The 57863-nt window shown below is 43.6% G+C and overlaps 1 protein-coding gene across 2 annotated transcripts; it reads left to right on the top strand.

The window, feature by feature from the left end:
- The first annotated feature begins 1040 nt into the window (after positions 1-1040).
- Positions 1041-37202, top strand: arhgap32a (Rho GTPase activating protein 32a). 2 transcript variants are annotated; one of them, XM_061719560.1, is made up of 22 exons: positions 1041-1330; positions 9476-9590; positions 10473-10578; positions 13525-13616; positions 13863-13947; positions 23229-23315; positions 23446-23583; positions 23678-23770; positions 25056-25178; positions 25297-25374; positions 26549-26630; positions 26738-26887; positions 27979-28081; positions 28744-28888; positions 29986-30068; positions 30438-30545; positions 30681-30826; positions 31603-31816; positions 32596-32741; positions 32926-33000; positions 33108-33773; positions 33957-37202. In XM_061719560.1, the coding sequence occupies exons 1-22, from the start codon at positions 1309-1311 to the stop codon at positions 36161-36163; spliced, it is 5064 nt and encodes a 1687-aa protein (XP_061575544.1). In that variant the 5' UTR covers positions 1041-1308; the 3' UTR covers positions 36164-37202. The 2 variants fall into 2 exon arrangements, with proteins under 2 accessions (XP_061575544.1, XP_061575543.1); XM_061719559.1 differs by having other exon boundaries at positions 1062-1330; positions 32593-32741.
- The last annotated feature ends 20661 nt before the right edge of the window (positions 37203-57863 follow it).

Consider the following 57863-nt stretch of genomic DNA (forward strand, 5'->3'; position numbering starts at 1 on the left):
CCTCTTAACAAAAACAGGAGCTAATGTGCAATAAAAAAAATGATTGTATGTTTATGAAAGTTCTTGTAATGTCCGTATGTTGATGTATGTGTGGAGGGGTTAATGTGTCTAGATATATATATATATATATATATATATATATATATATATATATATATATATATATATATATATATATATATATATATATATATATATATACACATTTATTTTATTTGGTTTTTATTTCATTTTATTGATTTATTTTATTAGTTATTTTATTTTTTTTATATATCATGCGCTGACTGGAGAGCACTTTTAATTTCGTTGTACACATTGATAATGACAATAAAGATCTATCTATCTATCTATCTATCTATCTATCTATCTATCTATCTATCTATCTATCTATCTATCTATCTATCTATCTATCTATCTATCTATCTATCTATCTATCTATCTATCTATCTATCTATCTATCAAAAATAGGGGATGCAATATGTATTTTAGAAATACATGAAAAGGTTGTAATATCTTTATGCAGGTCTAGTTTCCTCCAAGTGACAGCAGTCTTTTAATTATTGAGTTATTTTAATTGCAGGTTACCAAAGCCAAATGTAATCTATCTATCTATCTATCTATCTATCTATCTATCTATCTATCTATCTATCTATCTATCTATCTATCTATCTATCTATCTATCTATCTATCTATCTATCTATCTGGAGACTGACTCACACACAATCAAAGTAAAACGATGTAACTGCAAATTACAAAAATAATTGCATTAATGTATAATTGAAGTTGTAAATCATTGTCATATAAAAGTCAATGCATGGTTTGCAGAGATCATTAGAAGTCCTGTAGTAGGCCAGCAAAAATGAAAAGCTGACTTTCCAGCTTTCTCTTTCCATGGACAAACATAATGAGATAATGTATGAGGAGGATGAGAGATTTGCACACCAGTTTTCACTCCTCTCACTGTCACCACCCGCCTACATGAGGGGCTTATGTAATTCCGTACCAAGCATTACCTAACACCGCACAACTGCAGCTCCCGGAGCTGATGAACATCATCCCGGGCTACTACCACGGCCGCTGCTCGCCTCTCCTCACGCCCTCCTCGCCACCGGCTCCTTGACTTTGAAAGTGCTCAGTGGGAAAAACCCGGAGGCTGAAAGCCATCCCGTGCGCGGGCACGAGGCTGCGCGGCTGCGCGGCTGCGCGCTCCCGAGTCCCGGCGGCCGGAGCGCAGACTCGGAGCTGCGGAGAGACAGCACTCAGCTCAGACTCAGCCATGCCGCGCCCGGACCGGGTCACCTACCTCAGATGATCGCCAGCGGCCACGTGTGTACGTGAGTGTGGAGTGTGGGCTACTGCAGTGGGATGATGATGCTGAGAACAACCATGTTTTTTTGTTTTTTCCCCCCGTCGAGAAGCGTAAACGCACCGGACTGGACTGGAGCAGCACAGCGCACAGTTAAAGGCTGATTTATGGTTCCGCGTTACACCGACGCAGAGCCTACGCCGGTGTAACGCGGAACCATAAATCAGCCTTAAACAGGTAGGCTGCTGCTGGAGCTGCACACACGCAACCAGGGGCGTGTTGCAGCTGCAGGGATCAGCCAGCTCACATCAAAGTTCACACATGATCGTGTGTGTATGCGGGAGCCCGACTGTGTGTGTGGGTCTGTATAAACGTATGCATGCATGCATGCATGCATGCATCTGTGTGTGTGTGCTGCATGTGAGCTGGCTGTGATCTGTCAGGCCCAACAGGTCAGAGTACACTGGTTGTAAACTTTTCCCAGTGAATCCCAGTAGCTGCTGTTGAATACTGCGATGTCTATTTAAAAATGCATGACAGATTATGAAAACAAGAGTGGCTTTTGGTTGCCATTTTTCTCACAGTGGTCAGTGTCTGTCTGGCCACACAATGGAGGAGGGCACCTACACAGCGTTACAATGCATCTGTCCATAAACACTTTTTGGAACCTGTGGGGTCATTTTTCTGAGCAAAAGGTGTTGTGGATGCTCTAATTGAGGATTTTTTTCCTTTTTTTTTTTGGGTGGGTGGGGGGCTTGGGATAGACCAAATGTCTGTAGATCTGGAGCCATTATTGCTTTAAACAGCAGTCAGCATTTACTATGTGAGGTAGGAATGGGCGATATTTTACCGTTCACGATAAACCGTCAAAAAAATTCCCCACGATAAGAATTTGTCATCTCGCGGTAAAAACGATAAATTCCCGTTGATGACGTTTGTGTGTAAAGCTGATTTATGGTTCTGCGTTAAATCAACGCGGAAGGAAGGAAGGAAGGAAGGAAGGAAGGAAGGAAGGAAGGAAGGAAGGAAGGAAATGAGCCTGAAAGAAAGAAAGAAAGAAAGAAAGAAAGAAAGAAAGAAAGAAAGAAAGAAAGAAAGAAAGAAAGAAAGAAAGAAAGAAAGAAAGAAAGAAAGAAAGAAAGAAAGATAAATTACCGTTGATGACGTTTATGTGTAACAAACATGGCGGATCTGAGAGTGAGATAGATTTATAGTTACAAAGGTGGAGTTGAATTGGTATTTTTTTTATCGTCATTTTTATCGTTATCGGGATAAATGCCAGAAATGATCGTGATACATTTTTTAGTCCATACCGCCCATCCCTAATGTGAGGGCATATGAGGGCTGCAAAATTAGCCCCAGGCTGGTTTTTCTGCAGGTTCCCCGGTGGGCCTACCAGCGATTGCTCACATGGACACTGAGTGGGGTCGACATGGATTTTAGGTGGGGCCCAACTGGTTAACTTTCTAACGTGGTTCATATGTAACTGAAACTATATGGGACCCACACAATGTGCCTCTTTCTTAGCCCGTACCCATTCAGCGCGCTAGTATCCCTCATAGGAAGCATATATGTGGCCCACAGAGGCTTCCCATTTGGAGCCCATAATACGGAAACCATAGGGGACCCATTTCAAGCCATCTGCCCATTTCAACATCAAGCCCACATTGTACCCAAGTAGCCCACCTTTAATCCAGATGTAAGCCCACATGTGCCTGCTGGCTGGGTTTTCGTAGGGATTACTTTCCACTACAATTTGCAATTTGGAGTGACAAAAGTAAAATAATGTTTTGTCTTGATTGCTTTTCCCTCGTCAGAAATGAACCACTTTCAGTTCATAAAACGTCATTGTATACAGACGATGACCTACAGATGATAAACAATAAGTATAATCTAAAAGCTTTGGCTACAGCGGCTTATGCGATGGGGTTAAAACAAGAGGAGCATGATAAGCTGTGCTAATATGAGTAACAGATTAGGGTTGACAAGTTAAATAATATTATTTAGGTACGGGAGTAAAATGAAGTCCTCTCTGAGCATTGAAGATGTCAAAACATTCTTATTTTCCGTCATATTTGAGAGAAAACTTATCATCTGTGGGTTCACAATATGGCACCATGAAATGGAAAATCTAGTATGTGGGTGACTAAGAACTACATATTCGATATTTCAAGATGTAATCTTCTGCTACAACATAGTACCACATCATAAACAACCGGTCGTGTCGGACATTATGTATTGGTGTAACGGTACATTAGACTGTAGTCTGTAGTACTGTCTGGAAGTCTCAGTATTCATTTGGCACATTGCTATGCTTTTATACCAGATAATCACTATATACTGCTACAATATTCTTTTGGAAGAACATGATTTACTCCAATTTCAGATTTTTGGAATACCATTTGTCTGTTTTAGAGAGGGAGGATTCATGCTTCAAAGCTTTTATCTCCCTCACTGCACGGCTTGAGTTGTCATCTCGAGTGACAGATCGGCTTGTTGATTAAACATTCGGATCTTTGTCGGCCTGCTGTTTACCCGCGCTCCGGCCTTCATCAGGAATCACTGACTCCAAGATTGAGCCGTGACACCGATGCAGCGTGGGATGAAATAATCTCACTCTGGTAGATTTCAGGGAGATTATAGGATCAAGTGGCCCCCACCGGCAGCCTCATCACCACCTCCCCGCCCAAAGGTGACACGAGTCATAACGCTCCGGTAACAATGGCTGATGTTTCTCTGCCGGGCAGCGGGCCTTGTGGAGCCTGGACCCCGCAGTGCAGGGCAGCGACGGTCACTCGTCTTCGCCACCACAACAGCTGTTGATGTGTCAAACGCCCCTCTGAGTCTCCTTTTGCCTCCGTTTTTTTTTTTTTGCTGCCTCATCCTCAGTCCTGAGCAACATCAAGTCACAATGGATGGGAGAGGGGTTACCATGGCAACCGGAGGGCTTTCTCCACTGCATTTCTTTGCTTGTGTCGACTGCAAGACAGAGCTTAGGAGGAAAGCATGAAATCCCCTTTACCCCCGTTCTCAGCAGGGACCCACCACATCCTTCTTCGGGGATCTGCGGACAAATCAAAGCGCATTAAAGGTGCGGCTTAAGTTGTTATAGCGCCCATCTTTGTTTTCATTATAGATTCCACGGCTCCTGGTATTAACCTCACAGAGATTATCAACAGACCTTGGAGCTGGCCTCAACCTTACAGAACATTTATGCATCATTCCTGCTGTTATGACTTTAGTCTGACCACTCCCACGTGCATTGTTTTGAACCACAAGAACCCTGAGAACAACCTGTCCCAAAATGAACGAGAGCCAAACCAAGTTAGTAAATGTAACAGTTGAAGAGCCAGCTCCCTTTTTCCTCAGGATATGGTAGAAGAGAAAAGCAACAAAGAGATGTATACTAAATTTACATTTACTAGCGAGCCAGAACCCACCTTTTTCTTGAGTTAAAGCTGTGTGACGATATACACATTTGTCCTTTTGGTGTCATAAGCTAACAAATATACCCCGATGACTTTCTGCTTATAAACACAGTACTCATAGTTTCAGAAGGTCACATGACTTCAGCTGTTGACACTTATTTTTGTGGATACTTTTTAGCTTTCTTCCCTTCCATGTTTCCTTTTCACTTTGCTGTTTACTTTCAGTTTCTTGGTTGTAGTTAGACATCAGAAGAAACTGTCTGGATCAAACATTAAGGGCTTCATCATGCAATTCTATGGATAACCATGCAGAGAAAGACACCTTCACTGTATACTAGGTTTGTTGATGCCAGTGTAGGCCAAAGGGACAGACGAAACAGCTGATGCTGTCAGATCATCCGTGAAAAGAAGCTGAAATGTGAGCCCAGATGATTGAGATATTTGCGCTGTAACAATTGTTACAGCTTGTTAAAAGTTGTGTAATTAAAGATCTCAAATGTGCAATGATGTAAATTAAAAAGAAACTGCATATACTGTTTTTTTAATACGGTTTATATTGTTTATATATTTTATATTACTATTTTGGTATCCTTTTTTTCTTTTCTCTTGCTGCTGTTATGATCAAACTGTCCCCATTGTGGGACTAATAAAGGAAATCTAATCTAATCTAATTTAGGAGTTGGACATAGCGACTGTGATATCACTGGTCAGTTTGAGGACTTTCAGGTTTGAGGCTGAAGTTTGGCATTTGAAAGTCTCCAGTTTACAGTCAGAACATGAGGGTGAAGTTGTAGAGTAACACTCAAAGCCTGATTGACCTGAATCACTGGATTATGAGTTGAGGACATCATTCATGGCTTAATATCTACTGTAGACACAGATATATAGTTGGGACTTTTTTGAATGAAAGTTTGTTGCTGCCTGTTAATGTTTTGGAGCGAGTACACTTAGTGACCCCAGAGGAACTCTACTGTCCAGCGTTGGCTTCACATTTCACATCCCCAGCTTACGTCATCTGGCATGTACTACTAAGCTGAAATCAATAGCCCCTTTCACACAGCCAGTTCGAGGCGGGAACGTTGCGCCTTTAAGCCGCCTCGCTGTTCTGTGTGAAAGTCACGGAGGCGGAATGGGGGGGCCAAGTGGCCCCACCAATAAGCCGGCAGCGGAGGTAGTCACAGAGCCGAAACGGGGTCTGTGTGAATGACACAGCCGGCATGCCGGCATGCCACTAGACGCTGACGCTGTCGTCACGCCTCTGATTGCGGAACGCCGGCATGCTGTGTGAATTTACAGACGGGAGCGGCGTTATGCCGGCGTTGTATGGTTCTGTGTGAACCAACAAAGGCGGCGTATTGGCAGGACTTCTTTACACCAATATTGCGGAATCTCTGTGTGAAAGGGGCTAATGTTACAGCAACAGAGATGCCCTGAACACGATGAAGAACAGAAGACAGCTACATTAGTGTTGCAGGCACTTATGGAACCGGTTTAATTCCCGCCTTCTTTCATATATGAGTAGAGACGACTCTATGTTCCGTGTTTGCAGCTGCAAACGTGCAGGCAGCCATTTATCAATGCACCAGCTGATTCTGGTCTTCTAAGCAGTGTGCACAATTGGGAAGGCTGCCCTATTTTCCTTGAAAATGCCATTTAGGCCATTAGATACCAGACGGGATCGTTATGTGCTCGCTTCTCCAGTCTCCTGACGTCAGACCGGCCCCTCTCTCATTGACTCTGACAGGTGGAGGGCTTTTTTTATTTGTGCATCCGGAATAGATGGTTGATGGAGAAGTAGTGGAAAGGGGAGGGATTTTTACAGCTGCTCCATGCAGGTTTTCTCCAGGATTTCTATAAGCTGGATACTGGATTGATGCCATACTGGCTTCTCCTCTGCTGCTGCATCAGGTGGGAGCTTGTGCTAACTTAAAATCAGCATTGCCTGATTGTCTCATACTAACAGAGGTGGGTAGACTAGCCAAAAATTGTACTCAAGTAAAATTACTGTTACTTCAGAATAATATGACTCAAGTAGAAGTAAAAAGTAGTCATCCAAATAATTACTTGAGTAAAAGTAAAAAAGTACTTGGTGAAAAAACTACTCAAGTACTGAGTAACTGTTGAGTAACGTCTGATTTATTTTTTTAACACAACCATTCAAACAGACAAAAGTACAAAATAATCATCTTCAGGCAAATTAAATCAATAAAATAATAAGATACATTTAAATTGATAAAAAATAAAATATAGCTTAAATTAAAATAAGCTTAAAATAAATTCAAGTAATTTAATAAATAATAAAATAAGTAAAATAATAACAGAATAAAAAAATAAATTAAGCACAAGTAGCACAAAATTTCAAGCCTTTGTACTTTTCTTTTTTAACCAGGCAGAACTAGAACAAGCCCATGAACTCATAGAAACTGTGTGTGTCTTTGAGTCCGTGTAAATGTGACAAAAACATGCAAAAACAAACATTTTTCCCAAAGAATCACTCAGTGATGTCATGAGATTGACGCATACGCGGATAAAAGGGATAAAAGAAAAGTAACAGCTCAACGTAGCCTAATGTAGCGGAGTAAGAGTAACAGTTTCTTCTTCACAAATCTACTCAGGTAAAAGTAAAAAGTATAGTGATTCAAAACTACTCCTAAAAGTACAGAATTTCCCAAAACTTACTCAAGTAAATGTAACGGAGTAAATGTAACTCGTTACTACCCAGCTCTGCATACTAAAGAGTACTTATTAAGGCTCTAGCTCAGATATGTGTCTGCAGATGACGCACAGGCTTCTGAGTCTTCTGTCACGAAGGAAGCCTTCCTCTGCAATGTTCAGAACGACCTGTTCCCACACTTGAAAAGATCCACCATTTGATGTGGTACAATCACCAAGGTCAGGTAATGCGCTTTGTTCCATGCAACATTTTTTATTTATTTTAATCACGGAGTGCGTTCAGACAAAAGGAATCTCCGTCCACTATTAGCACCTCGAATGATAAATCACCGTAGCCTAGGAAATGTAGAGGCAACGGTCAAAATCTATTTTGGAAACTCACTACTTTCACATTCAGCTGATGTACCATAAACGATTCCCCCTAAGAGACGTTTATAAAACTGCACTTAATGAAACGCTTCTAAGCAGCGTATTCGTGTGCGGCCTGTGTCCAGTGTGTTGCATGAATCGGCGCTCCTTTGGCAAAGCCGCGTCGTCTATTAGAGGGGAGATACAGCATTAGATGTGGAGTCCGTCCTGGCCCATATTCCTGTCTGCTTGTTCACATTCTGCTGAGTCAGGGGGCTTTGTGGAAGTCCGTCAACAGCGAGCCGCCGGGGCTCTGGGCCAGAGGCGCTGGTGGGAAACCGCTACTGCAGCAGTGGCCATTCGAAGCTAATGAACCCTCACATAATGCAAACATTTCTTTGTTGATAAGCTGAGCTCTTTAGGGACAAAGTGTATCCGGCTCTGTGGTAAACGTGAAGGATCTCTGTAAGTGCTGAACCTTAAGAGGTGTGACGTGTTTTTGTGCCCACATGCCCTAAAGATGTTGTTTAACTCAAATCACCTGCACATGTACAGATGGCTGTCATGGGAAGATTGTGAAAGAAGAGCCAAGTCTGCCTCATCAGGACATTCTTGTGTTTGTTTACAGTACATAGGTAGTAACGTGAAAGAGTGTCATAAATGAAAACAAAGGATCATTTGCTGAGGCCGTGAAATGTGACCACCAGATGAAAAATGCACCATTTGGCATTTGGTGCGTCAGATGTTTGAAGTGGTTGAGAGGTATCGGGACTGCAGGAAGGCCTGAGCCGTGCTAGTACAGAGCCACGCTGCTTTTACGAGTGGAAAATATGGTGGAGAGGGCGCACGGCAGAATTTCACTCGCATTTGTTGCTACGCGCGGTGGAGTCTTTTCCACCACAAGAACTAGCTTGATGCCTTGAGGATCATAGGCGCAGTATCGCTACGTTCTGTCGGTGAATTAAGGACCTTCGTTATTTCATCGTTGAACTATTTGCCCACATCATGAACTTCTCCTGACCTTTACTTTCAAAAGGCCAGCTGTCTTCTATTTGTAGTTATTTCAGTCAAGCATAATATTTCAGTGATTTGCAGATCATTGCGTTCCTTTTTTTCCCCCCATCGCTGTATGAACTTCAGTGTTTTTGCTTCACACACACACACGCGTTGGATTGCTTTTGAATTTTGACAGAGGAAGATCAAAGAGGTAAAACACAAGGAGTACAATCATCATCTTGTACAAATTAAGAAGTGAACACAAATCTGGACATGTCTCTTTAGTATATCCGCAGAAAATACACCGCCAGAACAGATTTAAAGCAAAATTGATGACTAGTTAAGCCAGTACCGGACTCATACTGGAGCTGCTGTGAAAGACTTGGTTTCTTTAATGAATAAAAGCCTTTTTTCAGCATACACCTGCTAGTGCTGATAGAAATCGAGGCTGCTATCCTTGTGAAACCACCCTAAGAATTAGTAGCCTGACATACTTTCTCACTGAAGCAAGCCCTGACAGTGTAACGTGATGTCATCGCAGATTAGATCACTTTTAGCTCCGTGGACTGTAGCCTCGAGAGTCGTGCACGTTGCAGCCTCAAGTGGGTTAACGTCTGATGCCTTCATGGCTCCGGACTCATCTTCCCAGCCTGCGCTCTCTCTTCCCAGCCCGCCCTTACCGTTTTTCTCCTTTTTCTCTCCTCCCACTCACGTTTGTCCACAGCGGAGCTGTTGCAGCAAGGCAGCATCATGGAGGCTGGATGCGTGGTTGCCGCGGTGATTGAGAACGCTGCCTCAGGACCCCCGGGAGAAACAGGAAGTAGTGACGCCCTTGAGGGGTGAGTTATTTTTTCCCCCCCCATCACCTCTTGTCAGCTCATCTGGGTCATAAAAAGCCATATAGCATGAGGAGTGTGTGGGTGTGTGCGGTTTTGTGCTCATCTATATACATTTTTTGAATTTGAAATGAATTAAAGCAGTGTAGTGTTGAGGTTAATAAATGACCCAGTTATCGTAGCAATTTGGAGACATAAAAATGTCCCTTTCTCAGTCTTCATTAGGTGCAGCCAGACTTGGCTGTCTTCCTCACAAACGTACATGTCATTTATGTGATTTGTTGTGTCATCGTGGATCTCCCAGATAAGACGGAGTCTCTGTGTTCCAGGCCAAATGTCATGATGTTCTGATTCACCGTAATAAATCTGAGCCCGGACTCTCTCTCCCATCTTTGTTGCTCCTGAAAGTTTGGCTGAAAGGACCTTACCCTCCACTCCTGAATGCATTGAGTCACATTTCGGGCGAAGGTTTTGTGAAGCACTCCCTTGTGGGTGGACTGCGTTCATGGCTCACTGAATAGACATGCTTTGAGTGCACACAAAAGACCCCATGGCTTTTTTATCACCAAGCTGATGATGCTGATATTTTTCAGACTGATCTAAAGGATGAGTTGGGAGCTTTACCAAAAGAAATTACTTGGTTGTTTTTTTTTATGATGTACATTGCCATTTATCTTACATTAGTCCCAGTGCAGCATGTTATTTGGGCCATGCTGTTGCAATGTCATGATTTGAGCCCACGCCACATGAGAAATCCTCCCTCACTTGCCCCCTCTGGTGTTTTTTATAAAAAACTACACAGCTAAATGTAAAACCTCAGCCTCCATCAGACAGTATTTGATCGTGTGACATTTTGTTCAATTCTCTCCCTCTGTGTTTTTGCAGTGATGCGCTACCGTCTACTGAGCTGAATATGAATGATGCCTTAACTCAAGACACCAACAGTAATCCTCCAGAAGATAAGCAGCCACAAGAGACTTCAACCGCCATGGTACACACACACACACACACACACGCACACACACACACACACTCATAAAACACTCATGACTCTGACTCATCACAAACACAGAAAGACTGGGTGACCTTAGTGAGGCAGCTCTGGTCACACAGGTGATTCATGCCGTGACGTCACCTCATCATGACGTGGGTGGGGTCATGTGTCATGTGACAGTCAGCCTGGGGCCTGTAATAAAAGCGTGTAAATGTGTGTAAATCTGTTTTACTGGATATCTCACCTGAGAGTGAGGTGGCGTGTGTACGTAATAACAGCTGTTGTCGCTGAAGCGTAATGTCATTTCCTGCTCACACCAGTGTTGCGTGTGTCGCCTCAGTAGTAAAAAACAAATAATTGGACAGAAACCAAAGAAGCTTACACATTTTTATTACTGCAAGACACAAAATGCTTTTATATCAGTAAAAATGTGTCGCGTGACAACTGAAACCGGACTGGCGGTACAAACACGTTACAGGATCCGTGTTGATCGCAGGTTCACTGTTTATTAGTTTATTCGTTTATTTATAGGATCCCCATTAGCTGATGTCGCAACATCAGCTTTTCTTCCTGGGGTCCCCAAAGCAATTTTAAAAGAACATACATAGTCCATACATACACACATATATCGCAGTTACGGATCACCGTAACACCGAGTCATAATACACACTAACAGCAAACTTTAAGTCTAAAATACATTAGTGGTGAAAAAAGAAAGGAATCATACAGTCATTCCAATACCACGAAGTATAACCAACAAATACATTTCTGTAATAAATTATAGCATGTGATATATTTGTTACTCATTGAATTTTATGTAAAAAGTCTTTAGCTACCTTTTTAAAACTGTATTTTGATGTAATATTTTTGATGTTTTAAGGTAATGCGTTCCATCCTGTGATAGCTCTGTATAAAACGGTGTGTTTTAAACAGTTTGTTCTTGGCTTAGGTGCCAGTAAATGGTCGTAACATGATTGTCTGGTTGGATATTTATTGACGTTTCTAGTGAGCACTATCTGATCTGTGAAATATTGTGGTTTTTTTACTATTAATCAACTTCCTCATGAAAGTAAGGAGACTTAATTTTAATCTGTCTACAACCAACAGCCATGATAAATGCTGATGCATTTTTAAGATATTTGCATGCAGTGAACAATTTAAAACAATCCTAGCTGCTTTGTTCTCTGCAATTTGAAGTTTATTAATATCTTTGGTGCCTGCAGATGACCAAATAATTGGGCAATAGTCCAGATGGGACAACACTAGAGCCTTAATTACTTGGTTCAGAGTATCTGGTTCAACATACTTGGAGCACTTTCTTGTTACTGCAATACTTTTACCCATTTCTTTCGTAATGTGATAAAAAAAAATGGGTAAAAGTATTGGATGCAACATAACACCAAAGCAGCCTCAAATAGTAAGACAGCCTTAACTGGATGGGGTCATGTGGTATAACTGAACCTGAATAACCAAAAATGAGCAGTCAAGCATTTAGCTTTAACAAATGAAAGAAACGTTTCCAGCCCCTTCTGGGACAGGCAGGATTTCTGCATCCGTGACTAATAAAACATGGCCTGATCTTCGTCTGGTGTAGGTTTCTATCACGAACAAACAAACTGGCTAAACTAATAATGTACAAATGTCTTTATTCATCACTGCGTCATTGACTAGATTGAGTTTTCATTTGCCATCCAGGGCTGGTTCACTGTCCTGGCGGTTTTCAGACCATGTTGAGTTGATTAGTGACGTTGAACTGAGCACAAGTGTGCGGCTAGTTCGCTCTAACCTGTTTAGAGGGCGACCGTGACGGTCGGGGGTCGGCTCCAGCTTTTCTCCGGCCCTAAAGAAAATGAAGCAGATATGGAAAACAAACAAGGAAACACATGAATGGTCTCTTGAATTTGTGGACAGCTTAACTTATCGCTGAATTACAAACACTCAGGTCCTCAGGAATGTTTTAATGGCCTCATGCAGCACAATAGCCTAAAACGCCTCTGGAAAAGGTCGTGACTCATGCCATCCAGCTTCATTTATGAGAACGTGTACTTCTTCAAACGACACTCAGATCTAAGCTCCGTGATGAGAACACCTTAGTCAAAGTGGGCTTCACAAAAGTTGTTATGGAAAGATTGATAATTGTGTTTGAGAACAACATGAGAAATGGAGCTGCTTGGGGATGCAAATATCAGAAGCTGCAGTCTGGGTTGCGTCGGCTGTTTTTTCAGTCTAGTTTTTCATATTTGTTCCCAGAAAGCGCTCTGTTTTAGTCACTCTTCTTCTCATGATCCTTTCCTTTGTGAAGCTTCTGCTTTGTGTTTAGTGAGTATTTGCTTTAGTCCCTGTCTTGTTTTGGTAATCAGCGTCCCTGCGTGGCTTTTAGCAGCTTTGCTTTCTTAGTTTCGCTGGCCTCGCTGCTTTCACCTGTGTCTTATTTTCCACTTCAGATGGGCTCGCCTCTCTCCCTCTGCGCTTTGTTAGTCTGTGTATTCACCCAGCTCGTTATGTTCTTGTACTCCTTTTCCCGGGCTCATTACCCCCCTGGATTCTTGTTTGTTTGGTTTTATTCCCTATTTTCTTTTCCAGTGGATTTTTCAAATTCCTGTTCTTAATTTTTTGCAGCTCTTTTTTTTTTTTTTTAGTTAAATTAAAGTTGGTTGAATTAAAGACTTTCCTCCATCCATCTGCCTCCTGGGTTCTGCATTCAGGTTCTCATCTTGCTTCATGTATAACAAAGGATCAGAAAGCATTTTATCAATAATTCATGTGGGAATCATGCTATTACAGTTTTTTTTTCTCGTCACCGCAGCTACGTTCTCTCTTAGATATGCGACGCAGTTAGAGTCCCGTCTTGCTGGCGGGACCGCTGCTGTTTAGCGTTGAGCATCGTTAATGTGGAGCATAATCGCCTCTGACTCTCACTGATGTTTTCTCCCCGTTTGGTAGGTGAGGAGCGATGACGCCACAGACCACCCGGGCGAGCCCCTCTTGCGCTCCTGCATCAGCACGGCAAGCATGAAGGTCAAGAACATGAAGAAGTAGGTGCTCCCGTTGACTGCAGTTGCTGCTATTATGGGCTGCAAACCAGGGCTCTTATTCAGGCCACTGAAATTAGGACCCATACAATAAAAGCTCCAACAAGCCCCGCTTGAATCTCAATCACCGCTCTCACACATAGTGCTGATCGCTCCCTTCCTCCTTTTCTGTCTTCCCCGTCGCTCCTCTTGCCGTCACAGTGTCAGCGTGTCTTGAATGTTGATGAGCTGCTGTTCTGTTTGTTTTAGGTTAACTTTCCCCAGAGGTCACTTCCCCAGATTGGCAGAGTGTGCCCATTTCCACTATGAGACTGTTGATTTTGGCAACGTTCAGGTGAGCGCTGGAAACACTTAGCGGGGACTTAACTGTGGTTTTATATCGTGTCATTGATTTGAGTTCAACAAGCATTTTGCATCGAGTGGATCCAGAAATGCTTCACTCTTAAACTGAAGTGTAGCTGTTGGATTCAGCAGCTACACTGTCTGCCTTCACTCATTAATCTGGCTCCTTTTATAGTGTTTCCCCCCTCGACCCTGTTAAGAAACTGTAAGAAAAACCTGTCACAATAAAAGCAAAGACTGGTTGAGGAACTTGGTTTTAATCAAAGCTGGCATTAATGTTAGTCTGATCTAATAACAAGTGGAGGGCTTGAAGTGAAAAAGAAAAGAAAAGCAGAACAGATGCATTTAGGCTGCATTGAGATCCTGAACTGGTCCTGAACTCAGAGCACATTCAGAGGAGTTTGTGCTGGATGTGACCGCATGCTTTTATCAGTGTGACTGTGAACGCTCCGCCGGGCACACTGGCCACATCCGTCTGCTTAACTAGCAGAATTTCTGCAAAAGTTTTACTCTGCTTGTTCAGAGTAATAATTGAATGTTTTATTGGCTTCATTATTCTAGCAATCCTTCTGCAGTTTGCTTTTTTTTTTTTCTCTGCAACTGTTTCTGTTACCTATACTTGGAATTCTGGTTGGGGGCGCCGCCCCGTCATCCTTCCCCTAACAATTTAAGATCTGAGGCATGCGTACTGGTAATTTAACTTAATAATATTTATTATAAAAGGTTAACGTGCAGCATTAGAGAGTGGATGGGACTTTTTCACAGTCAGCGGATGTACCGTATTACTGCCGGTGACGTTACCTTTTTAGTCAGCGGAGAGCTTTCCTGTGTTTCAGGGTAAATCTTTCAAACTGTTCCTCAGAGATAGAGGTCCATAAAGAAAACTGAAATGTTCAAAAGCACTATTTAGTGTTTTATGTCTGCAGAAGTATGCACACACAGAGCTCTCCTGTGTCACAAATCAGTTATTTTATGCACTGAGCTGAGTTTCCATCGCCATAACATCACATTTACGACAGTAACAAATAGCTTTTTATTGTTTTTTTTCTTCAATGCTACAAACAATGCAACTCCAGCAGATGTGAAACTTGTTGCAGATTCAGGCATTGGTCGACATCACTCAAGTGGGGAGTGGTAGTCTAGTGGCTACAGAGGTTCAAGCCCTTGGAATGGCAACCAAGATGAACCACCTTGGGCCCCTGAGCAAGGCCTTAACCTAGGGCTGGGCGATATGGACCAAAAGTCATATCTCGATATTTTCTAGCTAAATGGCGATACTCGACATATATCTCGATATTTTTTCTGTGCCATAATTGGGGTTTCCCCCAAAGCATTATAGCATAGCATCTCTGTTAGCTTCATTTTTTTCTGAGGCAAACCCTTAAAAAAACAGTCAGTTTTAATACAAAGCCTCGTGCCAAATGTCACACAGGTTCCTTTATTAACAGAGGTCTGCACAATATCAAAATGTATAAAACAAATGAAATAAAAATAAACTGCCTGCATATATATAATAAAAATGCTTCTTGAATAAAATAAAACAAATATCCCTTTCCTGCATAACAATTAAATTAAAATACACTGTGCAATTAATACAATGTAGACAGTAACAGGCAGACTTTTCCACTGAGGTTGACAGTTGTGCAAATAACAAAACATTTGTGCAAATCTCAAATAAAACATTCAAGTCAATTTGTCAAAAAATAAGCTATATCAAAAAAAAAAAAAAAATATATATATATGTAGCACTGCGAGTTGCTACGGGGGTCACTAAGACAGCAGATACCGGGATTTCGTTTAGAAATATATTTATTTCTTTTTAGTTTGCTTCTTTCAAGGTTTGTGCTTCTGCACCGTCCGCAGAGCTGCACCTCTGCTCCGCTCTGCGTCCGTCCTCCCCCGTCTCCAGGGCCCGCACACCTACTGAAATACACAGAGAATGATTAGATTCACCTGTGTACCGTCAGCTGTTCCAGCCGCGTCACCTGTGCGCCACTCCCCCGCACTCCCTCTCTCCCCTGCAGACCACGCCCCAATCCTGCACCCTGCCACATACCCCCATCGCCCGACTCAGGCCGGGGACCGTCCGGCCTAGCCAACTCCCCCCCCCCCCCCCCCCCCCCCTCCCTCGGAGCGGGAGAGGAAGTCAGGGACCGCCATCTGAGCCCCCGGCCTGTGAACCACTCTGAAATTAAAGGGCTGTAAAGCCAGATACCAACGTGTGATCCGCCCATTGGTATCTTTCATGCGATGGAGCCACTGGAGGGGAGCATGATCCGACCAGAGGGTGAATGGGCGTCCCAGGAGGTAGTAGCGCAGGGACCCGACCGCCCACCGAATGGCGAGGCACTCCTTCTCCACCGTGCTATACCGCCCCTCCCTCTCCGACAGCTTGCGGCTGATGTATAGCACGGGGCGGTCCATCCCCTCCACCTGCTGGGACAAAACGGCCCCCAGCCCTCTGTTCGAGGCATCAGTCTGCAGAACAAAAGGGAGAGAAAAGTCAGGAGTATAAAGGAGCGGCTCCCCACAGAGGGCCTGTTTCACCCTCTCAAACACCTGCTGGCACTGCTCCGTCCACTGGACCGGATCTGAGGCACCCTTTCGGGTCAGGTCAGTCAGGGGGCTGGACAGGTCAGCGAAGTCCGGAATGAACCGCCGGTAATACCCCGCCAGCCCCAAGAACTGCCTAACCTCCTTTTTGGTCTTGGGTCTTGGGCAGGCCGCAATCGCAGCTGTCTTATCTACCTGGGGACGCACCTGCCCGCCTCCCAAGTGGTACCCCAGATACCGTACCTCCCTCCGTCCAACCACACTTCTTCGGGTTGGCCGTGAGCCCCGCCTGTCTCAGTGAACTGAGCACCGCACCCACCTGCCGCACATGCTCCGCCCAGCTGTCGCTGTAGATGATGACATCATCTAGATAGGCGGCAGCATACGCAGCATGCGGGCGCAGCACTCTGTCCATGAGACGCTGGAACGTGGCAGGGGCCCCGAACAAGCCGAACGGAAGTGTGCGAAATTGGTACAAACCGTACGGAGTGGAGAAAGCCGTAATCTCCTTAGACTCTGGAGACATGGGAATCTGCCAGTAGCCCTTGGTCAAATCCAGTGTCGTGAAAAAGCGAGCTGTGCCCAGCCGATCCAGGAGCTCGTCGACCCGAGGCATCGGGTACGCGTCAAAACGTGACACCTCATTCACCTTGCGGTAGTCCACACAGAAGCGTATAGACCCGTCCTTCTTCCGCACCAGAACGATGGGACTAGACCAGCCACTGTGGGACTCTTCTATTACCCCCATTGCCAGCATGGCGTCCAATTCGGCCTTCACCACTTTGCGTTTGTGTTCAGGCAGACGATAGGGACGTGAGCGCACCGTCACCCCTGGGCGCGTCACAATCTTGTGCTCTATGAGGTTCGTGCGTCCTGGTAAGGGAGAGAACACATCAGCAAACTGCTGCTGCAACGAGGCCAGGTCGGCCCTCTGGGACCCGGAGAGCTGGTCCCCACAAGCGAGCGAGGCTGGATTCGCCGATTTTGGCACCTCAGGCCCCAACTCATCTCTCTCTCTTACCTGCGTCACCAGAGCGACCGGCACCGCCTCCCTCCAGGCTTTAAGGAGATTGACGTGATATAACTGTGTCGCTCCACCCCTGTCAGGACGCACCACCTCATAGTCCACGTCCCCCACTCGCCGTGTGACCACGAAGGGCCCTTGCCACTTGGCGAGTAATTTGGAGCTAGAAGTGGGCAGCAATACAAGCACTTTATCTCCCGGAGTGAAATTTCTCAGCCTGGCTCCTCTGTTGTACAGCCGTTGTTGCCGCTCCTGGGCTGAGAGCAAATTCTCCCGTGATAGCCTCCCCAGTGTATGGAGTTTTGCTCTCAGCTCCAAGACGTGCTGAACCTCATTTTTACTGGGGCTTGGACCATCCTCCCAGTTTTCTTTAACCAGGTCCAAAACCCCACGCGGTGTTCTGCCAAACAGCAGCTCAAAAGGGGAAAACCCTGTCGAGGCCTGGGGAACCTCACGCACTGCAAACAGCAGAGGATCAAGCCACCTATCCCAATTCCGAGCGTCCTCGTGAATGAACTTACGGATCATGGCCTTCAGCGTCCGGTTAAAACGCTCACATAAACCATCCGTCTGGGGATGATAAACGGAGGTCCTAACCGACGTAATGCCCAGTAATCCGTAAAGTTCCCTCAGTGTTCGTGACATAAACTGAGTGCCCTGGTCCGTCAGAATCTCTTTCGGGATCCCGACGCGGGAGATGACCTGAAGCAGCGCCCGCGCCACACTCGTTGCCGAATGGTGCGCAACGGCACTGCCTCTGGATAACGTGTTGCATAATCCGTCAGGACTAGTACAAAACGATATCCCCGTGCGCTCCGCTGAAATGGACCGATGAGGTCCATGGCGACACGCTCAAATGGAACCTCCATTAATGGCAACGGCTGCAAAGGTGCTTTTGGCACAGCCGGGGAGTTAACTAGCTGGCATTCGGGACAGGAGGCGCACCAGCGGCGCACCTCCCCCCAAATGCCCGGCCAATAAAATCGGTCCATTATGCGGGCCAGTGTTTTGTCGCACCCCATGTGACCAGCCATCGGGTTATAATGAGCCGCCTGGAAAACCATTTCCCGGCGGTTCTTTGGTACCAACAACTGGGTAATAATCCGGCCAGATTTAGTGTCACGGCTCACTCGATATAACCTGTCCCTATTCAATGCAAAGTGCGGATATGTGAGCGCTGCATCAGGGCGCACCTTGTGACCATCAATTTGTATCACTTGGTCGAAGGCTGAGCGTAGAGTATCATCACGAGACTGCTCGAGTGGAAAATCTTCCATAGAGTGCAGCGGGTCCCGCCGAGCCTCCACCGGAGCCTCCGCCGGAGCCTCCGCGGGTCCCTCTCCCTCTCCGTCTGCAGCGTCGGACAACCTCGCGTCACCGCTGAGCACAGCGCACATACCGCATGTCCCTGTCTGCCGTGATTGCATCCCCACACACTGACTCACCAAATTTCTAAACCCCGGCCAATCGTGTCCTAGAATCAGAGGATGCAAAAGGCGGGAGCTAACCGCGGCCTTTATTCTATGATTTTTCCCCTTGTGTCGAATTTCCACTGGTACCACGGGGTACTTATGCACATCACCGTGAACACACACCACCTCCACCCAGGACGACACATTCATCAAAGCCTCGGGTCGCACCAGGCTTTGGTGAATTACCGACTGCATGCAGCCAGAATCCACCAAGGCCGAGTGTATACCCCCACGGATCCTTACCGGAACCCGGTATGTCCCTCCTGAGTCCGGGGAGGATGCTGGCGGACCGGCCACCCGGATCACCTGGCCCACCTCCATCAGCGGGCAGTCCCGCCTGATGTGTCCGGGCTGGCCGCACCGCCAGCAGCCCTGCCCAGGCGTTTGAGGGGCCCCCGCAGGGTCAGTTGGCGCGGGCGGAACCGTGTGCGAGCTCTGGGGAGGGGAAAAAGGAAAGGTGTTAGTGGTCGTTGGTGGACCCCCTGCAGCGGCGAACCTCCGGCGCGGCGCAGGAATGGGACGCGCTGCGGGTCCCGCCGCTGCTGCGGCCGCCGGATGGACCGCCAGATGGTCCTCGGCCAGGGTGATGGCCTCCTGCAGGGTCCCCGGTCGATGGCAGCGGACCCACGCCGCCGTCCGGGTGGGGAGCCCCTGCACAAATTGCTCCAGGACGATCTGCTGTACGAGCCGCTTCTCCCCCCCTGTGTCGTCCGGTCGCAGCCACCGCACCGCCGCGTCGTGGAGCTGGTGAGCGAAAGTGTAGGGGCGGTCCGTCGGCCCCAGCTTGAGCTCCCTGAACCGGCGGCGGTAGTCTTCCGGGGATCGCCCCAGCCGGTCCATCACCGCCCGCCGCACCTGGGCGTAGGTGGCGCGTGCTGCCGCTGGGAGGGCGAGAGCCGCCATCTGCGCCTCCCCTGACAGGAGCGGCAGGAGGCGCACCGCCCACTCCGCCGCCGGCCAATCGCAGGCCTCCGCCACCGCCTCAAAGGTGTCCAGGAATGCGAGAGGGTCGTCCGCCTCCGTCATCTTCTGTAGGGACACCCCCGCAAAAGGAGCGGGCGGGCGACCCCCCCTGCCTGCCTGCTGCTGCGCCGCCAGCGCATCCAGGGTGGCCGTCTGCCGCTCGCCCTGGCTCCGGAGCGCGGCCGACATCTCGGTCATCGCCTGGGCGAGGGCCGCCACCGTCTGCTCCATCTCTCCTCCGCGTTCTGCTGTCATTGGTGCCTCACGTTGGGCGCCACTGTAGCACTGCGAGTTGCTACGGGGGTCACTAAGACAGCAGATACCGGGATTTCGTTTAGAAATATATTTATTTCTTTTTAGTTTGCTTCTTTCAAGGTTTGTGCTTCTGCACCGTCCGCAGAGCTGCACCTCTGCTCCGCTCTGCGTCCGTCCTCCCCCGTCTCCAGGGCCCGCACACCTACTGAAATACACAGAGAATGATTAGATTCACCTGTGTACCGTCAGCTGTTCCAGCCGCGTCACCTGTGCGCCACTCCCCCGCACTCCCTCTCTCCCCTGCAGACCACGCCCCAATCCTGCACCCTGCCACAATATATATATATATATTTTTTTTAAATCGATATAAACGATATTGTCTCGTACCATATCGCGTTTGAAAATATATCGATATATATTAAAATCTCGATATATCGCCCAGCCCTACCTTAACCCTAATTGCAGTGTGTGTCTCTCAGGTGTAAGTCGCTTTGGATAAAAGCGTCTGCTAAATGACAGTAGTAGTAGTAGTGTGATATTTTGTTTCCTGTTTTCAATTCTTCTAATCTGGAATGGGAGAACATTTTAATTGCAGAAGCTGCGTGTTATTTTTTTAACCTACCTTCCAAACTAATGACTTTCCTCTCCTCCTCGGATACTCTAATCTGGTTTATATAGATCTTTTAGCGTGCTGTTATCTAATTTACTTAATTTGAAAGTCTCGAGCTCTTTGAAGACTTACAAATGATCTGGGGGCATGCACTGCTGGCAGGTTGCAGGTTTGGGGAGGAGAAGTGATAAGAACAAGCAATGAGGTCACGGCGGTGCGCTCAGTCACGCGTGGAAGCGGTCGTTAGTTGCCTGGTTAGCCTCGCTTGCACTTCTGTTTGCCCACCAGCAGAGGCCATCAGTCATCCCCCGCACAAGCAGGAGAGCGCCCGCTCTAGCTTAACACAAAACAGCGCCTGAACCGTGCGTGATGCACATTGAGGGTCTGAATCCCTACATGCCTCGTTAATGAGCTGCACTGCAGCCGGCCGGATGGCTGTTTAATCCCTGGATGCTCTCACTTGGTTGGGTAAACTTGGTGCTGAGGTTGCTGGGACGGTGATGACTTCACCATCACTGTGCAGGGAGGTGAAGCAGCACAACAGTTCTGGTGACCTTGAAATGCTCCATAAGGGGGAAAAAAAGTGAAATAACAAAAATGGTCACACTGAGGAGACAAGTACCGCGAGCACATGCCCTTTTTGCATCATACTGAATCTCTCGCTGAGGGATGAATCTTTGCTCTCACGTCTGCTGTCATGCATATGTTTTGTCTCTTGATTGGCAGACTCTAGCAGCAAGGAGGGAAGAAGGTAGCGATCAGGGCTCATGTGTCCTGCTTGCAGAATAGCAAAAGGACAGCACAAGGATAGCCTCTGTCTGCAAGCCCGCCTGACTGATTCCTCTCCAGATTAGCTCCAGTCTCGCCTCGACGGCGCACTGAATGAGAACTGCTCGGGAATCTCAAAGGCTCATCTATCTGTCTGATTCATCCTTATGATAGATGAGCTTGTGCATCTGCATGTGCCGGCTGAGCCCCATTTACTGGGTAAACCCCCCTTTTGTCGTCGGAGAAAGGAGAACAGTCAAGAAGGGGGAGGGTGGTGAAATACAGGAGAGGGAGGAGGAGGAGGGGGAAAGATCGCGAGCGAGAGGCAAGAAGGGGGGTAAAGAGACACAGAGGGAAGCATCCTCGTCTCATATTTTTCCGCTTTGATCAGAGCTCGAGCATGTGACAATCCAAAATCCTGAAAAACAGATTTTTTTTTGCGTGGCGGCGGGGGACAGCTAGCAGGCGAGTAAGGAGCAGCGTTTAAACTGTGCTACCCTCAGCCAGGATTTGGCTTCTGGAGGAGCTCGCCGTGGTCCAGGACTGCGGCTGCACACAAAGAGGGAGCCACTTCCTTCAGCTGCAGATGGATATCTGAGATGCCTTAGTGGGAGGTAACACCATCGGATGGATAGCTGTGTGTTAGTTGTAGATCTCCGTGAGTAGATGAAATGATGCCGGTTTGCTTGACAGCCGTATTGTGTTAGCATGCTTTAGTTTGAAAGGAGGCGTGAGCATGAGGGGAAGTGATGCCAACAACGGCATTAGTGGACACTTGCAGGTTTTTGCTGTCTCGGTTTTCAAATCTTTATGAAATGATTTCCTTTCCAGCAGTAATTCTTTTTTTCTGATTCATTGTATCTGCAATGAAACATATCTTAATTGAGCTATTTGGTCTTGACAGGTATTTGAAAGTAACCATGGCAGTGAACAAGAGCTTGTTTTCATCTTGACTCATTTCAGAACACATTTGTCCGTCTGTGGTCTTTTGTCAGACTGATTTGCAGTATTATTCTTGCACAGTAACTAGGTCGCTGCCTGTTGTATAACAGAGTATGAGTTAGTAACAGTTATAAATAACTAGAACTTCCCTTGGCTTGGATGCCTTTTGAAGTCAACTCTCCAGTTATGTCTATCAATAAACTCCCAAACTACTGCAAGGCTTTGATCCTTTCAGTTTTGGGGTACATAAAATATGTTAGTGAAAGGAAATGCACGCTCCATGTATCCCGCCTACAAGCTCTGACGTCCCAGCAGCTAATCTATTATACATCTCATACTGCAGGATTTATGTTGAAGTAAGAGCACAGACTAAGAAGTAAAGTAGCTAAAAAGACTCCCCTTGCTTCCCAAATCACCTCTTTGTCAGATAAAAAAAAAAACCCGACAACATTGCAATTATCTTTTTCATGCATTAGATCCCATAATTCCTTGTTGCTTGAATTTTTCTGCTTCTATGTTCAGAATAAAAGTGTTTTTTACTATTTAATGTAAAACATTGGTCAGACATGATGCTGTTTTTGTATACCAGGTCATATACAGAGAGGTTTTTCTGTCATACTCATCCAATATTTAGTAAAACATCCCTCTCAGTGTAAGGCGCTCACGCTTTCTTTTTCTTTTCTTAGCTGGCCTTTGCAGAGGGGCAGAGTGAAGGACCAAAGGCGGGTCTGGACTCCAAAGAACTGCACTTTCTGGTCCAGATCACTTGTCAGGTAACTTTTACTTTTGTCTCATTTTCATTTTCATTTGTTCAGTTTTGTTCAGTTTCCTCTCCACTTCCCATAACACACATTTAAATGGTTTTCTGTAAAAAAAATCTGTGTGTCATATTTTCTTGGTCAGGGCCGAAACTGGCTGGTGAAGAGATCTTATGAAGACTTTCGGGTTCTGGACAAACACTTGCACTTGTGTATCTATGATCGCCGTTACTCCCAGCTCGCTGAACTGCCACGATACAACACAGTGAAGGACACCGTCGAGGTACAGCACAGATAAATGTGCAGCTGAGTATTTATCTCATTTATCTCTGAAACGGCTCCGTCTGTCTGACGTTAAGCTTGTTGTGTCCCTTTAGTCAGTCACCACGATGTTGGCGACGTACCTGTCTCGCTTTTCTGCCATCGCCGACAACAAGATCAACTGCGGTCCGGTACTGACGTGGCTGGAGGTAACGCCTTTATTTCATGGTTTATTTTCATTTATGGAAATCTATTGACCTATCTATCTTTTTTTTTTCCTTTTTTTGTGCTTTTCATGTTTTAACCATCATGTAATAAGTGAATTATGTCTAAAGAAACTTGTTATCACATCATACACGGTGGAGTTTCTCAGTGCTGATCAAACTTTTTAATGTCTGGAATTATAACTTATTATAAAATGTTTTTAGGAGGAAATCCTCTTTCTGGTGCACAGATTGCATCTACCAGCAATGATTGGTTTGCAACCACATACAATAGGAACAGCTGATATTTAGTTGCACCAATAAAAGGTGTAGATGTTGCTCCTGCACTTAAAAAGTCACATGTCAAAGAGCAGCTACCGAGGAGCTGCACTCTTGTACCCTATGTGCACGCGACGGCAATGTTTAATGTTTAATTGCTCTATTTAAGGCAAGAGATGACACAATTTAATATCTAACATTATTTTATAAGCTCTTTTGCAAATGCACAGTTTCACTGAGAATCAAAGCCCTTATTAGTTTTTTCTTATTTTTGGCAATGTCAAAAAGAAAAGATTTTGAGGAAAATTGGATAACATTTCTGCAGCGGATCTCGTCCTGGTGAAAGTTAAGGTCAGTCCGGCCAAGAGTGCATATTTCCCCACATTGGCGGTTAACTGGTGATCAGACGCCGGGGACGTGGTCTGGAGTTAAAAATAGATTCCTGCCACTTTTAAATAGTTCAGAGTTGTACTTATGCACTTCATTCACAAACATCTTTAGTGTGAATGGATAAAAAAAAAAAAAACACTCAATTTCAAAACTAATCTATGTGATATATTGAGAAGTTTCTGCAATAAGTGACAATAACTGAGAAATTATTTTAACCCTTTTCATTCCTGACATATGAAATAATAAACAAGTTTATTATATATTGAAAATAAGAAAACACCCCCCAGTTTTGTCTTGAACTGTTTCTGAATATTTGTATCTATTTGTTTTAGATTTTAATAATTTTATTGTATAAAATTATGAGTATTATTATTATTATTATTATTATTATGAATATTATTATTTTTGGTTATCGGAGTGGTGGAGAGGTCTGAGAAATCCATGTTTCAAACGTGATACATCCGGCATTAATGGGTTAAAAAGCTACTGCAGGACCGTTTCATCTACTTGGCTGATATCTGGGTCTGTGTGGGTCCGCTCCCACTCCCTTCCCCCGCTTTGGGAGCAAAGCTGAGCCTTGACGTCTGTCCTGGGTTGTTTTTTTTTTTCCTTTCGTTTTTAGATCGACAACAAGGGGAACCATCTCTTGGTGTCGGAAGAAGCTTCGATCAACGTTCCCGCCATCGCTGCCGCCCACGTCACCAAACGTTACACGGCTCAGGCCACGGACGAGTTAACCTTTGAGGTGACTGCCCAAGATAAATGAGGAATAAACTGCTTGCTTCACCTGTCCATATTATGATGTCATCCTATTATTGTTGAGCTGGGACTTTAGTTTAATCATCTTCCCCGTCCCGATGCAGGTGGGGGACATCGTGTCGGTCATCGACATGCCTCCTAAAGAAGACACAGGTTGGTGGAGAGGGAAGCACGGCTTTCAGGTAACACTTCTTCTGTTTGTGCTGTGTAACATGGTAGGCTGGAAAAGATAGACGATGATCTACCACTGGTCTCCAGAGTGAATTAAGTTTACATATAGGGCTGTTCGATTTTGCCCAAAAATAAAATCTCGATTTTTATCTCTCAAAATCCGATTTTCGATTACGATTACGATTATTTTGTGAATTGACAAAAGGCAAAGAAATGATTTCAAATATGCTGTTTTTTTATTGAACATTTGCCCCATTGGGCTTTAAGTGCAAACTTTGCTCTTATTAAACCAAAAATGAATGAATAAAGTGCAAAAAATAAGTTGAAAAAGTTTTAAAAAATATAATAAAATATAAAGTTTTATCTCTGAAAAAAAAGCAAATCAGCACTTGCAAACATACAGTAAGTTATATTTCCAATTAAATAAAACAAGACATTTTTTAATTAAACTAAACTGGGTCTTTGCATGCTAAATAATAATGCAACCCATGAAGGAGGTAGAGGTGTGTAATGTCAGTCATTACATTTGCTATTCACATTTGCAAGTTTTTTGCAAGGAACACGAGCCGGTCTACCGCATCTGGCTTGAGGGATGCCCGGTGGCATGTTCCAACGCCCCCTCCTACAATAAAGAGCCTCTCCCATGGGGCACTTGTCGCAGGTATTGAGAGGTATTTCCATCAATCATTAATATGGTATCAATCATTAATATGTGTGCAGACAAGGTAAAAAAAATAAAAAATTTAAAAAAAAAGTGAAAAATCGATTTTACGAGTTTCACGTTTTAACATCGTTCTAATTACATAATCGCGATTACGATTTAAAATCGATTAATTGAACAGCCCTATTTACATAGAAAGACCTATTACTGCTTGTTTATCTTTAATGTGACGTAAGAAAAATTGCATCTTCTGATATTCAGCTTTTCATGCTTGATTGTGGTCAGTACCCCGACAATTCTCCCCTCATTAAAGCAAAGCATCACCTTTAACTCTGAGGCAGCTTGTGCCCTCATGCTTCCTGGCCTCTTTCTGCATTTATCTTCAGACTTACCAGGTTCTGTCGTGTGAAGATGAACATTTAACATCCCCAAAGGGCTTTTTGGTTCACAAGTACATTATCATCCCGGTCCCTCTTCTTCTGTCAATTCGTGTTTCTTTTCTCTCTCCCTCTCTCTCTGTTCAGGTCGGCTTCTTCCCGTGCGACTGTGTCGAGCTGATAAATGACAAGATTCCCCCAAGCGTTCAAAACTCAGTGCCAAAGCCAGGTACTCTTTAATGTTCGTTTAATGATTTATTCACGTCCAGCTCCGAGGACTTCAGTGGGCTGGCTTTTAAAGCAAACGACGTGTGCATTTGTGCCCTCCTTGATCAGTGTGCAAGAAGCACGGGAAGCTCGTGACCTTCTTGAGGACTTTTATGAAGTCCCGGCCGCCGCCGCAGAAGCTCCGGCAGCGCGGCATCCTCCGAGAGCGAGTGTTCGGCTGCGACCTGGGGGAGCATCTGCACAACTCAGGACTCGAGGGTAAAATACTCTGGCAATGGATATCATATTCTATAGTTTTTTTTGGGAGGGGGGTTGGTTTTTTTTTCTGTTTTTCCTGCCAACACAATTATCCTCAAAGACGAGATAACCTTATAAATCTGTTGCACTGGACGTTTGCCAAATACTGTTCCTTTTTTTCTCTGTGCCAGAAGATCTGAAAGTGGAGAGAGAAAGCTTATTTTAACGTCATTTCAATCATCTATGCTGAGCTCTGATCTGCAGATTATTGAATTAAAGTCACTTGATATGCAGTTTATTGAGATCATTTTTCTGAACTTCTAGATTTCTGTGGCAAGCAAGTGTACATGATTCAAACCTAAACAACCATTTTGTGTCATTTCGGTCTTTATCTTTTAAACGATGGTCGCAAATATATATATATATATATATATATATATATAGTTATCACAATATATAGTTTATCGCAGATGTGATAAATGGTGCATGCACATTTGGTGCACTACATGTATTTACAGCTCCGGGAGTGTTTATTTTGGGATTCGCTCAAAATAAACGTTGTTGCTTGTGTTTACAGCAGTGAACAAGTGTGCCAAAGTGAGAAACACTTTTTCTCAGTGGTGTTTTCGATATATACGCTATCTATTTCTGGCCACACAGGCTTTGGAAAGGATTACAGGCTGAATATATTCATCCCCTGGCCATGATTTACAGAGGTCATGTCATGCTTTTTATGCTTTTTCCTCTTTGACTGGTGTGTGTATTATAGATTTTTGTGTGTGAGAGGTCTGCACGGTCACCAAGCACACAGTCCACACCAATAAAGCGAGTTGTTTTCCTCTACAGAGAGCTGAAACATCTCATTTGTAGTCGAGTCTGCATCATGAAGTAAACGACCAGTTTGGCAAGTTTGGGACAAAGCAAGTTTGACCAATCAAAACATGCCGGGCCACTACAATAAAGCTAAATCTGTAGAATAGCACAAATTGGGCTTTTTAAATATAGTCATTTATAATCACAGGGTTTTTTTTTTCAAGTGCAAGACAATGATTTAAAGGGTAAAGGGATTAAAGGGATAAGTGAAAGCATGTGTCTCTCTTTGTCTCCCGTAGTCCCACAGGTGGTTAAATGTTGCGCAGATTTCATCGAGAAGAACGGCGTTGTGGACGGGATCTACAGACTCTCAGGAATCTCCTCCAACATTCAGAAACTGAGGTTTGTGCTCGCTTCGTTTTTAATTCCGACTCAAAGCAATTCCAGAACAATGCCTGGAGGTTAAGCGAGGACCGACTGCCAAACCTCTCGTCCGCTGGAAAGATTGTTGCGAGCGTCCCGAGCGAAGGGCTTATGTAGAGCCCACTACCAGCGGCTACGGCTGCTGCTTTCCAAATGTTGATTTTGGGCTGGTTTTTTTTTGTTTTTTTTTTCCTGAGAGCCATCAATTGCAATTTGTTTCTAGCTGTGCAGCTTTGAGTGTATCGTCTATTTTCCACTCGCCAAGAGGAATATCTGAGACAAGCTTCTATCAGTGCATGGAATGAGAGACTCGTCAGCTGATGGGTCTTGACGGCCTTTTCAAAGAGCTCACTCGACGATCTTGGCAGATGAAACAGTGTTTTAGTTATCTTGTGAATTATGAAGGTTGAAAGGCTTTTGATGATCTTTTGAGGACCGGCTTCACGATTTCCTGTTTTTTATTTTGAGCAGGAGTAGGATTGTGGGTTCTTGAAACAAGCTGACAATCTTGAGTGCTCGTCGGTTTAAAACGCCTCTCAGCTGAGAGCCAGTGTTTTCATACTGACAGATGAGTGGTAGGATGACTCCCACACCATTCTGTTTTCTTATTTCTCTCTCTCTCTCTCTCTCTCTCCATCTAGGCATGAGTTTGACTCTGAACAGATCCCAGACCTGAGCAAAGACACCTTCAGACAGGATATCCACTCAGTGGGCTCCCTCTGCAAGCTGTACTTCAGAGAGCTGCCCAATCCTCTGCTCACCTACCAGCTGTACGAGAGATTCTCAGTAAGGACCGGGACGGTGGACCCGACCCGTTTGCTGGGAATAAATACAAGCACGAGAGCTCCATAGTATAGGGCAGGGGTCGGCAACCCGCGGCTCTAGAGCCGCATGCGGCTCTTTAGCGCCGCCCTAGTGGCTCCTGGAGCTTTTTCAAAAATGTTTGACCTTTTTTTTTTTTCCTTTTTTTCTTCATTTTTTCCTTTTTTTTTCTTTTTTTCCTTTTTTCTTCTTTTTTTCCTTTATTTCTCTTTTTTTCTTTCTTCTTTTCTTTCTTCTTTTTAATCTCGACATTTCGACTTTTTAACTTTTTTTCTCGAAATTTTGACTTTTTTCTCGACATTTCGACTTTTTTCTCGACATTCCTGCTTTTTTCTCAACATTTTGACTTTTTTCTTGACATTCCAGCTTTTTTCTGAACATTTTGACTTTTTTCTCGACATTTCGACTTTTTTCTCGACATTCCAGCTTTTTTCTCAACATTTTGACTTTTTTCTTGACATTTCGACTTTTTTCCCAAAATTTTGACTTTTTTCTCAACATTTCGACTTTTCTTGACATTTCGACTTTTTTCTCAAGATTGTACTTCAAAATTAATCTTGACATTTCGCCTTTTTTCTCGACATTTCGACTTTTTTCTCGAAGTGCATAATGAAAAAAAAAATCTTCCCCAAGTTATAACTAATATAGAAAAATGCAGCATGTGTTGTCTTCATTCTAAGGCTGATACAAGACTTTTCATTTTTCATTCATTGCGGCTCCAGACATATTAGTTTTTTGTGTTTTTGGTCCAATATGGCTCTTTCAACATTTTGGGTTGCCGACCCCTGGTATAGGGGTTGGGTATTTTCAGGAGAAACAGCTGCAGGGGATGTATTTCCAGTTACTCTGTCGTATCAAAAGACCAGAGCAAACTTAAGCGCTACTAGAATTAGGTCAGCGCATTGTGCTGAGCTTTCTAGGATCAACAAGGGCTGGACGTTCAAGGACTGAATGATCAAGCTGGTGGCTCTGAAAATAAAAATAAGAATGTGGAGAAATCTCCCTCTGCTGTGATTAGGAGTGTCTTTGTAACGATTGCTTTGTCCTCCGTCTCGTCATAGGAGGCTGTGTCTGCAGCTACGGATGAAGAGAGGCTGGTGAAAATCCACAATGTCATCCAGCAGCTGCCTCCACCCCATTACAGGTCGGCTTCAAAGCTCACTGCTGACCCCTCCTGGCTCAAAGCACAAATGTTATTTCCACAGAGGACAAAGGATGAGCATAAATTCTCTCCGCTGGGATTCTGAGTTTGCTTGTCTGAATTTAATCAGCCGTTAAATACCAATCACGGAAATATTGTTCCTAAACAGCTGCCTTTCTGAATGTCCAATGAATAGAAAAGATTCAGAATCAATTGAATTGATTTGACGTTAAACTGCAGTCTCTTATTGCACCATCTGCTGGTTGTGGGAAGAACGGCACTTATATATGACCTAATTCTTTTACCTAAAGCCAGGAGTTTAACAGTCTAAAAAGGAATATTTGACTTTTTTTTCTCTTTTTTTTTGTACAGGACTCTTGAGTTTCTCATGAGGCACCTGTCCCGTCTGGCCACCTTCAGCTCCATCACAAACATGCACACCAAAAACCTTGCGATTGTTTGGGCGCCCAATCTGCTCAGGTGACTGTCGCTATCGTAGGACTCTTGAAAAGTGTCCTTTTTTTTTTTTTTTTTTTAAATCTGACAGTGAACTGGGTCATCTCTCAGTGGTCCAAAGCCGTGAAATAGGCCGCGCTGTGCTGTGCTCTGTTTCAGGTCCAAACAGATAGAGTCGGCCTGTTTTAGTGGGACAGCAGCTTTCATGGAGGTGCGCATCCAGTCGGTGGTGGTGGAATTCATCCTCAACAACACGGAGACTCTGTTCAGCTCAAAACTCAACACTATAATACGAGAAAGCGCTGGTAGGTCATCCTCATGAAGGATTACACTGTAAATAGAATCAGGCCAGCCACCTCCTCTGGGTCTGAGGAGGGACCAAAGTGAGGGACAGCAAAAGGAAGGGGAGAGGGAAAGAAGTTTAAAATTGAGAACTAATAATAAGAAGGAAAAGAGGAAAATGTGAGAATATGTGAATTTGGACACACTTTCTCATTCAAGTCAATGGGGGGATTGTGTCCGGGCTCTTGACTGGCAGGAAAAATATCAAATTAAAAAGCAAATTAAAAGGGAAAAGGACGTTTCTTTATCAATACTATATCTATTAATGTTTTTCCCTCTTTTGCTCTATTTTTTTTTCTTTTTTTTTCTTTTATTTATTTATTTAATTAAATTTTCTTAATTATTATTCTAACCCATTTTTCTTATTCTTTCTAGGGGACGAGGGGATGGGAGGGAGAACGGGGAGAAAAAGTTTGCTTTGTTGCCTGTAACAGTGACTGATGTTTGACTTGTTGGAAACTGCAAACAAAAATCTAATAAATACATTTAAAAAAAAAAAAAAAAAAAGGGAAAAGGACAAAAAAAAACCCACAAACAAATGAATGAATTTAACTCTGCTCTTGCTCTGCCGTCCAGACCGGCCCCTCGCGTCCCCTCTTGCCCTGTACCTGTATGCGTTTTTGTTTTGCGCACTTGTATTGTTACCTTTCTATTAAATATTTAAAAAAAACGGTAAGAGAAATATCACAGACTGAATGCATTTCTAACACACGTACTTATACGACTGCCTCAACTTTAGGCAAAAACACCTTATCGCGGCCAAAGTCCCTGATGGTCTGCTCCCCGTCTACGAAGCTGCTGTCTCTGGAGGAGGCCCAGGCTCGCACTCAGGTCCAGCTGGGCTCGCCGGCCACCACCCCCTGCCTCACCCACAGCGACTACATCGAGGTCGGGGAGGGGCCCGAGGCTCTGCTCGGCAAGTTCCACACCGTCATCGAGCTCCCCATGGAGAGGTAGGACACAACTGTGCTCCGTGCGTGTCCTCATTTCAGAAACTTCTGCTGCTTGATCATCTCTGTGTCCCGTCACTTTGAAAGGGAACGCACCGCAAAATACAGCAGGATGTGATTCGTAGACGGTTACTAGGGTTGCTTTTCATTTGATTACGCTAACCTTACATCAGATTACATTGTGTGTTGTACATAAAAGAGAAAATGATGAGTTAAATGTCAAATGTTTGCCTTTTAGTCTGTCCATATTAGGACATTTCTTTAATTTATTGAAGCCTATAAGGTTAATGAAATAAAACATATCAGTTGGCTAAACAGCCAGGATGTCTCGATAACACTTATCTGAGGAAATTGTAGAAAACTGTGGCCATCGGGCCACGTGCACGCTTTTGATTTGAAGTGAAAGTGAAAAAAATATGCATGCCAAATGATCCTGATAAATAAGTAGCACGTATAAAGACTCCTGATTGATTAGTGTGCTGAGAGAAAATGAATGGTCAGAATTTGTAACAGCTGTCTGCTGATCTTCTCTTTAATATACGAAATGCTTTTAAAGCTTTCACGTATACAAAAAAAACAGGTAGGAAAAAGAAGGCTATAAAGATGTCAGCTCAGGCCCTGCGAAATTGGAGTTGTTGTATTTTCCTTGACTGAACAAACGATTCGGATAAACTCCCGTGTGTGTGTTTGTATTTATAAATCAATATTTCTTTTCGCTTGCATTTCTGTAAGATGACACGAGCTCCAACATCAAAGATGATTTGTTTGCTGTGTTGCAGCAGCAAGCGGCCTCCCGCCAAGGCTAAGAAGTCTCCAGTGGGGAACTGGCTCTCCTTTTTCCACTTAGGCAAGTCCCACTCTGTGTCCAAGCGTAAGCTGAAGCGACACCCCAGTGAACCTAATGAGATAAAGAGCATCGCGCTGCCAGGTGAGCTCACCGCTGCTGCTCGCACGCAGCCGGAAAACATCCAGCTTCTGCACCTCCGCTCTCCACAGCCCCCTCTCCTGTCGGACCGTGTCCGTTTGTTCCTGCTAATATTGACACGTGAAAGTGTTGTTCTGGAGATGGTTAGCCATTCACTCGGGAAAATTGTTTGCTCAAATATTTGCAGGCGGACGAGGACATAGCGGCACGCTGCGCTCGACTAAAAGTGAAGAATCTCTCACGTCTTTGCAAAATTTCGAAGGTAATTATTTATTTTAGATGATCCGTGAATATTTTACAAAAATACACTTTCAGTGGTTCATACTAATATAATTCTGAGCAAAAACAACTAACATTTCTTCATCCCAGGGGAGCCTCCGAGTTACCGCCCCCTCAGACCTCGTTCGACTAGCGAGGCCATCGCTGCCGTCAGCAGAGAGGACCTGCGCAGCAGCAGAAGCAAAGACCACTGCAGAAGCCATCAAAAGACTGAGAGTCATAATGACCCCGAGCGAGTTTCCGCGGCGGCGCACGTTTCCTCTCCACACTCGGAGGATGACCTCGACCTTTTCCCTCCAGCCGCAGGCATCTCCACTTTAGACTTTGACCCCATGTCGTTTCAGTGCAGCCCGCCGTCGGCGACTCCCGCGCTGCAGCACAGCAAGGATGGACTTAAGTGGAGACGGGGGGTGGGATGCTCCAATGAGTCGGAGCCCGTCTCCCCTCCTAATAACAACGTGAGCTCACACTCTCCAGATGTCAGCCCCATTCTCAGTAAAGGTGTGAGGGCGGTCACTTCCAAGCAGCTCTCGCCTAAGCTGAGGAAGAAATCGTCTAAAATGCAGGCGGATGCTCAGACTGTCTCCGCCTCTCTGCCCGCTGACACATCCTCTTCCGTGGAGAAGTCCGGGGCTCTGGCCGCGGTCGGACGAGAATCGAAGACGTCCTTTCAGCACTGCAGCCCGCTCAGCACGGCGAGTCAGGCGTCGGCCGTGGCGGACCTCAGTCAGTCTGCACAGAACCTGCCTGATCCAGGTCAGTGCCTCTCATCTCTGACATCACACAATATTTACTGTATAACGTATAGTTAGTATCTATCTTAATCGTAATTCAATTCGTAGTTTCTTATGAAAGCTTTTGTGTCTTGTCCCATCATGTGTTACCATAGCTTTGTTTGTCCTGTCATACTGTAGCGTTGTTTGTCTTATCCCTCCCCAGGAACAGATAGACTTATGAGTTCAGTGTCTGTTCTCCCTCCTCACCCTTCCTTGACGAGTGCTGCACGCAAGTTGGCTTTGGCTCTGGCCGAGTCCGCCCAGAAGGCCAGCGGCGTCCCGCAAAGAAAAAGCAGCGCTCCAATGCATCCTTTCCAGAACCAGGAAGGACCTCTGGCCCGCGACAGGCTGCAGAGGCCCTCCGTCCTGGATCTCCGAGTGCACCCGCAGGAGTACTGCAGCCCTCGCCTCTCCCAGTGGCAGGCGTCGGCGCGCAGCCCCGCGGAGAGCCCGTGCTGCCCTCATCCTGTTCATTTCACACCTGCGCACCCCGGATCGGGGCCCGGCGACGGTCAGGAGAGCGCGTGCAATTTCACTCCTAACGTCAGCCCACTGGGGTCGGGGAGCTTTGACGAAGGCGGTGCAGAGAGGGGGGAGCGCGGAGAGGAAGGAGAGCCCGGAGACGCCGCACAAACAGAGCACACTTATCAGAGCGTCGGCGTCTCCACGCCCGATCAGCCCTTCTGCTCGGCCCAGAGCATGTCACCTTCTCCCGTATATGCCAACACAGACTCGGTGGATGTTTTCAACTTCCGTGCCGTTCTAGCAGAATCTTCAATGCCCGCATCCATTGAGGAGATTTTCCCACGTCCGTTACAGACCTCCACAGCCCGTCTCTACAGCCCAGAAGAGGAGAGGCCGCTGGGAATGGCTGAGGAGGTCTACAGTAAGCATTATCATCACCACCACCATCACCACCAACCGGCTCACGCAGGACTCGTGCCTGCGTCTCACTGCCCTCGGCCCAGCGCTTTGCCCTTTCACCTCTCCGGACCTAAAGGTTTGTACAGGCAGTCCTCCGAGAGCCGCTATAGCACTTTAGGTTTGAGGCACCCGTTGTCGCCTCAATACAGGCGCTACCAGAAGGAGGAGCACTTCACAAGCGGCTGCCACCGGCAGCTAGGGCCGTGGCAGAGGTCTGAGGACAGAGTAGTCGTGCACCCGGCCATCCGCAGGGCTCGCTCCTTCCACGCCCCTCAGGTTAGTCGCTACGAGTTAGCGGATACCGACGTTCTGCCCCCCGACGCCATGTTTTACGTGGAGCAAATGGCCAACAGGGAGGTGCCGTACCAGAGACTGGTCCGGACCGGCCTTCACCCCGTACACGCCGACTACTACTACCAACCCCGCGCAGTTATGAACCCCGGAGATGGCCCGCGTTTTTCCGTAGAACCCTTCCGCCAAAGTGGCATCCATCACAGTCAGTCCAACACCGCGCGGTCCGCCAGAGAGGGCGGCCAATCGGATTACTACAACTACTCCCCGCTCCACGCTCCGTTAAACAGAGAGCTTTACATAGAGAGCAGAGACACGGTCGTTTACCAGGCCAGGGATGCAGAAGTTTTTGAAAGAGTGGTGTATCAGCCCGTCAAGCAGGAGAGGAAGTCCAGACATAAAAACACATATCAAGCGGCGTCTCCCTGCGAGAGTCCCGACTCTCCGACGGACACACAAAACAGAGACATAGTGCACACGAGAAGCAAGTCGGACCCTGGAAACGGCAACCTCCTCTCCAGCAACCGGAGAGAAAGCCAGAATGCAGTTGTCACGTCTCCCACGTCCCCGGGGTGTCAACAGATAGACGCCGAGGGCACCAGGCAGCAGGGCGGTTCTTATGCAGACTCCGGGCCGCTGAGGCGGGTTCACGTCAAAGAGGGCTCCTCGCAGCAGAAGCTGCTCCGCAAGGTCCCCTCGCTCCCCGAGAGAGGCTGCCCCAACCTCAGCAACACCAAGCACAGCGACAGGAGCCACACGAGAGGGCACGAGCAGGATCGATTCATGTCGGCCGACTCTGCCGGCGCTGTGAAACCCGGCATCCTCAGGAGACCCCGGAGGTCACAGAGCACGAGAGAACACTACTATCATTACCACACCAAATCCCCTCTGGATCCCGAACATCTGGGATGCTGTTCCACTCAACCCAACAGAAGGACTCAGAGCACTAAAGTCCGACCCACACAATACGAGCACATGGAGGGGTATTACGCATCACCCCGACCTAAACCTTTAAAATCCAGTAAAGCTGCGGCGGGATATTTACCTGGCCAGAGCTGCATGTCTCCCCGAGGGCAGAGACTGCTGTCCAAGGCTCTAAGCCGCGAGGCTTTCTATCACGCTGCACTGAGATCAGACGCCGGGGTTTACGAATGACTCCGCTCTTGATCCCATTCCAAACCGGGGCCAAAGGAGGAACCGCACTTTATCCCCAGCAAGACCAAGCGTGTGTTGTGTTGCAAAGCGTGCTTGTTGTAAACTTCGGGAGCTGCTACAAAAATGTGTGAAACGAGGCCGCCGCCGGCATCGCTAGTAGATTCATATTTAGCGGTGGCTGCCGGGGAAGCTCAAAGGGAACAAAAATACGTCAATAAAAAACAATTTAAAAAAAATCAGATGTTGTCTTCAATTTAAAGAAACTAGAAGAAGCATGTTTGATGGCTGAAATGTTTAATTTAATGTATAAACTACGGGAAAGAATACGGCAAGGTACATTAACTGGTTTTAGAAAAAATATTTTAAGATTTTGAAACATGTATAAAATAACATTCATTTTAAATGTATTATATTTGTATGAATAACACACAGCTAACACGTGGCCAATGTACTGTACATTTTGTTTTATATTCCAGTCTGCTCAGACTTTGACAAGCACTTTCAAGGACAACTGTGTATGAGACACATTGTATTAATGTGGTGTACATGGAGACTATTGATATACAGCTTATATATTTTTTCTGTAAACAAACAGCTTGCTCCGATTCATTGTTTAATGCTAAAATAGCACCCTTGGTGGGTAAAATGGAAGATAACTCTCGGTTTCTAACTTTTCACGTTTTCATTTTTCCCCTTTATCTCACGTCGTATAACGCAATCTTCAAATAAATATGAGTGCTATGATTTCTGTTAAGGTCAAAGCTACCGTGGCAACAATACGCTCGACTCAAACGCATTTCACGCTCATGCAGGTAGGTGAGAAAGTGTATTTTGTATAACATTGTGGTTTTGTCACGAGATGAACAATTCTTTCCTCTTTATAGGGAACTTTTAACAATGTGGTGTTTTTAAAAAAAAAAAGATGTTTTATTCATTGAAGATGCTATTTCAAATCCAAACATGTTGATGAAGGCATTCTGTTATGACATGTCAAATGAGTTATTTTAGTGTAAATTAAAAAAAAATTAAAAATAAAGATATATTATCAATGATTGTATTTTGTTTGCTCACTGACAGACATTATGGGAAAATATTTAAGAATCCCGTGTGAACATAAAACCTTTATGTTTCAGTGCGGTAGTCTTACTAAGACTAAGTGGCAGCAGAGAGGAGAGAAAAGAGATTAAAAAAAAGCAAAAGAGAAAGAGTAAGTAAAAAAAAGAACAGATGGGTCACAAGAATGAAGGCTCCATCAGAGTACCAAAAAAAAGGTGATGACACAGGGTGGAGGTGTGTCGTGGAACAGCTGCACCACGGTGAAAACACCAAAGGTGGAGAAGGTAAACAAAAAAAGATGAATCAACAGATATACACGGGAGATGTAATACTGTTAAAACAAAATAACGACTCGTGCTTGGTGTGACGGAATATAACAGAAAACACAAAATCCCAAGAAAGACAGCCGAAGTCCCAGATCAAGGTGGAGTACGGTGAAGATTAATGCCTTTGTGAAGTTAAAAAACACTGTAGTCATATTTTCCAACCGTTTACTATTCAAGACTAATTTGCAATGAATTCCAGGTATTAAAAAAAAAAAAAAAAAAAAATGTATTATACAAAGATTGTAATCCTCTGTTTCCACTGGGTCTTTCTGACTCCACGGTCTAAACTATTACAGGTAATGATTTCCTGTTCTATCTGTTAATCACAGGCTCAATGTTAATTGCCAACTTTTAAGGCTTGACACCTTGATTATTTCTTTTACCTGCATTAAGCAACCCCCACAGATGGATGAATGGATCACCTATCCACTTGCCATGGATCTCTTTAACAAGCACCTTAATGACTCAAACGTGAGGCAGACTGCTCTGACTAAAACAGCGAGAGACATGTATTAAGGAAGCATGTCAAATCTTCAGATATCTGAACTGTCTCTCTAAAGTCAGACAGGGAATCTGGAGGAGATACCAGATCAAACAGAGGGGAAAAAATATGCTAAAATATATCTGTCATTCCATGTGTGGCAGCAGTCTGAGAAATGTGGGTGGATCTTTTCCAAGCGTAACTTTTCAGTACACTTCAATGCAGTTCTCAGACATGGTTCACCCTAAAAGACAAGACACCTAACCAGAAAGGGAGAAAGTGAGCAAAGGTGTACATACAGTCCAGTCCAAGGAGGAGAAAACAGGTACAACAGCAGAGCTGTGAGCCCCGGGTGAAAAACCAGCAGCACATCTATCCTAAGAATAAGGAACACGCTTTTAAGAGCAGCAAGGCACTAATTCTGGAGAGAAAACCGAGCAGACAGCTATTTAGATAGAGAAAAGCAACATTAAAGGGGATATGGCTGCAGGTTTCAGTCTTGAGTCTCCCCGGGTGGTTTGACCAACATGTCACATGCTGACCAGGTAAACGTGGACAAAAGACCCTAACGAGCCACAGGGGGAACGAGTGATTCACACAAGTATTGCTGTGGACCCCAGTAGACATGCACAGTTTGTCTTTAGCTCAGGATGTCAAGCAAGTTTTCCTATGTGCACAAGATAAACAATAAAATAATACTATGTTATATCCAATATTACTATACACAACAAAATGCTGGGGTTTTTTTCTCCAGGAAACAGCAGGAGGATGACAAATAATTAACAAAAACGGAATGGGATCCTTTTTAAATGATGTTTTGTTCATTTGAACTTCAAGATGGCACTATCATGTAAATTTGCAGCTACATGAAATATTGATTAGATACAAGAGGCAGAAGGAGACTTGCACAGTGTTTCTATTTGTATTGATGCTTCCAAGATTGACGACCACAAACCACCAAAATGTGTATTGAAAGATTCCCAGTGTTGGTTAGGTACTGTAACATCTGTCCAATATCTTCTCATATTTGTGTAAAAGTAATTTTGTATTTTAGCTTCTTTTGTGGCACAAAGTACAGACTTTCTTATCAACCATGCAGGCGATGGTTTTGTGATTTTTTATCACGCTATTCAACTATTATGTTTTTTCTTATGATGTTGTGGATTTGGGTAAGCAGTACAGTGGAAGTGAGCGTAATATTGTGATAGAAATTTGGCACTGATCTCTTGTTTGGTAATGCTCTTAAGATCTCCAATGAGATTAAATATTTAAGCCATTACATAAGCACTGATCTTTGAGATGATAAGGATATTTATAGACCACGGCACCCTGTTCACTGTCTGTTGGAGGATATTCTTTACCTCCCTCTCATTTATCTTCTCACCTGTGTGGACATTTACAGAAAAGTACAGCAGCTTACATTATACACGATGGAGACGTGATGACAGTGTGAGGCTGCTGCTAAAAAACCTCAAGTAGCTTCGGCACAGTAAGATACTTAATATTTAGTCTGAATTCATGAGGTGAATCAATTATTAAAAGGCTTCTAGTGAACAAGTTTTACTTGCAGCTTAAAATTTGCAAATATAATGTGCCTTAAAAAACAAAACTGATTCATTATGCGAAAGGTCTGAGCTAATGAGTTGCAAGAGAGATTCCATTTTCAGAGTCCATGGGATTTGATCAGATATTTGTCGGATCATTTTTTTTGCACCTCTTTGACTCCAATATCAATACTCATAAAAACTTTAATGATAGTTTTTTTAATTTTATATCTAAGTGCTGAAGAAGCAAAACGTCTGGTATCCCTCACTTATCTTTATGTTAACATCCTCTCTTATTGAAATGAGCTGAACTCTTTGAGTGGGAGTGTATCCAGTTTCACTGCTGGTCACCAGATGTCACTGTAGCACAGCAAAGATCAATAAGTCTCCCCCGGCATTCAGGGGAGGCTTTGCTAACGTCCCATATCTGTTCAGAGACACTGTTGGGGGACCTAACTGTTTTATTGTTCAGCGCGTATTTGTTCTGTGTGATAGACGCGGCCTGTTACGGTGTACAGCAGTGACCTTAGCTGTGGATGACAGGCTTTGAAAGCGAGTATGATGCCAATCCTCATAGTGTGAGCTTGTAGTCACAGAATGCCCATCCAATCACGGTTTAAAGAGAGTTGAGTGGCTGGAGGATAATCGGAGGGAATCGGGCAAGGTTGTCCAAAGTGCCTGGGGAATTGTTGCTTTGTTAGATTTTATTAAAGTGTTTCCCCCCCAGATCAAAACAGCCTCCCTTTCACAGCTGACTGAAAGGCTCGGTCTGTGGCAAAAACCATTAAGAGAGCCTGCGGACTCAAAGCAATGTCTCCTGGCAGCTCTGCATTGCTCCTGGAGCAGTTAGCCATTGTTTATTCATTGCCACATTGGCATTCAGAGTGCATCCTCACTGTTCTCTCTCATAACCAACAAGTTGCAATTTTCATGCATGTGAAGGTTGAAGGCAAATTATTTATGGGAGACCGGACCTGAGGAAAGTGAACGGCTCCTGGCAAAACGGTTTACGTTGGGAAGCAATCCCTTTCTTGAGGCTGTTGAATTTGCTGGATCACAACGAGATATGGATGTATTATTCAACTTTTCAAAGAAAGAATTGCTGCCCCACCGAACCGCTTTCTGGACATTGTGATGAATTTGAGACGTGCCACCTTTCAGGATCATGTTAGAGTCTTATTTTTCAGCAGAGGGGGAGGGGGGGGCAAATGAAAAGAAAGGGGGATGGAGACTGGAGGGGTGGTTTTGTGGTATCTTAACTGTTTTTTTTTTGTTTGTTTTTTTACTTCCCAGCACTGCACCGGAGGTTTTAAAGTACGCAATGCTTGACAAAATTGCCTGAGCATGTCTTGATGTGCCTAAGTTGGAAGAAATGTAAACTTAGTTGTGGTTCAGTTGTGAAGGAGAAGAACTTTCACCTCTGTGAGAAATTATTCCACAACATCTGGCGTGGTCCAGATGCAGCGACGGGATGTGTGAAGCGCTCGGTGCCAAACACCAGCAGGGAGAAGGTGAAAGGACTGTCGCCTCTCTGGGGGCGGGTGATTTGCAGGATAACAGTTTCCCTACACACACGCTGGGATGACTCTTCAGAGTTGGACAGAATTGTGTGTTGTGACTCTTTAAATTCTGGGGGAACAATTTACAATCCTTAATGGTTCTGACTGTGACTGCAGACTGCAGATCTATTAGTAATATAGCACATGGCAGTGGCTGTGTTTCTCTGGTTCACAGCACTTTAGTGGCTCCATAAAGAACCATTTTTTGGTTGTTCATTACAGTGTAATGTTCCATTACAAAACATTATTGGAACTTTATGAATGTAGACTTCCTCATTGTTTCTTTGATGGATCTTGACTGTGAAGCGCAGAGCATATTTAAATAGTAAGATGGTGGTGTAAAAGCTTCTTCTTTTAAAATATTCCCTTAGAATAATGAATTCTGCCCAGGCTTATTTTGGAGTTTGTATCAGACTGAATATGGGTTGATGGGTTTTTTTCTTCTTTTTTTCCTCTTGAATATGTATTAAGAAATGTTGTGTTTAAAAATTCTGCCACTGCACTTGGAAAGCAATGGTTGCTTAAAATTGATGTTTTTTTCGTGAGCATATAAAGCAGTATCTCAGCTTATTACAAGGTAAAACATCAATTCTGGTGTTTTCGCTTGTTCAGCAGCAGCAGAGAAGTCAAATTGGCACTCTGCCCCCTTTGACTTGATGCATATTGTCCTCAGCGGTAATGGTTCACAGATGTGCTTTACCAGAGCTAAACAATAGGATGGCAGCTTCTACTTCAAGGCGCAGTCATGTTATCTTTTTGGCGTTTCGCTGATTATACGTTTAGGAGAAGCTGCAGTCGGCTCCGTCTCAATCACCACTGCATTTCACATTTTTGTATCCTTGTTGTGTAAAATGTAGTGTGGTGCTTTCCTAAATGTTACGTGCATGACTTAATTACATAGTTATCATGACAAAGGATTTCCGTTTAATTAAGGTAACAAAGGGAACCTTGTTAATACTTTGGATAACCAACTGAGCTCTGGGTGTAAGCAGAGTGGAGTATTTTATTCATGCGTATCCACGGTTTCGGGAAAATAAAAATCAGCTGCTTTGGAGAGGTTGCAGCGGGGGGGAGTAGAGTGGCGACTCTATGCTTTATGATTGAATAAGTGATTAGATCTCAGCTTAACACAAAGAATCTGCATTCGCGGTAATGGCCAAATGTTAGAGATTAGTCCTCTAATTGGACATTTACATGCATAGAAAAGTGACGAAGCAACTGTAGATCGCGTGTGAGTCCATACAATGCACGGCTTAGTTTGTGTTTCAAATAATACCCTTGACCTTTGGAAGATGAATACTAACCGGAGAAGCAGAATTTATTACACAAGCTGTTGCAGTTGACTCAAAAGGTAACCACCTGTTGAGTGGGCTTCAGGGGCGTGATCATGACTGTTGCAAAATTTAAATCCATGAATTAGGCATTTCTGATGAGGAAATGAAAAAAAACAACAACAGGTTTCCGGGAAAGTTTGTTTTATCCATTACAGGAAAACATTCGGGGTTGCAGTAGCTCAGGTGGTAGAGCGGGTCATCCAATGGTCGGAAGGTCGGCGGTTCAAATCCCGCTCTGTCCCAGTTTGCTGTCGTAGTGTCCTTGGGAAAGACACCTTTACCCACCTTTAGGGCTGTTCGATTTTGCCCAAAAATAAAATCTCAATTTTTTTCTCTCAAAATCCGATTTTCGATTACGATAACGATTACGATTATTTTGTGAATTGACAAAAGGCAAAGAAATGATTTCAAATATGCTGTTTTTTTATTGAACATTTGCCCCATTGGGCTTTAAGTGCAAACTTTGCTCTTATTAAACCAAAAATGAATGAATAGAGTGCAAAACTCTGTAAAATAAGTTGAAAAAAAGTTTTAAAAAATATAATAAAATATAAAGTTTTATCTCTGAAAAAAAAAATCAGCAAATCAGCACTTGCAAACATACAGTAAGTTATATTTCCAATTAAATAAAACAAGACATTTTCTAATTAAACTAAACTGCGTCTTTGCATGCTAAATAATAATGCAACCCATGAAGGAGGTAGAGGTGTGTAATGTCAGACATTACATTTGCAAGTTTTTTGCAAGGAACACGAGCCGGTCTACCGCATCTGGCTTGAGGGATGCCCGGTGGCATCTTACAACGCCGGCTCCTACACTAAAGAGCCTCTCCGATGGGGCACTTGTCGCAGGTATTGAGAGGTATTTCCATCAATCATTAATATGTGTGCAGACAAGGTAAAAAAAAATTAAAAAAAGAAGTGAAAATCGATTTTACGAGTTTCACGTTTTAACATCGTTCTAATTACATAATCGCGATTACGATTTAAAATTGATTAATCGAACAGCCCTATCCACCTTGCCTCGTGTGAATGTGTTTGAATGTGTATGAATGTTTGGTGGTGATCGGAGGGGCAGTATGGCAGCCACGCTTCCGTCAGTCTGCCCCAGGGCAGCTGTGGCTACAAAACGTAGCTTACCACCACCAGTGAGAATGTGTATGAATGAATAATGATCTCTGTAAAGCGCTCTGGGTGCCTTGAAGGGCGCTATATAAAACCAGGTCATTATTTGTACATGCAACCTCTATTGCATGACTTCAGCGTAATCGTTAGATGAAAGGCCAGAAACACAAGCCCACACTGAGTATCACAGCTACTAATGCCGTACCACGGTCACAGTCTGCTTTGTTGATTTATGTTTGCTCAGTGACCCGTAAGTCAGACCCTTTATATACCATGTCACATATGTGAAAGGCAGTATCAAGATTATACAGTATGCTGGAAATAAAACGAAAACTATCTTGGTACTTCCATCCATGTGGGCATTTAGCCTGTCTAGCTTCATGCTCCACCCTCAGCTACTTCCCGAGTATTTCATTTATATATTTCAGACCTGAATAAAATTTCCACATTACCAAAGCAAGCAGGCTTGAAAATAATTTGTCTTTCTGACATGCCCTTTTAAATCAAATATTATGCTTTAGGGTAGTGGATAAATCTTGTATAATCAAAATATATATATATATATTTAAGGTCTCATGCACCACAAAAAAATAATGGGCAGTGGATAAAAGTGAACCTTTTTGTCTATATTTTACGCTCTCATAATAAAGTCTGCGTTTGGGATAATCCTTCAGGCGTCGGCCCGAGTAGGTAATCGTGCTTCAATCAAAACTTTCTCGCCATTAATCAGAGGTGAATAACGCTTAGCAGTTAGATCAGCTTGAGACTGAGAATATAACAATAATTTAATGGGACTTAATGTTTTCACTCGTATATAGAGTAGAAGGTGACAAACTATCTCAAACAGAGGTAAAGGACCTAATGATGTGTTTACACGTAATTATGGACATTACTGAAGAGCTTTGCTCACCCTCACATTTGCCATAATAACTCAGGGTTTATAATGGAAATTCTTGAAATGACACATTATTATTGGTGCCGCTGCCATTGCTCAAAACGCAAATTAACCACGTTATAAAAAATGTGTCCTATCTGGTTCCCATTAAATTGTTTCTTTTGTTGTTTTCTGCACTCGTTTTTCTTGTCTCACCAGTTCTGCAGTTTCCTTTGTTTTTTTTGTTCACATCAGAGTGAAACGGTGACTCTGGGTGCTTGCAATATTTAAGTTCAAGCGTACATGTCTGACAATAAAGCGATAGCACAGGAATTGTTCTTCAGATCACAGCTCCCCTGATCTTTCGGGAGCTCGTCGCGCTGCATGTGTGTCATCTCAACAGTTGAGTCCAAGAGTGACGGCCGCGCTGGCGAACTATATACACAGCTCTGTTCGGCAGTGTTTCACCAGCTAAAAATGAGATCCTTTGCACAGCTGAGCAAAGGAACTGAATGACAAACACTACACTGTATTTGTCTGTCAACTTCTTTATCCAGATTTTCTTAATTTACTCTGCCAAGCCAAAATTCAACAACACACTTGCTGAAATTTTACCTCACCACAAAAAGCAAGAAGAAGTGATCTCTTTTCTTTCACAAGCCAAAATCCTTGCTGAAAGATGCAAACACGGCTTGTTATGGGGACTGAAATAGCAACTTCTTCTTGAGTTTGTTGTGATTCTGGATTTAAGTTTTAAGTACGTTTCTTAAACATCACGAATAAGCCATTAGATTTTTTTTCTTCAATTTAGAACAATGTAGGAGCAAACTATAACTTTGCCATGTGAGATTAAAGCATAATGGCATTGTAAAGTAGGTTCAGACTAGGGATGGGCGGTATCGACTAAAAAATGTATCACGATAATTTCTGGCATTTATCCCGATAACGATAAAAATGATGATAAAAAAAATACCAATTCAACTCCACCTTTGTAACTATAAATCTATCACCACATTCAGTCTTTGGAGCCCCCAAATCACTGCTCTAAAAGAATACTGAATGCTACTAAACGTCATCAATGGGAATTTAGCGTTCTTTCTTTCTGGCTCCTTCCTTCCTTCCTTCCTTCCTTCCTTCCTTCCTTCCTTCCTTCCTTCCTTCCTTCCTTCCTTCCTTCCTTCCTTCCTTCCTTCCTTCCTTCCTTCCTTCCTTCCTTCCTTCCTTCCTTCCTTCCTTCCTTCCTTCCTTCCTTCCTTCCTTCCTTCCTTCCTTCCTTCCTTCTTTTTTCTCTTCCTTCCTTCCTTCCTGCACATGTACGTTGTGCGTCGATTTAACGCTGTCTTCGCTTTACACAAAAACGTCATCAAGGGGAATTTATCGTTTTTACCGTGAGATGACAAATTCTTACCGTGGGGAATTTTTTTGACGGTATATCGTGAACGGTAAAATATGGCCCATTCCTAGTTCAGACTAGGATACTCTCGCAAGAAGGTTCCTGGTTCAACTCCCAGCAGGCGTCTTTCTATGTCGATTTCACACGTTCTCCTTGGCTTGTGTCCGGGCACTCTGGCTTCCTCCCGCAGTCCAAAAACATATATATTAGGTTGATTGATGAGTTTCAGGGCAGCACGGTGGCTTAGTGCAGTGGTTCCCAACCTGGGGTCCGGGTCCCCCCTGGGGGGGCGCCAAAGATCTCTGGGGGGGGGCGTGAAACTTTGTCTGCTTTGAAATGATGCAGTTGTAAAAATTATATTTGCGAATGAGTCATTCATAAGACATTGTTGGGAATAATTTATGAATGTCTTGAATATCTTTTGTGTTTTTTATACACTGGTGACAAACACAGGAAATTATTCCATTCCTTATTATTATATCATCACTCAACATTTAATCTGCTCCGACAGGTTGTTAAAGGAAACATGTTAAAAATGTTGGTCTCATATTTAAAGAGATATTTTTCAGAAATATTTTTATTTCCTTTTATGTCCTTTTGTGCGTATTTTATACATTGGTGACATTGGAGAAAAACAAAGTCATATATATACAGAGTAAACCAAAGAGAAATGTATCAAAAAAACATAATTAATGTTCATTTTTTCAGTTAAAGACTATTTTGCTGCTAGTACGTACGGGTCAGGGGGCCCGGCTGGTCTTAGACACAAGTAGGGGGGGAACAAGGAGAAGTGGTTGGGAACCACTGGCTTAAGGCTCAGTTATGGTTCTGCGTCAAAATGACGCCGTGCCTACGGCGTGTGGTTTGGATCGACGCAGAGGACACGCCGTCACCTGCGCCGTCTCTGACGTGCACCTCCTGAAAATTGTAACTACGCGTCGAGGAGACGCCGAGCACACGCAGACCGAGAGGGCTGTGATTGGTTCGTTTGAAAGCGAAGCATTTCCGGTTTCCGGTTTGAATCAGTAGTGAACTTCCAGGGCTCTTTTCTTCGTTTATGTATGATTTTTTTTGTTTTTGTTTTTTGCACAATAGTTGTCCTTATTTCTTTGATTTACTGTGACCGGAAAAAGTCGGATAAACCATTCAGAAAAAGATCGCTAACTAGTGGCCGCGGGGGGTACTGAAGGGTGAAGTCTGAAGGGTTCAGCACGGCGTCACGGCTGCGGCGTGTGCTCTGCGTTGGTGTGACGCAGAACCATAACTGAGCCTTTAGTGGTTAGCACTGTTGCCTCACAGCGAGAAGGTTCTCGGTTCGACTGGCGGGGTCTTTCTGTGTGGAGTTTGCATGTTTCAAAGTTTTATTTAGATGGTACAATGCATATTAATGCACACTACAATAAGCAGTGTGAATACACGGGTTTTAGCAGATATGCTAGTTTCCACCCGCAGTCCCCACAAACAAACTCACACCTACGGGCAATTTAGAATCATCAATTAACCTAGCATGCATGTTTTTGGACTACCGGAGTACCCGGAGGAAACCCACGCAAGCACGGGGAGAACATGCAAACTCCACACAGAAAGGTCCTGCTGGGCCTTGGAGTCGAACCGGGAACCTTCTTGCTGTGAGGCAACAGTGCTAACCACTAAGCCACCGTGCTGCCTGTTTCTCCCTGTGCTTGCGTGGGTTCTCTACCGGGTACTCCGGCTTCCTCCCACAGTCCAAAAACATGCATGCTAGGTAAATTGAGGATTATAAATTGCCCGTAGGTGTGAGTGTGTCTGGTTGTTGGTCTGTATATGTGGCCCTGCGATGGACTGGCGGCCTGTCCAGGATGAACCTCTGGCTTCTGCCTGTAATGGGTTGGGAGAGGCTCCATCAGGCCCCCCTGACCCTGTATAAGAGGAAGTAGGTATAGAAATGCATGAGTAGACACACATTTTATTGTATTAAATTAAAGTTTAATTTATTATTAGGTCTTTGATACAAAACAGAAAAAAAAAACATGAGATGAAACAATAACCCATTTACTTGCAATGAGCATAAGTTCTGAATAGTGATGGGACTTTGGTTTTACTAAAGATAACTAACCCAAGTGATTTTTTTTTTTCAATCTACCGTCCTTGAATAGCAGATAATGAAAGTTTTTGTTCTATAAAATCATGAATCAGTTCTCTACTCTTGATTTAGGTTTTTTTTTGATAAGGTTGCTCCATTTTACTTCGGAGAACAGAACAAGAACGACAATCAGCCGCTACGGTCTGCACACCGAACACGAAGCAGCTGAACGACATCATGGATCAACAGGACAGCAACATGACCGGCCTGCATGCAGGAAGAATCTACATGATTCTCACTGGTTACTAGCAAATGAAGCTTCAAAAGAAAATACTGTCCTTTTTGATGAACCGTCTCAAACAAACCAGCTTACAGACAACACGCTCAGCTGCAGACTGGCAGTTGTATTGTTCTTTTAATTACACACTAAAATGAATTGCTGAGTTTACTTTAATGGTTGTTAATATACGGTATATGGGCAGCCAACCACAATAAAGTCCTGAAAACATTTTACTGCGCTTGTTATCGCTCACATAAATGAACAAAACCTCCAGGCTTTGCATGTTTTACAGAATTTTTACCTTTCTAATTTGTTCATTTTCATATATTTATATTTATTTTGGAGGGTGTATTTCACGGGACATGAGTAAAATCTCGGATTTAGCAGTGGATTTCTTTGTGAGAAAGGCAGGTCAGGCGGCTCATGTGTGGTTCTTAAAGGCTGGAAGAACCAATCCTGATTACCTATGTGGCGAGGCTTTACGGATCATTTGCATGCACTGTGAGGAGCCAATTAAAAAAGAGCCTATCAAGCTATGAGGAGAAAAAATTAAATGAGTGAGATTAGTAGAAACAAAGAGGAGAAAGTGCCTGACTGACATATTGTGGCTATGGTTGCGATGGAGACGCATCAGATTCTGTAATTTTAAGGCCAACAGAAATCTTTTATTTTGTTTTTTATTTCTTTTATTTTGATGAAAAACTACGACGGAGTATTAGGGCCAAACTAAGACAAAAAAAATTGGAAATTATGAGAATAAAGTCATAATATAATGAGAATAAAGTCGTAAAATTACGAGAATAAAGTCGTAATGTTGTGAGAATAAATACACTGCATAAAAAAGTAGGTTTTTCTAGTTTTTTCAAGCTTTTTTCTATTTGCTAAAATTCAAAATAAAATATTTGATACTTCAGCATTTGAGGCTTTTTCTTCTTTTAACACTTAAGCCTCGATTAAGGTTCTGTTTTTAAAAGTTTTTAAAGCAGGAAAACGTGCACGTTAATTCAACAGGGTGGTCAAGAATGGAGCTGGCAGGAATGTTGTTGGGATACATCGCCTTCAAGTCAAAGATTTTGACAAGTTTTTATTGAATTAAAGTTGGTCTAAATCAACTGAAAGTTGAAAGAAATTGACAAAACAGCTGAAACGAGAAAAGAAATCAGCATTTTCTGGAGTTTTCCTGTGCCTCATTGCCTGTGTGGGCATTAAAGCCAACATTTTTATCAAATATCACATAAACTGAGAAGGTAAATGCTGGAACAAGAGATCAAACACTCTTTTCACTGTGAAAATCTCTCTGAAAGTTTCTACTTTTCTTTCTTAGTTTCCTTTGCCTCTGTCCTCATGAGGCAATACCGTGTGGCATTATCTCTAATTGCCGTTACAAAGACAGTGACTTGATTGGTTATGGAGCATGAAAAAGATAACTTCTAACTCATCCATATCTTTCCAAACGGGACTGAATTTAAGTTGAAGCTCATTCAAGCTGATGAACTTCATCCCATGATGCTTTTCTTTTCCAGGTGGAGGGAGTGTGCTAGAATTCAATGGCAATTTAATTAAAACATGTAAATTTTAATTACCTAACTAATTAATAAGTGAAAGTAGACTGAGTGATAAATTGAGGTGGCGGTGTTCCTGCAGCAGCCCACCAGTTCACTCCGGCTCCGTGCGACTGACTTCAAGGCTTTGTTGGGAGATGTTTTAGATAGCAACAGGCTGCCCCACGAAAATAGAACGCTTTCATTTTCTGACAGCAGAAACACATAAACAAAACACAGGTGGAAAAAAAAAGACATCCATCCAGGAGTGACAGCATCACACAAAAGCTGTATGACTAAATAAACTTGCGCAGCCGCAGCTGCTTCTAGTGTTGTGGTTTTGTTTTGTGATGAAAATATCTTTCTGAGTGATCAGAAATGGCTGTCTTAAGTGATTCAAATTACCGGTGCTTTAAATTAATTATGCATCGACATAAAAACGATAGAAAGATTACATGCAGACATAGCAGAAGAAAAGATGAGAGGAGAAGATTGGGAAATGTTTGCTTTTCTCATTGTATGTGGGCGGCAGCTGTGAAGCGGAACATCAGGGTAAATTTGCCAAAAGAAAACTTCGATTAGCTTTTGCAGTGAGGAGTCACCTTGAGATTTGGTTGGGGGAACATCAGAGGATGCTGTCGGAAGCTTAGGCTCAGCAGATAATTACAGACTTCCTGTCTAAAACATTTAACCTTTTTTTTTTTCGGAGGAGAGAGAAAAGTATAAACAAAGCCACTTTTTTTTTTTTTTTGCAATTATGTTTCTCATTAATTCCACCTAAAACTTCCACATCAACCTCCAACACATTTCCTCCCTCTGGTGACACCAATCTCTGGTTAAATATCAGAATATTAAACATCAAGGAGCAACATCGCTGACATTAGAGCCCACAGTGCTGTTAACAGCATCTTTCAGGTTCGGAGTTAATCACCTCACAAACACAAGTCTTTTCTCTCTGACACTTTCACACAGGATTAACAGGCAAGGCTGTGTGTGTGTGTGTGTGTGTGTGTGTGTGTGTGTGTGTGTGTGTGTGTGTGTGTGTGTGCTTTAATTAATGCAGATTTCTCTGGGTCATACAGCAGCAGTTGGAGATAATTGTAGTGTGGTTATCACAGGCTTCAGGTGCTTGTCCTTCATCATTGTTGAAACGACCAGCTCATCTGTTTCACGGAACATGACTTAGCATATCCCCTAACAATAAAAGTCATACATTATTAGGTGGGACAAAAAATTAAACATTCAAAATAATTCATCAAGTTTCAGTGCTTATACAGACCACCTGCAATACTGGAGCAAGATATTTAGCCCCTGACTGGTGGCACTTCATTTCAACTTAAAGGTATTGTGACATGAAAAACACATTTTTCTTGATTTTTTGTGTTTTGTTGGGTGTCTTGACATCAATTACACTCAAAAAACAACGAACTTTTAACATTCAGTGTATTGTGTGCTTTCTGGGATTTTCCGCATAACTGTGCAAAAACGGCGCATCTGGTTTGGTGGCGGGTCGTTACGTATAAACCCGCTAAATCACCGCCCCCTCCACCCAGCTCCCTGTCTCCTCTCCTCTCCAGCGCACCATAAAGGCTGATTTATGGTTCCGCGTTACACCGACGCAGAGCCTACGGCGTAGGGTTACGCGGCAACGCGCACCGTACGCTGAACCCTACGGCGTAGGCTCTGCGTCGATTTAACGCGGAACCATAAATGAGGCTTAACAAGGAGCTGTTTGGAGCCTCTTTTGTTCTGATCACCGGAGGAGAACTGCTAAGAAGACCCGCGGCCACTGACTGGACTTAAGATAAGGAGACACTGCTGCTTGCATGCCTTTATTTTTATGATTGTTTGCTGTGGTTCGCCCTCCTGCTTTTCCGTGCTTCGCCTGTCGCTCCCGGCTTAACTCTCCGACGCCGCTGTGAGCGTATGGCTGGAGGAGGAGTAGGTTGGGAGGAGGAGCGGAGCAATGATTGACAGGAAAGGGGGAAAGGAAGCATTTTTCACGGCGCAAAAAAACACTGTCATAAAAAGCCACTCTTTTAGACACATTTGAGGGATGTTGGCCAAGACTTTTAATAGTGTTAAAAGCATGTTAAAAATGATGTCACAATACCTTTAAAGTTAAAAGTGGTACAAGAAGTACAAATGAAAGCAGACGCTGAGACTTGTTGTTTATGTATTGTGGTTTTGGAAAAATAAACTATTTTAAATGATTATTAACATTAAGCATATGCATATCACCTTGAATAAAGAGACACTAAAAGTTTTTGGTGCACACGGAGCAGGGAAATTAAAATAATGGGATAAAGCCAGACAACATTTTCCTCGTACAGTACTTAAGTGTATTACAGAGTACGACAGTGTTTTACTGTCCTTGGGGTCTCTTAGGTTATCTGCAATCAGACACATCCAGGTGTTGTCACTGAGCGCTGTGCGCAGGCAGAACATTTTTTAACTTCAGTGCACAGCGCTGGGATGGCGGGCACATCCTTGCTCTTGAAATATTACTCAGCTTACCGATGTTTTTATTTCGTATATTGTTTGATATTCAAGACTGAAACACTATCCTTGTCGATTTCTTATTTTCAGGTTAAGGAATTTTATGCTGTATGCACCCTGCATAAAATGTAAACTATCAGCCGATGAAGTGAAACACAGTGATTATTTTATGGCTTATGTTTGGAAGCCATCATTTCTTAAGTTTCATATCTGGGTACTCTGGGGAGAAAAGAAAAGGGGGGGGAAACCCTGATGGTCTGAGTGACTTTGATTGCCTAATGATTGATTAAGAGCATCTCCAGAGTGTCTGGAAGAGGAGCTGTGGGGAATGTGATCTGTTCCTGGTATGGAATAATTTTTAGAGGCCAAAAGTGGTTCATTTAAAAAGCTTTTAACGGGTGACCAGGTCAAGAGTAACTGCACTACACCGACTATTGAAAATAACTTTTCGGCTCATTTGCCAATGGCAAGTAAACTTTTTACAAGCCATATTTCCTGAGAATATAATTAGATTGAAACTGAGGACCTCCAATTGTTACTATGGAAACTCAACTTTAGCATCAATATAGACACATAATAATGATACATAACCCTCAAATTATAATATATAGCTGCCAAAAATATGGATATAGAATGCTCTTATTTTATTTGCTGGTTTCATCTTGTCTGTAACCCACTCATCCTTTTCCACCAAACCGGTCCCATGGCCGGTTCTGTGCCAGTGCTGAGTTTGGAACCGGGCTTTCTGTTTCCACTGACAAAGAACTGGTTCCGGCCAGAAAAAACAGTTCCAAAGTAGCACCAACTCTTTGCTGGGCCAGAGGAAAGAACCGCTTACGTAAGAGGAGGGGGCAGTTTTTAAGACGAACGGCAACACAGTAGCAAGACTGCAAGTAGGCGCAATTTTCAAATAAGCGATGAATTAATATGCAAAGCAAAGCAAAGCAAAGCAAAGCAAAGCAAAGCAAAGCAAAGCAAAGCAAAGCAAAGCAAAGCAAAGCAAAGCAGCAGTGGTCTGAGGAGGAAACAACTGTCTGTTATCGATATGGTCCACCGGGGGGGATTCGCAGACCAAGTCCGTATTAGAGCAAATACGTTGTTGTTGCTTCAATTTTGGCACCAATGCAAATGTAGCAACGTAACCGTTTGCAGCGACGTAATGATGTGGCTGCCCTTAGCACCAGAGCTATGAAAAAGCAAATCGCTTTTCGAAAGATGAATGAGTTGTGAACCAGAGCCCCCACTAGCCCTGGAACCGGTTTGGTGGAAAAGGGGTATGGGGCCACACGTGTAAAATCCTGTGTGAAACCGAGAATCACAGCACTGAAATTGTATGCATGTGCATGCGTGTGATTTCAGCCATAAATGGAAGTGGCCACTACTATACTTACCATTTGCATTTAAAAACACTTTGCATTTAAAAACACCAAGCACACTTTTATCAAATGTGAAACTCTGATGTTCCATCATTAGAGTGAAAAAAAGAATGTCTTTATTTAGTGGTCTCGCTGTTTTTTGAAGCAGCGAGTCTCCTCCAAGTCCCGCATGGCTGACTGAACCCTGTCTCTAAAGGGAGAGTTCAGCCACCCTGCAGTGGAAACTCTTTTTAGCCACTTGTATTAATGATCTTCTTTTCTCTGGCCCATTCATAATGATGGCTGAGGGCAGGAATAAAGATTGACTAGTAAATAGAGAGTGATGTATTTTTGGTCAGCTCTCTCTCCATCACAACAAACAGGTACAGGGTCTGGTATACTGCAGACTCTGCATTGATCCACCTGTCAGTTTCTGGCTCTATTCCTCTCTCACTTGTTAACAAGACCTTGAGGTAGTCCAAGTCCAGGCAGAACCTCATTGCCACTCTGAAGAGGGTATGCCGACCTTTTCGGACCCATAAATCTTCTCTCAGCTTTGGAGTTGCTGACTCTCATCCCCGGCTGCTTCACACTGGGCTAGGGTTGCCACCTTTCAGAAATAGAAATAAGGGACGCCCTGATTTCAGCAGCGCAGGAGCCAAAATAAAAGCCCCAAAACTTCTAAACTGAATAAAAATGTGTTTATTTTATATGAAAAAACAAAATGCTTTGATTTAAAGTTTAAAGTGCTTTAATAGCATTGAACTTGCATGACTGTACAGACAGACAACCATACTAGCAACTGAAATATCCTCCTATGCTATGTATGTCCACATCAGCCAAGATGTAATATAGCCTACAGGTGAAGAATATGGTGTAAAAGTTAATTTATTTCAATAATTCAACTAGAATATGGTGTAAAAGTTAATTTATTTCAATAATTCAACTAGAATATGGTGTAAAAGTTAATGAAAATACGGTACAAATCGTGTCCCGTATTAGTTCAATACGGGACGCAACATTTTTTTCTCAAATAAAGGACAATTCCGTATTTTACGGGATGGGTGGCAACCCTACACTGGGCTACAGTTAGCCACACAGCTCGGGTTAGAGGTGAAGGTGCCTGCACAAGGATGCCAACAGGACCAAGTCATTCTGTAAAAGCAGAGATGAAATCTTGACACGCAGCACGGTTGCTTGGTGGTTAGCACTGTTGCCTCACAGCAAGAAAGTTCCTTCGACTCCCGGGCCCGGTGGGGGTCTTTCTGTGTGGAGTTTGCATGTTCTCCCCGTGCTTGCGTGGGTTCCCTTCGGGTACTCCGGCATCTTCCCACAGTTCAAAAACATGCATAGTAGGTTAATTGATGATTTTAAATTGACCGTTGGTGTGTGTGAGTGTGCGTGGTTGTCTGTCTATATATGTGGCCCTGTGATAGACTGGCGGCCTGTCCAGGTTGTACCCCTGCCTCTCGCCTGTAATGAGGTGGGATAGGCTCCAGCAGACCCTCGTGACACTGCAAAGGATAAAGCTGGTATAGAAAATGGATGGATGGATGGAAATCTTGACACCACCAAACAGAAAACCCGCCGTCCACTAGCCACACCTAGGAATTCTGTGGATAAATGTTACGCAGAGAATCAGTAAAAAAAATGCTGTCTATTCAGAGTCCAACTCCTATCGGAAAGAAATCAGATTTACTACCAGCGATATAGACCAAACTCATATTCTGTTTGCATGGGAACTTAATAGTCCATGTAGCAAAGAACCCAGTGCCCTGTACTCTTGTAGCACCCACCACAGGATACCTCAGGGGATCAAATGCTTTCGCCGAGTGCACAAAATGCATTTGGACTGGTTGTGCAAACTCTCATGACCCCTCCAGAATCCAAGGGATCCAATATTCCTGCAGCTGGCACTGGAAATGCATTGTTATTTCTGAATCTAAAGGTTTGACTATCGACTGAACCCTCTTGCACATGGACTACATCAGGGAGGCTGAGGATTGTTTTTCCTCCGTACTTGGATTGCACCAACTGTTTGCCGGATGAATCACTTGTCCAGTTAATAACAATCAATTCTCTAGATTTAGATCTAGATCTTATTGAACAAAGTGGACTGAGAAGATGCTACTGGTTTTGCACCGTGGACCAGTGTAGATCTGTTTTGAAATGTATTGATAGAAATTTTTACACATCACTGCAATGGAATATTCCACTCGTGTGTTTTTATTCACTGTAAATAAATAAAAATACTAGCTAAGACATAACAAAATAAAACACTATATTCTAGGTGAAAGTTACTTAAAGTTAGTGAACTCAACTCCCGTAGCAGCAAAACGTTGGATACTTGACAAGCAGTCTTGTTTCCTGTTTAAATCTGGTACATGTTCAGAGATAAAGAAATAAAATGTGGTAAAGCGGATAACAAGATAAAGTGGAAATTAGTCAATAAAAGTAGAGGTTAATAGATGGGTATTGAAAAACAAGCATTTGATAGCAAAAGAAAAAGGAAAAAAAATCGAATTGTACACGATACTTGTTTTAACAGTAAATTGATACATTTAAGATTAAATCAATGCATAAATGACATAAATTCCTGATAAGTTTCAGAGTTAACCATAGGCTCAATGACAAGGTATATTTAAATAATATTTCCAAATGTAATATTTGAAATAATGGCAATAACAGGACAGTGAAAGATATGTGTTCGTTTGTCTGATGAACCAAGAAAGACTAGTGGAATAAAATCACAAGTTAATAAAACTTTTAATCATGTCAAGCACAAGGTTTTTCCGGCCGGAGGTAGACTTCTCTCAGACCACGTAGGTAGGAGAGAAAATCACCCGGGGGTCATCGATCCAATCTTTTTTATACTGAAAAGGAGGGTGTTCTTTGCAAATGATTTTCATTGGTTGAGCCTAAGAGACGTGTCACTTCCTGGGGTGTCAAGCCTAGCTCACAGGTGAGACTCCCCACAGCTAAGCGTCTGCTTATTCCCCCATGGCATGTGTATTGCAAATTAATTTCATTAGGAGAGCCAGATCAAGGAGAAATCCCCTTAAGGTGTCACCTTTCCCCCGTCTCCTCTTCAACAATGTGTATTTGTATTTAACTTCTAATCTAATTTTTGTCTACCCTTGGCTCTTAATCAGAATGAGATTACTTTGAAGAAAGAGTCTAGACAGTTTTGAGCTTCAATAATTTCATGAAATCCTAACAACACTTTTCAGTTCACCTAGCATATTGGAAGAGGTGCAGCCAACAAAACAACATCTGACCATACCTGACACAATTAGCATCGGTTGGCCTCCGATGCGTGAAACCACGCCCACAACTAACTCCGCCGGCCGACGCTTCCGCCATTTTTCCGTAGCGGTGTATCACGTCATTCAGGCAGCCAATCAGCACAGTGCCTCATTATCATAGCCTCCCCGCCCACTCAGAATCCCTCATAGAGAATGAGGTTAGAGAATGGGATGCTAAAGACATGGCTCAGAGGCTGAATGTCTCATTTATTTAGCAAAAACAATCAAAAGCTTGTTTTTAAGACATTCAAGGCCTGTTTAAAATAGGTATTAGATGCCATAATAGGTCCCCTTTAAAGTAAATCATCTGACAAACAATACTAAAAGACCTTTGAGCAATTCTCCTCAATTAATAAAAATAAATCAATCAATAAGGTCATACTATGTAAATGTGTCTCCTTGTTAATAGCTGAATCAGATAAGTGAAAATGTTTTCCTTGTCCTTGAGTATTTGTATAGAAGAGCAACGATGCCGAGGAAGATAGACGCTGCATGTTGCATTTCGCCTTTGTTCACCCACTATTTAATCCCAGATCATTTAATTATACCTCAGCCAAGCAAAGTGGAACATGCCATCAATCTCAATCAATCAATTAGTCAACTAAACAAGCCATGCTCAGACATTCGTTCACTCTTAATTTCCCCATTGTGCTAATTACACTTAAACATGCCATTCCAAATTAAAATTGAACATTTAAATAAGATTAGTTGCATCTAACTGAAACATCACCCTTCTACAGGCATGCCTTTGTGGTGCCCGGACAGCCCTAAACAGTAAATGCATGTACTCGCTTCTAATCTGGGGGATGTTGCCTCCATCTTCATTTGGCTGAGACTAAAAGGAGGACGATAACATTTTTTTTATGAAAATTTCATAATTTGCCACGTTTTGCAAATGCACAGCTGATTAACATTCTTTAGGAAAGCATTATATCTAGATTATTGGATGAGTACCGGAGAAAAGTGG

The sequence above is a fragment of the Cololabis saira genome, chromosome 4 (assembly GCF_033807715.1).
Source record: "Cololabis saira isolate AMF1-May2022 chromosome 4, fColSai1.1, whole genome shotgun sequence".
Classification (NCBI taxonomy): domain Eukaryota; kingdom Metazoa; phylum Chordata; class Actinopteri; order Beloniformes; family Belonidae; genus Cololabis; species Cololabis saira.

Excerpts from the sequence above, each read along its gene's own strand:
- arhgap32a (XM_061719559.1), top strand. The coding sequence starts at position 1,309 with ATGATCGCCAGCGGCCACGTGT. Across the intron at positions 23,316-23,445 it reads TGGTCCAGATCACTTGTCAG|GGCCGAAACTGGCTGGTGAA; the intron begins GTAACTTTTACT and ends TTTCTTGGTCAG. Across the intron at positions 28,889-29,985 it reads AGCTGTACGAGAGATTCTCA|GAGGCTGTGTCTGCAGCTAC; the intron begins GTAAGGACCGGG and ends GTCTCGTCATAG.